This window comes from Quercus lobata, chromosome 3, assembly GCF_001633185.2.
Source record: "Quercus lobata isolate SW786 chromosome 3, ValleyOak3.0 Primary Assembly, whole genome shotgun sequence".
NCBI lineage: Eukaryota > Viridiplantae > Streptophyta > Magnoliopsida > Fagales > Fagaceae > Quercus > Quercus lobata.
The window spans coordinates 24,873,669-24,934,720 of NC_044906.1; the positions used below are offsets into that span (position 1 = coordinate 24,873,669).

The 61,052-nt window shown below is 32.7% G+C and overlaps 3 protein-coding genes and 1 long non-coding RNA gene across 21 annotated transcripts in view; 2 read left to right on the forward strand and 2 right to left on the reverse strand.

Annotated features, from left to right (window-relative positions):
• Positions 1–4,362, forward strand: part of LOC115980035 (multisubstrate pseudouridine synthase 7) — a 13,422-nt gene extending 9,060 nt beyond the window's left edge. For both annotated transcript variants that reach the window (XM_031102230.1, XM_031102231.1), the window contains 6 exons: positions 1,571–1,638; positions 1,730–1,790; positions 2,901–2,938; positions 3,063–3,131; positions 3,223–3,556; positions 4,076–4,362. In XM_031102230.1, coding sequence (XP_030958090.1) covers positions 1,571–1,638; positions 1,730–1,790; positions 2,901–2,938; positions 3,063–3,131; positions 3,223–3,556; positions 4,076–4,102 — 597 coding nt within the window. In that variant the 3' untranslated portion in view covers positions 4,103–4,362. The remainder of the gene's footprint in view (positions 1–1,570; positions 1,639–1,729; positions 1,791–2,900; positions 2,939–3,062; positions 3,132–3,222; positions 3,557–4,075) is intronic.
• A 10,619-nt stretch (positions 4,363–14,981) lies between these two features.
• On the forward strand, positions 14,982–17,454 carry LOC115981744 (trihelix transcription factor GTL2). Its single transcript, XM_031104082.1, has 2 exons — positions 14,982–15,541; positions 15,882–17,454. Exons 1-2 carry the CDS (start codon positions 15,156–15,158, stop codon positions 17,392–17,394), a joined length of 1,899 nt encoding a protein of 632 aa, XP_030959942.1. The 5' UTR covers positions 14,982–15,155; the 3' UTR covers positions 17,395–17,454.
• A 15,457-nt stretch (positions 17,455–32,911) lies between these two features.
• On the reverse strand, positions 32,912–43,819 carry LOC115980090. 17 transcript variants are annotated; one of them, XR_004089316.1, is made up of 11 exons: positions 43,389–43,819; positions 42,871–42,945; positions 42,681–42,729; positions 41,093–41,214; positions 40,654–40,813; positions 39,358–39,547; positions 37,159–39,181; positions 36,326–36,431; positions 35,971–36,013; positions 34,363–34,424; positions 32,912–33,164 (listed from the first exon to the last, which is right to left on the reverse strand). It is a non-coding gene; the product is annotated as an uncharacterized LOC115980090 (long non-coding RNA). The 17 variants fall into 17 exon arrangements; XR_004089327.1 differs by lacking the exon at positions 34,363–34,424; XR_004089320.1 differs by lacking the exons at positions 32,912–33,164; positions 34,363–34,424 and adding an exon at positions 34,431–35,660.
• A 3,419-nt stretch (positions 43,820–47,238) lies between these two features.
• On the reverse strand, positions 47,239–49,999 carry LOC115980627. The gene is made up of 2 exons (XM_031102856.1): positions 47,571–49,999; positions 47,239–47,500 (listed from the first exon to the last, which is right to left on the reverse strand). The coding sequence occupies exons 1-2, from the start codon at positions 49,997–49,999 to the stop codon at positions 47,239–47,241; spliced, it is 2,691 nt and encodes an 896-aa protein (XP_030958716.1).
• Positions 50,000–61,052: the final 11,053 nt, after the last annotated feature.

The following is a 61,052-nucleotide window of genomic DNA, read 5'->3' on the forward strand; positions in this document are numbered from 1 at the left end:
GTGAATTATATGAAGTTAAATTTCTATCAAAACCACATCCTTAATTAATCCCACATTGACAAGTGAGATTTTGTTAGAAGAAATCTAAATATGTACTTGGTGTCTGTCTCACATTGACTAGTGCGATTTTGTTGTCCATGTTCATAATTCCACTTATCCTATCTTCTTTCTTTTCTCCATCCTACCCAAACTTAACTTATCATAAGCCTTAACTCTAGCGTCTCAGATTGTCTTTTTTTGCTTCCCTCTTCACCTTTTTACAATTTTCGTAAGTGACATTGTCTCTATAGCACATCTAGTTAGGCTTCTCTCCCTCCCTCCCTCTCTCTCTCTCTCTCTCTCTCTCTAATCTAATTTTTTCCTGAACCCCCTCATTCCACCACCAATTCTCCTTAGTTGATACCCTACATGCTTTAGATCTTCCAAGTACCTTTTTAGCAAATTTTTCAATACAAATACCATTTCATTCCCTGTCTTGTCAACATCTATGTATAGGCCCCTCTTTAGCAAATTCTTGGGTTTTCTATCTAATATCTTTCCCGTCTTCTAATACAAATGTCTAGCATCATTTTTCAATAGCTTAAGTTTTTGGGACAATCGGTAATTTAATATGGTATCAAAGCAGACCTGAATTCGATCTGTGTCTTCTCCACTCTACCTTCCCATTTAGAATCCCACGTGTTGGGAATCACTTATAGAAGAGAGTTTGAGCCTACATGTGAGAGGAATTGTTTGAATTTTGTGATTAAATTTACCATTTTCCAATAGCTTAAGCTTTTGTGATAGTCGGTAATTTAACATATTACTTATAAAAAAACTGATTGTATGATTATTTTATCATCCATCATATGTTGGTTTTAGATTCTTTATTTTGTGATGGAATGACATGATCTATTGGGAACATGATGAATAGGCCCGTGGACTTAGTTAAGTCTTCCAATTTGATCCATCATAATCTGATTTTATAAGATCCAATTGGAATGCTTTTGAGATTGAAAATTTTTGTGACATATGTTGCGTATAAAGTATATGTTAGATTTGGAAAATTCCATAGTAGAAACAGATTCCCTTTTAGCCTTATTTCAAGCTACTGCAATTCACCACAATCAGAGTGAATTGCATTTGTGGATTGGGGGCCACACACTGGCATTTCAATACACTCCTGATCTTGCAACTTTCTTCCATTTGCCAATAATTTTCCCTTCAGAAGGGCAGGATGAATGTAATAAAAACTCTTCTAGAACATAAAGTTGTGTGTGAAAAAAAGAGGTTATGCTTTTATTCTTAAGATTATCCTACGACATTGTAACTTCAAGTTACCCAGATCAATGTAAGCTATAAATAAGTTTACCTCTGCTATTCTACCTGTAGGATGTGGATGCCAAATTCCTGTTACTGTGTTATATATGGTAACAATCTATGTTCTGAATGACCTTGACTCGTGGAAGCCAAATGTGAATGTTGTTATGGTAGTTATGCCATCATATATGCCTTTAGTCACTTGTACGTATTTATCTGGTTTAGATACGGTGAGGATTTTAAGGGAGCTTTGTTACTACATGTCTGACAGGTTGTAACTGCAGAAGATATCCATACTGGAAATTATACAATTGATGATGTTGTCCTCCCAATGCCTGGGTAAGGGAAGGCTTACATTTTCTCATCTGTTTGACACTATTCAGATCATTTAAAGATTTCTTTCTTATCTGACTGTGTTGGTTGTTGGCAGTTCAAGGGTAATATATCCATCTAATGATATTGCCAATGTCTTCCATGATTTGGCAAAGAAGGTGAACTATATCTTACTGATGTTTTCCGTATAATATATTTTTATTGTTTCCAATTTTACTATATTTTCGTGGCTCATGAATAATCATATTTGAGGAGCTGGGCTGTTATGTTGAATATATTACTTGCATATTATGGGAATTAGTTAAGTTTGCCTCTGAAATGAAACACTGTTGGGGGCATTCTGTATTCTGGTAGATAAACATACTGCCAAGCCTGGTCGTATTGACATAAGTAAATTGTATAATCTAAAACACATTGAGTAATTGATGTGTGTGGTCTGGTACCTCTAGGATAGAGTAATTAACTTGTTTATCTGTTGTACAATTTAATAAATGCCTAGCTCAGCCAAGCCAACTTGAAAAGAGTATCTTCAAGGCTAACTAGGATGGGCTTGAAATTAATCTATCTGGTCTATTTGATCTTTCATCATTTTGGCAGGATATGGCACCAATGAGCTTTGTCTCAAATGGCACTTTCTCTCACAAGTGTGAGCAGAGGATGAGGTCATATGTACAAAACCCATTTGGTGTGTATAACTTTTCAGTTAAAAAAAAAAAAAAAGAGAATAGTTTGGCCGGATCTGACTTTATCTGATAAGATAGTAATGTTGGGCTCATTGAAAAAATTGCTGCTGGAATTAAAACTTTTTTCTGAAAATAAGCCATATATTGCCAATGAGCTCTGGTGCATAGATTTATGTAATGACAATATGTCCCATAGTGTTATAAAATGACATAGCATATGAATGCTTGACACTTGCCTCCCACCACCTGAAACTGTTGGTGCTCTGGGTGGGGCTGAGGTTAGGCTATGCCTCAACTCACCTATAAGAGAGTGACCATGGTCTTTCACCCTGTCTAGGCCCCTTAGTCATTGGTTCCTCAGCAGATAGAAGAGCTGCTATGGTCACGCCAGTTAATGTAGTCGTGGCTGGTCTCCCCCCTCCCCTTTTATTCACCCCCACACCCCCACCCCCCCCAAAAAAAAAAAAAAAAATTAATAAGCAACATGGCTTGACTTTATAGCACATTTTTACCTTTTTTTAATTCCTTTATTATTATACAATACATTTGGTCTTTATATATCCTTTTTCTGATTTTATTGATCAGGATGCAATCAGCTTGTTGGAGAGTGTACATAGTGTAAAGTATGTCACCAAAAACTTTCCTTGAATTCATAGTGAATCACCCTCCTTCCCATCATCTCTCTCTCTCTCTCTCACTTGTTTTGTTATTGTAATCATAAGTTCCTCACGTGGGTGATTTTCTTAGGGAATTCTCATTAACCAGTATAACTGGAAGTTATAGGCGGGTTTTTCAAAAGCCACTTGACTTCGAATGGTATGTTCTTTTCCTTTCTAAAAGGAAAATTGTATATAATTATGTTTAGATAATATTGTTCACCAAATGTCTTTCTTTTTTGTTATCACAGGGAATTACTCTCATATACCGATGGTAATATTCCATTAGTAGAGACAGATTTAGAGAAAATTGCCAAGTCTAAACCTGTGAAGAAGGCCAGAGAAGAGGATCTGGCCAATGGAAATGACAAAAACAATCTGTTTGATTGCACAAAACAATCAGAGATTCTTGAAAATGACATGAAGACTGAAACAGATGATAATGAGGTGGAGGGTGAGCAAGAAGATGTCTTGCCAAGAGTTGAATCTCAGGAACCCCAGATGGCTCTTAAGTTAAGCTTTACCCTCCCAGCTTCTTGCTATGCAACAATGGCAATAAGAGAACTTCTTAAGACTTCAACATCTGTATGTACTTCACTGAAAATTCTTCTGTCAATATGCCTTTTCAATATTACTATCCCATATCTAGGAGAAACTTCTAATAGCCATAATCCTAATCCACAACAAGGGGCTCATCTGTTGGATATGCTAGCTTGCATAAGCAATGAGTGTAGTAAGCCTATTTGCAACATTGCTATTCAGGAATGCTATGGTGTAGATCTGTGCTACCAAACCTAGCCTGTAAATGACCAAGATCAATTCTACCCTGTATAGACCTTATATTTGAAAAAATATTTGCCAAACCTATCACTCAATTGTATGTAAATGTTGATGATGTATAAAGTATACACAATAAAGAAGACACATATAACTAATCCAAAGTTCAATCCAAGCTAGAGGCAGATTTGAAAGCTTTGACCCAGAACTAACCTATTTCCAGAAAAAATTTCTTCGAACCAAAACCTATATTGCCAATGCCAATCTGATTTAATTTAAGTAGCAGGTTTATATGCACATCAATTTACTTATTTTTTGCTGCTGCAGGTTGCATATCATAAAACATTGAACTAGTGAGCACATTGCTTCTCAATATAGGGGCATCCAAGACGGTTGTATGGTTCCCTATAGGAGTACTTACTTTGAGATGGGGAGGAACAAGCCAAGGAGAAAAGAAGGCTCACTTCTCTGTTACAAGTTACAACATATTATAAATTTTGCTTTTCTATTAAATAAAACATATTAATGCTCTTTTTCTGTAACTCAACATTTGTTGATTACTTGTGATAGCAAAACTGAAGAAATAAATTCCTTCTTATAGCACCTTTTCCAAATGTAACATATGCTTTGAGAGTAGAATAATGGAATTTTTTCTAGAGTCTGTCTAATTCCTTTAAATAATAATAAAAAATTTCAGGATAAAACCAAAACTCTACCTTTTTCTTATTATAGTTAGATAAATCACTTTAGTCATCAACTTTGTAGGCCATTTTAAAATAATATGAGTTGAAAAAGACATGGAATATGAGTTAATCTTTGATGAATCTCTTGGGACATTGAAAAGATCCATCTACAGACCTCAATAACGAATAGGCTTGTAGAATGTGAAGTACACACGAATTATACTTCACATTTAAGGGTTTCCTCCGTAAATGAAGGTCGTTAGATCGAACCACGTAACCCCGTGTGTTCTTGTGTTTCCTCCTCTATTTTACACTCTTGCATCTATAATATTTTCTCTGTCTCCTCCAATTTAGTTAACATAAAATCAGATCATCTTTAACGAGGTATTAAAGCATCTTTATCATGGTATTAGAGCATCATTATCGGTAACTACTTTTTTCCATTAAAAGTATTGAGTTTTTTCCATTAAAAGTATTGAGTTTAGCGGAAAATTTAATGACTAATTTATTTAAGGACAAAATTTAGCTACAAAATTGGTTGTAACTTAATATCTTTTTATTTGATGCGAATTTTGATAAATCCACCATTGGATTACATTTTCTTCTTATAATCTCTATGCTTGCAAAATTTCTAAAAAATTAAATATCAATAGCTATATTATCAATAAATTTCAAGTTTTTGTAATCTAAAACTATGCATAAAATATAAGCTTATAGATCATATAGTAAATAATATTCGGTTGACATAAAATTTGATATGTATAATAAAAACATAAAGAATATATAATTCAACTATTAGATTTTCAAAATATATAGTAATATTAATTTTTTTTAAAGGAAGTTGTAGCTAAACTTTATCATTTATTTAATTAATTTTGATTTTTCTTTACATTAATTTCCTGTCAAATTAAATTAGTACTCAATCATATATATGAGTCACCTTAATTTAGAGAGAGATTGAAGGAATTGGCAATCAAAGATCCAAATAAAACAACTGAACTAAGCAATGAAACATACTTTCTTTTTTGACAATTTGATGGTTGAGGGGAAGAGATTTGAACCTTGCACATCTTTATTTAAAAAGAATCTTGTAGTTTTGGACTATCTAAGAATTTTTTGTATATGACTTACTTCCTCAGGTTTAGTTGTTTTGTCAATAATTGATTCAAAAGCTATCAAAAATTAAATATTTATGATTTACTAATTTCTTTTAGTGAGATATATATATATATATATATATATATATGGGAACCAATATTGTAATATTTATTTTGATTTAATAGTTATTTTAAGTGGTGCATTAATTATTTATGTATAATGAAATTTTGATGTCATTTTTTAAGATTTATTTGAGAAATAATTGATTTGAAATATGATATTATTACTCAAATTTAGTTGCTTTTGCAACAATTGAAACAAAGTCCAAAAAAATAAAATAAAATAAAATAAAAATTTAATAAGACAATTAAAAAAATAATTGAAGGATATTTGCATTTTTATTTTATCAAAACGATATTTGCATTCTTGAGTAGGTATGAAATATGTCTATCTATATCAGTCACTATATCATGCAATCTTTAAATTTGTAAATATATATAGTATGATTAAGTCACTACATCACTCTTATTGTTTTTATATTTTGTCTATGAAATAGATGCTAAAGATTACAATTTTTTACAGAAGAGAAATTATTAAAATAATTTTTTTGATACATCAATAGTTAGGAGTGGGAGGATTTGAATCTTAGATATGTCCATTGGAAACATTAAACAGTAGCAATTAGTTGAACTACAGGACTTTTAACGAAAACTATTGAAATATTGGATGAAACTAATAAAAATTAATTTTGTACATTAACATTCATTTTCACTACAATGTTATATCCAAACTTGTTGATATCAAAATTTGTTTTAGAAGCATCAGATACAGAATCTTGATGCGTTGATATGTCCATCCACATGCTATATTTTGTAGAAGCCTTACCATTTCTCCAAACTGCTTTCAATTAAAATTTTTTAGAAACTACAATTCATTAGTAATATATTTCAAAAAAAAAAAAAATCCAAAATTGTTTCTACTTTCTAACTTAAAGACTTGACTCAATAATTTTTTTTCTCGATTGTGAATGCAACAAATAATAATTTCTTGCTAATACAATAATGATACTTGGTAGAAGAGTTGAAAATTCCTGAAGCTTTTGGCAAAAATGAAGGATCTTTAATTTAGAAAATCTGCTAGCAATTTCGGGGAGAGGTAGTAAGGTTGTTGTGATAAAAATATTAATGTTCTAATTTGGGAAATTAACTAGAGTATCCATTAACTTTGGAAAATTTTCACAATCAAGATTTTGTAATTTAAAGATGCTACGGAAGATCTTTGAGGAATTTAGAAATAATATGTAACGTTTGAAGTCATGAGATATCCAATTGATAAAGGCAGACCTAATTTGTCTATTCATGTTCTTTTCCAGTGACATGATTTCCTATATATTTTATAGTAATATAGATTTTTGTAAAATAGGGGATTACAAATTTGCAATTGATTAAGAAAATAGTGAATGACTCATTCATTTTTTTTAATGCAATTCTGGGTACACTGATTTGATGTTTGTAGAATTTATATGACATTTTTTTTTTAAGATATGTTTTGGCTCTTATATCTTCTGTTTTGGAGTATTGGATTGTTTTTTTGCATAAATTGAATATATATATATATATATATATATATATATATATATTCTTAGTATTTTTTGAGAATTTCTGCACCATTCTAATGTTAAGAGTTTATTGTTATTGTTCTACTTCTAAAAGAGTTCCAAAAGAAAAGAAAAAAAAATTCACTATCCTACTATTAAAAGAATTTTGTCGGATCTAAATATATACCAATGCATTGCACGGGTTTTATGCTAGCATATATAGCTTCAATACACTTGTATTTTTTTTAAAAGATCATATTAGGTCCACTTTGGTCCATTTTAGTCTCAGTCTAGCTCAGTCTACTTGGATTTAATTTGGTCCAATTCAGTCCAGTTTAGTTCATTTTGATCTATTTGGTTCACATCAGTCCATCCAGTTCACTTCGGTCCAATTCGGCCCATTCAGTATATGCAGCCCACTTTGATTCATTTTAGTCCATTTAGGTCCACTTTGATCCATTTTGGTCGATTCAGTCCAATTCGATCTATTTTGGTCCTTTTTAGTCCATTTACTCTTCTTTGATGCACTTACTTAAGTATGGAAAAAGATAAATTTGGGTTGAGAGTACCTATTCTAAATCCGAATTTATTAAAAATATAGATCTCAAACTTGTTATCATAACTGCAAAATATAACGAGATAAAACTTGGAATTATTTAGAGGTAAGTATTATAAAAAGAAACAAGCAACACAATAAAGCTTCTGCACAAAAATTGAACTTCCCCCAAGTAATCTGTGAAGGCGACTCAGATATTGTTATTAAGGCTTTTAATAGTAACAAGTTCTCCTCCTCCAATTTTGGGCATATATTGAATGATATCAAGTCAGTTTCCTCCTCTTTCCAGAATTCCATCTTCTACCTCACTAGGAGATAGGGTAATAGAGTTTTTTTTTGGGTAGAAGATAGGGTAATAGAGTTGCACATGGACTTGCTAGAATAGCCAATTTATCATCCAATTTTCAAGTCTGGATGGAGGATGTTCTGCTAGATATTGCTGATGTCCATCTTTCTGAAATTACGTAATAAAATTTTTCCTACTCCATTTGGGGTGGTTTCTCAAAAAAAAGAAAAAGAAAAAGAAAAAAAAAAAGCTTATGCTTGATTAAGGACTTCTTAGACCAAGGAATTGGTCTCATAAACTATAAATATCTTTAGAGCCTACCAAACAACATAGATTTTTTTTTGAGGAATACCAGAGAGGTAAATTAGCTGTTAGTACTATCAAAGAAGTAAAATAGTACTTCTCAAGTGCTTGTAATTTTTGGGTACATAATACATGTTGATACCCGTTTTTGATAAAAAGAGCCCAACAACAGAAAAGCCCAATAACAAGCAAAAGAGAAATGAAAGAAAAGATTAGTGAGTAATGGAAAAAACAAAGGGCTGTAAAAGCCCAAAAGAAAGAAGGGAAAGAAATAAGGCCCAACGGGTTAGTTTAGCAGAAACTAGCAACAGGTGGGCCCATAGGCCCAAAAAAGGCAAAAGTGGGGCAAGTCCAATAAGCCTATACCTTTCTCCATAAAAGACGAGTATAGGCGAAGCGGAATTTAGGGGCAAAACGATACAAGACTAGATAAGGCCAGATAACAACAGTAGAAACAATGTGGTAACAAAAGAAAACAAAAATAGGAAGTAATAAGACAACCATGCTATGGTCGGAGCACCACTAACCTGTACCCTACCAATGCAAGGGAGGTGGGCCCACGGTCAATGGATTTATAGAGGGTGTGGTTTGGTGGAGGGGGAAAAGAACATATTTCTGATATCCAGCCAAGGCCTCTTTTGGGAGGTGCTCTGCTGGAAGGCATCTTTACCCAAAGTAGGTAGTAAATGGTTAGGACCACTTAATGCATGCTATAGAGAGATTGGTAGATAGAAACCCAAAGCTTTACTGGTCGGAATGAGAGAGAAAGGCTTATGGCAAAACCAAATGGATAAGGATTTGTCATGGAATGAGTAGTAGAAGAGAGAGAAAGTATTGGGCATGCCCAGTTGTAGTGGAGGCCAAATGACTAGTAGTTTAGTGGGCAGCCTTGAAGAGGTGTTTACAGCAAACAAAAATGGTTGGTGAGTAACAGGGGTAAAATAGAGATATCCCATGGGCTTAACCCAGTATAAATAGGAACAATAGCCATAAATGGAAGCAAGATAACGACTAAGGCAAGAAACATAGAAGGTTAAAAGAGAAATAAAAGAGAAAAAAGAAAGAATGAACACAATAGAAAATGAATACATCAATAGGCAATCTTTTCCCTCTTTTTACAGCAAACCCACTCTTTGTAATCCCAACGGAATAGAAAGTAGCTATCCAAACCCTTCCCTCGAAATGCACAACTTTGACGGTTTGGCCCAATAGTAAGGTTGTCCAAATTGGGGTTTGGATTCTCTTTAGTTCACTTTCTGCAGAAAACTCATCATATTACATTCTGCTACACTAATTATGTTAATTGCTTTTCTAACTAATCTTTTTGCCATAAGATATTCACTTTTAAATTTATAAATACGTACTGATATTTGCAGATTAATATATATGTATTTATTGTTGTTTATTGTCTTTCTTTTGGAGTGCTGGTCTTGTGCATAGACGGGCTCTTTAGCAAGGTTTTGCTAGAATAGTGGGTCAAGCCCAACTCTCCGACTCATAGCAGAACAAGCTTAGCTCAAAAGCACAAAAGACACCTACAATACAAAAATTACATTGTCGAAAATTCAAGTTAGTATCCACACATCAATACAACAAAAACAAGGAAACAAAACTCAATTTTTTTTCTTCAAGGAAATTTGAGCCTAGAACTAAACATCACAGAAGAGGTGAATGCCAGTAAACCATATGGCTACTGGCCTCATCATCAAAGGATGAATATACTAACTTAAACATATAGTGGCTATTAAATCTTAAAAAATTAGTTTTCAGAAAAGTTACTAGCGGAAAGTGTGTCTGCTAACGTGGTCCTATTTCTACTTCGTCCAGGTGTTATTGAAAGAAAGAATCAAACACGTTCCTCTATTGTTCCAATAAATATTCTTTCACAAAGTCCTAGGTGCTCCAAATTCTCCATGTTGATACTTGATACCAAATTGACTAAATATTCCAGCTTCACATTAGTTTCTCTACTTGCATCCATTTTCAACTGTAACATTCATACCACCCACATTTCATTTACAAATTGACTAAAAAAAATGGAAAATATCATCGGAAAATTAAGCAGATTAACATGAAAGCTGTCTACATATTGTACATATTCATCACATATAATTACCAAGAAAAAAAAAATCTCAGAAAATAACTCAAGTTCAGGCATTTGGTGAGCCATTCAATAAGCAAAATTCAAACTTTACCAACATCCCTAAATTCCCAGTGAATTGGATCATTATTGAGAATGATCAATTTAATAAATTTACTTACACCTAACATGACCCAAAAAAAAACTAACCCATAAGGATAACAAGAACTACTCACAAACTTCACGAAATCACTCTAATTATCTACTCTAATAGTACAATTCTCATCTAATACATGATTGATGTACCTTAACATTCCCTTTGGAAATATTGAATAATTTTGCACGTGTCTCTTGACAGGAATCTTAGGTGAAATCATGTGATGTAAGAGACAAATTTAGTAATTGCATTTAGATTTGCCAGCTGACCATGATCTTGTAAGATACTCCTACTAGGTTATGTTTTTCTTTCTTTAAAAAGATTTTGTGATATAAAGGTTTCAATTCATAGATAAAATGCTCAAAAAAATTTTTAATTACAATTTATATATCTAAATGTATGATTTAAGAACATATTACTAGTTTCTCAAAAAAAAAAAAGAAAAAAAAAAAAGAACATATTACTAGACTTTATAAGCAATTCAAAACTGATATGGGTTTTTTGATAAAAATAAAATTAATCACATATTAAAACTACTTGGAATGAAATAATTTTTTGTTCTAATAAACTTTATAGGTTTTTTTTTTTCCTTTTCTTTTCTAGTTTCAAATAGACATGATGAGCTTAATATAAGGAAGCTAAACTAAATTTTATAGTAACAGAAACTCTTTTGAAAATTGCATTAAATTCTACTTGTGTCTGATTATATGTCTGAAAGAGATTTGCAGGTTTGATATTCTATAGATCTTCAAAACAAAATGGTGGACAAGAAATGTATAGATTTACTCATGCACTTGAATTTGATAATTGAGCCCAATCCCTTCCAAGCCCAAGTGTGCTATCGTCTGTAGTTGAAAACCTATAATCATGCTTGGGTTCAAGAAAAGCCCAACCCAAACATCCTAATGCAATTCAAGCCCAAGACTCTCATCCATTGGAAAGATTTTTTTATTTTTTTAATTTTTTTTTAACCAATAAAGTTTAACTATAAAATTAGTTGTAACTTAAGGTTACAATCTTAATAAATATCTTTTTATTGGAGATGAATTTTGACAAATCTATCATTAGATTACATTATCTTTTTATATTTTTCATGCTTGTAAAATTTCTAGAAAATTAAAGATCAATAACTATATTATCAATAAATTGATTAAATTGTAAGATTTTGTAGTTTAAAATTATGCATAAAATATAGTCTTATAGGTTATACAATAAATAATATTTGATTAACATAAAATTTGACATATATATTAAGAGCGTAAAGAATATACAATCCAATGGTTAGATTTTCAAAATATATAATAATATTAATGATATTGAGTAAAATTGTAGCAATAGACTACAACTAATTTTGTAATTAAACTTTATCCAACCATAAAACTAAAACTAATCCAAAACTCATAAAAGGAATCCTATAATCAATAGATCTCACTGCAAATTTCATATGTGCTTATGTGATATTCACATTAATAATATAAGAGAAAAAGAATATTGTTGTTTTAAATGTGATATCCACTTTTATACGAGCATATGAAGAATAATGTGCCTAGAAGTAATGTACTTTTTGAAGCTAATCATATTAGTTGAAAAATGGCCTAAGGAGCATGAACTTTAAACACTGAGCTGCTGTTGCAGCAACTACAGGATATGAAACATCACTTTCTGCAACTAATAGCAACTTGGACAACATTTTGCTGGACCATTTAAGATTTTGCCCCCACAATATGGAGCTCGTGCTTGGCTTCAGTGTATCAAAACTACTAGACTGGCGGATAGAAACGTTGATTGCAACTTTGAAAGTAGATGATCCAATGATATACCTACCAAGAGAAATTCTAGAAGTTTGACCAAAAAAATTATTGGGTTTGGTCAGCTTAAGAATCCAACTCAAGCCCAAGTTCGAACCTTGTGCAAAGCCCAACCCATGCTATAGTTTTATATCAGAAAGCTAAAATGGTCATGAGGACATGAACCACAAGCGTTCTTTCTTTCTTTCTTTCTTTCGTGGGGGAAGTGGAAAGATTTTTTTCCCCCTTATTTTATTTTGATCCTAACACAAACACTTTGACTAATCTTCCTCAATCTATAGCTAATAATTGCAAAACCAAAGAATCTTAAGCCTTGTGGAAAGTACAAAAGTTGATGAGAAAACAATTCCTAGCTAGGTTCTGTGCTGCCTCAGGAATAAGGTGGACTACATGATCATCACTTTTGTAGTCCTAGCTAGGTTCACATTATCATTTTTGTACCCATCATCCAAGGCTATGTATCATTGTATCAACCGGTTTGATAGGTACCTATATTTCTTAGCCTTTAGAAGGTGCTAGATAAAGAAATTCATGCAAAATGTAGGCCTCCTAAGCACGTGAATGATATTGAAAATGCAATAGTGTCACTATGTATATGGTACTAGTATTTTAGTATCATTCTGCTGTGATCAATAGATTTTGAATCTCTTATAAATATATCAAGCTGATTCAAAGCAATAGTGCAAAATATATACTTTCCCACTTTTGTTATAAAAAAATTATACTTATATATAATCCAAACAGAAGAAATCATATTTCTTCATTTCAAAACACTTAGTTCAAAACCTTTTCCACCAATATATATGGGTGTAAAAAGAAGAAGATTAATAAATATAAATTAGAACAAATCTAGAAAATAAGCCAAAAAACTTCATATAAAAAAAATGTGCAAAGAACAAACAAATAATTCAGAAAAAAATGGAATCAAATCAAATTTTCACACTTTTTCAATAATGGGTCGGGACATTAGCATAAGAACTTGAGTCCCCAAATGGAAATATTCTCTTGGTTCATGTTGCTAAGTACTAGATCCGCAAAAATTCATATTTTAGTTCCTGTTGAGCTTTAATTTATATATATATTTTTAAAAAAAGAGAGTGTGAACTGTGAATTAACCAATAATAATTTGACATGATCTTGACAAGATAATCCTCAAATGGAAGGTCTCCGAATGACGTTGTACTATAGTTACTGTGTAGCAATGTACCTTGTGAAAAGGCCCACTCCATAAATAATTGGTCCCAGTCTCTGCATGTTTTCACGTGTCCTGCCATCCTATTGCCGTTAATTACACCATCATCAGCATCACCTTCTGCATTGGATTCTAAAGAGACCATATGATACCAAAAAACTATTTCAAGTATCATTTTCCGGCCCATTTGGCATACCCTTCCCCACTCTCATCTTAAGGGCGTGATCATATATGTCTCAATCATGAGAGAGAATTGGATGTCCAATGTGATTGAATTTGCATGAAGATTATGCAAATCATACAAATGATTGAGTGATTACATCTCATATCGAGTTGTAACTTGTAAATGATAAAAGTTTAGTGATTTATCAAATAATGATGGGTTTAAACTCACAAGTTTAAACTTTAGGTTTAGTGATGTATTATACCAATTGAGTCAATGGGCTTACACAAAGAAATATTCAATGTTAAATTTCTAGCAATTATATGGAAGGTTTGTGCCTAAGTTTGTAACATAGTTTGTATTCAAATAGGGCAACTTGATTGGTTGTTAATTTCTCATATTGAAATTATTTATCTTTCATACCAAGTGACATGTTACATGTGCCAGTTACAAAAGCAGTTTTTTAATTAGGTACATTTTCTATTCATGGTATTTCACACGCCTTTTTTTGGGTCTAAAGATGAGATTCTTAATTATAGTAGTTGGTTGCACTAAGATTAACTTCATTTTGAATGTTTAGCATTTATTTACTTACTTTTTAAGGATATTTACATGTCAATATTAATTACAAGTTAATAGCATGATGCATAAAACAATTAAAGGTTGGAATGAGGGTAGATACTGATTTAAAAGAGCTTCTTCATTTTTTTTTTTTTTTTTTTTTTTTTTTTTTTTTTTTTTTTTTTTTTTTTTTTTTTTTTGAGATGATATAGACAAAAGACATAGGAGATGGGGAAAAGGGAATTGGAAGACAAGACTTATAACACTAATAGTTTAAAAGAACTAAGTTGGTGATGCTAATAGTTTATTCTTTGTGTTTGTAGACAAATCAAAGAAAAAAGAAAGAAAAAAGACAAATCTAAGTAAGGAGCATCTATTAATAATTAATGTGATTAATTTTATTTGAAAATTATATTTATGTTTGAATTCTATCAACTATTCGACCAATGACCCACCACTACTAAGAATGAGGTTAGTAACTATGCCCTATCACCCAAAAAAAAAAGGTTTAATAACTATACCCAACTATCAGATTATCCAAAATAATAATAATTCTTTTAATAAATGGAACTTAATATGTGTATTATTCATATTTTGAATATCTCTAATAAGCCAAAAAGATGATGAGATTAACTCGTTGCACCATGTATAGCTTCTGCATTGAATAATTTCTTATCATTGAAGGTGTCTTCACTTTCTTCTAAAAGGGTGTGGTGGGCTATCTTTTCTATTCCATGACAGGACAAAGTCCTTGATAAATGAGAGAGAGAGAGAGAAAGAGAGAGAGAGAGAGAGGTTGGTGAGAGAGAGAGCCAGGTAGGTTGGTATTTTTGTAGTGTTGTTCCAAGCAATTTTCCAGTTTACAGTGTTAGCAAAGGGAGAGAGAGAGGTAAAGAAGAGAGAAAAACACAGACACAAACACAATGTTTAATGGAGTATCAGATCAGTTTCACCAATTGATAGCAGCCTCAAGAACAACACTCCCCCTCCCTCCTCCTCTCTCTTTTCCTATCCATGCCTCTTCACACCCTCCTACTACCTTCCCTCCCTATGATCCTTACAACCCTTCTCACCAAGTACCCCTCCAACCAAACCTTTTGCACCAATTGCAACACCAGCCTCCAACGCAAAAACATGAAGAGAAAGAAGAAATTAACTTGGTGCCTATGAATTTAGAGATTGAAAGAGATAGATCAATACCAGAGCCAATGGATCCAGTATGGAATAATGAAGAAGTGCTTGCACTTTTGAGAATCAGATCTAGCATAGAGAATTGGTTCCCTGAGTTCACTTGGGAACATGTCTCAAGGTATACCTTTCTTTTAAGGCTTCCTCTATATAATATATATATTGACTATTTGTTTTAAATTGCAATAAGGTGACTAGGGTTTTGCTTATAAATCTTGGAAATCTAATATACATATGAATTGAGCTAAAGGTGATCCTTGATCAATAAGGTTATAGCTATAGTAATTCACTCATATCATAATTTTATACACACAAAAAAGAAACGGGTTTTATGGGGGTGGTCCGGGGGGCTTTAAAGAATGCAGTTTGTATATATGTTTGATTGAAGAGTAAAAATAAAGGAAATAAATGCTAGTCTTACACATGGGGTGGTGTTAGTTTTATATTTATGGTGGGTGCAGGAAGTTAGCAGAGCTTGGTTTCAGAAGGAGTGCTGAGAAATGCAAGGATAAGTTTGAAGAGGAAAGTAGATATTTCAATAGCAACATTAACTACAGCAAGAACTACAGGTTTTTAAGTGAACTTGAAGTGATATATCATAATGAACAAAACCCTCATCAGGTTGAGCCAGCCGAAAAGAACCAAAGGGTGGAAAAGCCAAGCGATCAACAAGGAGAAGAAGACAAGTTGGGGCAGAGTTTGGAAGTAAAGTCACCAGGAGATGGAACAGTTAATGAAAAGCAAACTCATGATGAGAATAATGAAACTGATCTTGTGGAGGGAAAGTCAAAGAGCAATATTAAGAAGAGAAAGAGGCAGAAGAATTTTGAGATGCTCAAAGGTTTGTGTGAGAAAATTGTGAGCAAGATGATGGCTCAACAAGAGGAAATGCATAACAGGCTTCTTGAAGATATGGTGAAGAGAGATGAAGAAAAGGTTGCAAAAGAAGAAGCTTGGAAGAAGCAAGAGATGGATAGGATGAATAAGGAGCTTGAAATTATGGCACAAGAGCAAGCTATTGCTGGTGATAGACAGGCTACAATCATAGAGTTCTTGAAGCAATTCACATCAAGTGCTTTTGCAATTTGCTTTGAAGAGAGACATGTACAGAATTCTCTTAAGGTACCAAAGAGTTCAAATTCACATACTCCCTCTTCATCTTCCTCAATTGAAGCACAAAACCCTAATCCTACTTGTGATGTTAATAACCAAAACACAGTCGAAGCACTCCCTTCATCTACAATAACTCAAGTTCATCAAAATTCTTGCTCTCGTTCCTCCCAAGGGGACTCAATTACACCCACTCTAATTATTTCCAAAACCCTAGCACCTCAAAACCCTACTTCAACACTTTCTCCAACCACTCCAAAAGTACCCACCTCATCTACTCTTGCCATAGCTTCCCAAGACCCTAATTCCCTCAATACCCAAAACAATTCATTGACACCCGCTTCAATTTCCACACAGAAAGCCTCCCCAAACCCTATAACCAATGCCAGAGATGACCTTGGAAGGAGATGGCCAAGAGATGAAGTTTTGGCTCTTATAAACCTGAGATGCAGTCTCCATAGTAATGGTGAGGACAAGGAAGGAACCAAGGCTCCTCTATGGGAGAGAATCTCACAAGGGATGTTAGAATTGGGTTACAAAAGAAGTGCAAAGAGGTGCAAAGAGAAATGGGAGAACATTAATAAGTACTTTAGGAAAACCAAGGATGTTAACAAGAAGAGGTCTGTTGATTCTAGGACATGCCCTTATTTTCATCAGTTAAGTACTTTGTACAATCAAGGAAAACTTGTAGCACCTTCCGAAGGGCCTGAAAATCGCTTGATTGAACCTGAAAACCACTCAGCTTTACCGGAAGTCGGCCACATTGATAATTCTTCTCGAGGTGTGTCTAGTAATTCAACTATGCATGTTGCTGAAGGTGAAAAAATTAATGCTCAAGTACCATCTTTTGAATTTGAATTCTAATTATGCATTGTGTGTTATTGTATTTTTAATTAAATGATAATAATATTAATAAGCGGTAGATTTTTTGTTTCAATTATAAACAAATTAGCAGTACTTTTTTTTTTTTTTTTGGAGAAGGAAATTAGCAGTACTTTTTTTTTTTTTTGTCTTTTCAGCATTTTGTTTTCAAGAAAGTTTTATGTAGGACATAAGCCTAAGTTTGTATATATTAATGGGCACCGACAGTTTGAGTAAGAAAAAAGTTTCGAGTCTATGACCCCCCTCTAGGTATATACCTAGTCTCATTTTTATAAGTTCTATTTATGCTATTAAATTTCTTTTCAATATAATTTTTTTTTGCTGTTTGTGGAAGAACATTCTTTATATCCCATCCTCTGCTGTTACCAAATAACATAAAACAAAGATGGAAGAATTCTAAGAATCCTTTCAGCTAAGAAAAGGAGAGCTTGTATGGTTGCTTCACTAACTACTAACAGCTAAGAGTTTGACAAAATATACAATTCTTTGGTGATTGCTACTGCTATTGCAATTTTCATTTTTTATTTGATATGTTCAATCTATAATGTGCTTGGTTGAGTATTTGATAGAAAGAACGAAGATATATTTATTTATTTAAAATTTTCTTTTATAATTATTGATTTGTAAATGAGGAAATACAAATTGGAGGGGGGTTGAAATTAAAGGGTACAAATTTGTTCATAAAAAGTCTATTTGATAACAAAAATTGACATTGATAATTATGATTCCTTTCCATTCCAAATCCTTAAATTTTTATGGAACACATCATTTCAAATCTTTGCATCATTAGCTGCATTTTCTTCTTTCTTTCTTCTTTTATTATAAAAAAAAAAGAATTTTCCAATGAAAAATAATAGAGTTAGAGTAGAGATACGCACAGATGGAGATCAAGTCATGAGGCTTTTTTTTTTTTTTTTTCTCTCTCTCTTTTTGTTTGTTTGTATTACCACCACGGCACAACACTACAACGTACAAGCAACTATGCAATACAACGACAACACAATAGCATTGAAATAATGTGTTTGTTTAGGGTATGTGGGTCCTACCACATGCCCCCACTGGAGGCCAGGGTGGGACCTTAGTCCTATACAGTGAATGCCTCCAAATGAAGCTTTTGTCTCCTAGTTGCAACAAACAATGTGTCCCCTCTGACTCTGAGTCTTCTTGTGGGTCCCACCTCTCTTTTTTTTTTAAATTATTTTTTGTTATAAACAAAAAAACAAAAAGCCTTCGCCTTGCTTTGCAGTGTGGGGCACCGTTGATCCACTGCTACACATCAGCTTCACATGTGATGGTCTGCACATCTCTGTGTACATGTGTCCAGAAATAGTAACTAGGTGCACGTGCATCTGTGGGGCCTAATAATCAAACGGTCTCTTTTTGGACACCTGGAATGTCAACTTGTTGATGAGAGTTCTCATGATGATATTCATATGATGATGTATCTACTATTTGACTTTACCCTTTGTTTTTTTACATGTGGGAATTTACATTGAGGTCTGGGTAAAAGTTTGACAAGGAGTAGTTTGACCTTGAATTAGGTTAGGAGGACACGTGACTAAATGATGTCATAATGTTTAGATTCTACGTACATATGATGTGGCAGATATTAGTTGTTCTTCAGGTAATGCTTAGGAGTAATTTTTGTGCCTTTTGGTGTGACACAAGAATTTTTTAATACTGTAAATTGAGTAAAGTTGTGATTGACAAAGGCACAAAGTTATGCCCAATTAAGTAGTCCTAGCATAACCCTTATTCTCCATATAGTTAAAGCATCCCACCAAACCTTGTATATAAAATACAAAAAGATGAGAAATTTACACATTTAAGCCCTATAACTTTTCACGCCCAAAAATTGTATTGGAGTGCTTTGCCTACGTATGCTATGATCGTTAGCACTCCCTCCAATCGATTCAAAGCTATTATCATTCTAAAAATGTGTATATTTACACATTTGCTATAGTAATCATGTAAATTATTACTGTAATTTTATATTTTATTATTTTATTAATTTCACAATTTCGCTACTTTTTATTTTTCTTTCTCTCTTCTCCCTTTACAAAACAAACTTAGACTACTTCTTCTCTCCTCCCTTATCTTCTTTTTCCTCTGTTACACTCAAACACACCCACACGAACAAACCAACAAAGAGGGATAGCGTTATTGTGAACTTGACATACCAATACATACAGATCGATGCTGGTGGCTTGTGGATCGATGGATTAGTGCTGATGGCTTATGGATTGGTGGCGGAGATTAGAGTTTGTGGGTCAACAGAAATGGATTGATGGATCAATGGTGGAGATCAGCGTTTGTGGGTCAACGAAAATGAATCGGTGGATTGGTGCTTGCGAAGGAGATCGATGCTTTTGAGTGAGAGAGAGAGAGAGAGAGAGAGAGAGAGAGAGAGAGAGAGAGAGAGAGAGAGAGAGAGAGAGAGAGAGAGAGAGAGAGAGAGAGAGAGAGAGAGAGAGAGAGAGAGAGACGTTTGATTTAAGAATATGAGTTTGAGAGATTAAAGAGATAAGGAGAAAATAAAAAAGATAGAGAGATAAGGACAATAATAAAAAATTAAAGAAAAACTATTATTTAAATAGAATAGTGTGTAAAATAGATAATATGATGTAGGTGTTTCTGAAAAATTGCCATGTAAAAAAAAAAAAAAGTAGGTTTTTAAAATAAAAAAAAATTTTGATTAGAAAATTTTAGGCAGACTCATGTGAATGCTCTTACATAGTAGCATAGGAGCACTCATCAATTTGTGTATAATAGAAAAATGTGTAGAATTTACTAAGTTTTGGTTAAAAATGACCCACATCAGTCTATGTGTAATTGTGTAAATTTACAAGTTTGCTAAAGTAACCATGTAAATTTATACTGACATTATTTATTTTGTATTTAGTTATTTAGGGTATGTTTGGTAATTGTTTTTTCCTCTTATTTTCTGTTTCCAAAATAATTTTCTATTTTTGAGATTTAAAAACTTGTTTGGCAACCCAAAATGGATAGAAAACAAAAACTGTTCTCAAAACTCAATTTGTGAAGGAAACTGAAAACATGCAAAAAGCCGTTTTCAGTTTCTAATTTTCAAAAATCAATGAAAATACACATTTGATTTAATGAATCTGTCTCATTTAATGAGTTAGTATTAGAGTTCAAATCGTAGTAACAACTTATTTTAGTATTTTCTATTTTTTTCTTCAAAAAACTATCTTTTAAATTTCAACCAACTAAACATGTTTTTGATTTAAAAAATACAAGAAAATTGTTTTTTCTTCGTATTCCCAAAAACATATTTTTAAAAATAGAAAATAAAAACTGTTACCAAACATAGCTTTATTCTTTCTTTACATTTTTGGAGGATAAAGAAAGAGAGTGAATAGTGGTTGTTATGTGTGAAGAAAGATAAATAATTTTTAAAAATCAAGAAAATTGATATTTTAATGAAATATATTGTAAAAATAGATAATCTAATATAAAATGTTTTGAAAAGTGAGTATATATAAAAAAAAAAAAAAAGTATGTTCTTATAATAAAATAGACAAAAAATTTTGCACTAGCTAACGTGAGGTGTGAAGGCTTATCCATCTTCTTTAGGTTTCACATGCATTAGATTTGCTTTGATTTCAATTGAGTGTGAGAGATTTGGATGAGTTGGGCCTTTGGGGGGGACTGGGGAGGTATTGGGCTAAGGGTTACGTAAGATGTGCACCGAAACAAAAATACAAAATTAAATTAAAAAGTTTAGCTTTACGGCTAATATTGTGTATCTGTTTTTATCGTCTAAGTACATGGTCATAAATGTAGGCTATATAATAAATTATTATTTTTTTGGAGGCATTAGCTTTCTATCGAGGCTTCTTGCACGTCACCCATGTGTAAGTGTAACCATGTTGAACTACAGCACCGACTTATTGGTGCAATCCACTCCACCGAAGAAACATTAAAAAAAAAAAAAAAAAAAAAAGGCCCTTAAGTAAAACTAATTCTGTTTCTCAAAAAAAAGAAAAGAAAGTAAAACTAATTCTATAAAGTTGAGGTTGAGGGCTAGGCCCAACAAGTTTTCAATCTAAATGGTGGGCCCTAAATGAGACACTTAAAGGTTGGAAAGCCCAATACCCAGTTGGTCTATTCTTACAAGATCACTCTATTTTATGTCATTTTTCATATTAGCTTCCCTATTTTTGTTTCTTCTCAAATTCTCAAAGACCTTAGAGCATCCACAGTAGTGGAGCTAAAAATATAGCAATTTAGCTCCACCAAAAGTTACTTTATCTATTTTACCTACACATATACTACAGCAGTGGATCTATTTTAGCTTTCTATACAATAAAATAATATAAACACCATAATAAAATAATATAACTACTACAATAAAATAATATATTCTACTACCAAAAAAATTTTCACAACACCAACCAAAACCACTTCTACCATCAGCCACCGCCACCGCCACCGCCACCACCCCACCACCACCAGTCACAGCAGAAAAAAAAAAATGGGTATCTCCAATCTTTTTCCTCTACCAGACCAAACAGATTCACCGATCACAAATAAAATAAAAAATCACAAATCACAGACAAGCAGCACGTCGGCGAGCTCCATGGGTTTCAGACCGGCGGCTTGATGAGCAAACGATTGGAGGCGTGGTGGCTTGATGAGCAAACGATCGGAGGCATGGCGGCTTGATGAGCAAACGATCGGCGGCGTGAGATGAGGCAATCGGCGACACAACGTTGGCGACCTTCGATGAGCTTCAGACCGACGACTTGATGAGCAAGCGTTCGGCGGCGATCAGAGGCGTGAGGCGACGTGAGGAGATCGGCGGTGGAAGAGAAGTTTGCTTGAGCGAGAGAGATGAGAGAGTGCGGGAGATATTCAGCAAAAAAAAAAAAACTGGGGAGATGAGAGAGTGACTGAGAGAGAAAGTGAGAAAGATGAGTGAATTTTTTATTAACAGGTGGAATAAAAAATTAATTTTTTTTTTTGCTATCAGCTACAGTGCACATCTATATATAGATGTGCACTGTAGCGAAACATGTAAATTTTTGGCTTATACCTCCACTACTGCAGCGTGTCTTTTGAGTATGTGGAGCTAAATTTTAGCAATATAGCAATATGCCTCCACTGCTGCAAATGCTCTTAGGGAAAACTATATTTTAAACCCTATAAATTAGTATTGTAACGAATTAAATCATACAATTTCAAAAGTGATAGATTAAACTCCGAATTTTCAAAAAGTAGTAAATTAAACTTTGTTTTATTTAAGTGGAAATAAACGGTGTATGGTTTAATATAAGTAAGAGTTTATCTATTATTTATTTTTTATTTTTTAGTTTTGTTACGCCTTGCAAATGATAGAATTTCAAATGTAAGTTGTCTACATTTTAACTATTTATCACTTTAATTAGCAAGATTCAGGCATGCATGTGCTTTTTTATACAAGTGTTGCTTAATAGTCGACAAGTACTTGCATCTTAGTCAATGTTGTGACTATCAATTGGATAATGTTATTACTTGTTGGGCATTGTGATGCTGTGTCAAATCGAGCCCGATTGTGCTCCCTAGCACACCCTCAATTCATCAAAGCTAAGATATGAATGCAATACCAACACCACTTGTATGAAAACAGCTCACAGTTATAGTGTAAGTGATCGATCTGCATAGTTCAAATCACTACTATTCATTATATTTAGTTGATCAATTTTCAAAACAAAATGAACTGTACAGATTGCTATGTGTTTTACTTTGCTCAAAAAAAAAAAAAAAAAAAAAAAAAAAAGAGAGAGAGAATGCCATTCCATATTTGCATCAATTATTGCAAACAGAAGTGTAGAACTTAGTTTTGTTCTTCCGTATATGGATATAAGTGAGAGAGAAATATGCCTCACGACTCTCCAATCTCATATGCCAATTCTTCCATCTCTGGTACTCAACATGTCAGCCAACCTCACATATCAGTTTCAGTGTCCCTGTGTATGTACAATAGTGCCTAATGCCTCTTCACAATTCACATATCCACCCCAACATGTCAACCACGTAGCAAAGAAAGTAATACCAAACCTCTCTTTTCCCTTTCATATGTATGGTCTATTGAGACTCTGGCACGTTGTCTACAGCAGTCAGGGATTCAAAGAAGCTTTTCAGTTGGAATATGCTCAATGTCCCCCGAGGCTTCGTTTTGTACAGCATTTCTTCTATTCCCTTTTCTATTTTGTAGTTGTCATTTTTTGAACCCAAGTTTCATGATTTAGCATCATAATTAAGTTAGAATTTCCTTGATATCTGTAAGCTTTTGAGGAGAAATATATATATATATATATATATATATATATATATATATTGCGATAGAAGTATTAAAAATTGAATCGTAGTATATTTCATATTTTCATTCATGAGGCAGTAACGTATATGGCTAAAGTCATTTGATCTACCATGTATGGTGGGATTTTATTGCAAACCGAATAAAATAAAATTAGAAACTAAATAAGGCTGTTAGCACTACTTATATTACAACACTTATAACTAATAACAAAGCAATACCTTCATCCAATGATACAACTCAATTCAACTAAGTTTTAATCCCAATTACCACCATGCACCATTGGCGTAATGGTCACTTCACAAATACAAAATTTTTGTGGAGTGAAGGGAGCAAGGGTCCGGATACAAGTTTTCAAGAAGAAACTTCACAAACATATACATTTAATTAGATTATGTTAAAATAAATTTTTTATCTTGTATAAGAAAAAAAATGTTTGAATCCCAATCAAATAAACAAATAATTTGTTTCAGCTAAAGTTAATTATCATATTCTACACTATCATTCATAAAATTTAGCAGGATCCATATATATGATTCGAATATTGGACCTGCATCACATGAAGGAAATGGTATTATAAGACCATAGCCAATTTGTACAATAACTCTCTATGATGCATCCCATTTCTTTATATTCTAAGTATGCTTTGCCACTTTCCTAATGAGCAGGAAGACCATAATTTTTATTTTTCCTGTTCACAACAAATGGGAGGAGATTACTACAGGATTCAGAATCTAAATTCTCATTTGAATAGACTAGACACTGCTACACTGACCCACAAGACTATTGAGAAGCAAGGTTACCATAATAGACCATCTTAATCATAGAATTTTAGTATTCCAACTTGGACCTTCACCTATGAATTGAAGTATCACCATAAAATATCTCAAGCAGGCCTAGCTTAGCTAGGCCTATAGTACTTGTGAATCTTTGTAATAGCCAACTGGATCAGAATTATGAGGTTGACAGACATGTGAATATGGGCAGCACTTTGTGTGTTCTCTCTTCCTTCACTTTTTTTTCTTCTTCTTAACTTTGTAGGGTATGTTATATGTTTCTCAAAAAAAAAATGTAGGGTATGTTATATGTATATGTAACATCCCACCATGTAAGCTTTAGGTGCCAGCAAATATGCATATTACAAATAAGGAAATATGATAAGAAATAAGCTTTAGTTGCCAGCAAATAAGCTTTTCTCATTTGACTTTTCTCTCTCTCTCTCTCATACTGATATTGCACTGGTTTTTGTTTTTCCTCATTTAAGGAGGAGTTGTATTCCAGCTGGAAATCATATTTTATCACAGATATACCGTGCTAAAACTCGGTTTCATGGTTTGTACGTAACAAAATATTCTTATAATAATATGGTTGATACCTTGGAAAGTTAGATGAAAAACATCGTACTAATAATAAAATCAAATAATGGTTACTGAAGAAATGGTTGATACCTCTAATATCTAGAGCATATTGTTTTGAGTAGTACTATAGCTAGCCATAATAATTTTCAAAATTATTAAGTTGGCAAGTTATTGATTTTCAAATTGATCAATCACTAATAGAGTATCATTTATTGCTTATCAATTGCAATTAAGAACTTGTCACAATTGAAAAATATGTTATGAAAATTGTTGTAAAGTTATTTTGAAAACCGTCGCGTTGAAAAAAAAAAAAAAAGTTTCAACTGTCTTTCTACTATTCAAATAAGTGTTTCATTTTTATCAAGGGTTACTAGCTGTTGAAAAAAAAAAAACTCTTGATAAATATCTCAAAAATGATCAAAATTCAGATGCAAATTAAGCTCAATTAAAGTACTTAGAGGGTTATTAATCTTCGAAACATATACTTTAATTTTGTTTCAATGGTTGCCAAACCTTCAAACCCTCAAAGTAAGGTTTTTTTTTTTTTTCTTCATGACCATATCTCGTGTCAATAAAAAATATTCTAAAACACTCAATATATATTTATTGTAGGGGTGATAGACCCAGAGGTACGTATCTGTAAAGTATATTGGGCTAGGGACCTAATCTGAAGACATTAAGTAGTTTGAGGATGGATAAAAACCTTTATAGGAGTCCATATTGGTAAGTGAATAGTTGAAGGCTAATCACGATCAACTAAGAAGACGGTTCGAGGATGAATACTTCCTTGACTAAGCAAAGCCGAGGTCAAAAGGTATGGTTTGACACCAAGAGCAACATCCTGGATGATTCTATTGATACTGATAAGTATCTAGAAGGAATAAGACAAAGGGAGGCCATGAAATATAAGGGAAAGCTATTACCATCGCATTAAATGCTCTGTAGCTAACTCTCTAACCGCATTAATGTAGAAGTGATACTTGAACAGTGGTTTTCAGCCTTACAGCTACTACACAAAGACTTCAGGAAGGTACTAATGAGACAAGTATCAACACTAACCATTTGATCTACACATGAAGGGTAGAGATGAAAGGGGAAGGTAGTATAAAAGAAGAAGAGAGCAATGAGAGAGAGGGATCGAGAACTCAAGAGAGAAACATTGTAGCAATCAGGAACTAAATTTGTAATCAAACTTGAAAGTAATATATAAGAATTGATCTCCTCAGACAATGCCGAGGACGATTTTCTGTAGTTTAAACTTATTCATCTTCATTTTCTTGTCATTCGAACTCACTTTATTTGTTGTTCAACTCATTTTAGCCCAGTTTTCCAATCCACTCTCTACAAATTCATTGTTTTGAGCTTTTTGGGCTTGAGTCCATCCATCTCTTGGGCTAGGGATCCAAATCTGGTCCTTACATATATATATATATATATATATATATAGATAGATAGATAGATAGATATATAGATAAATAGATAATTTATCCAAATCAATTTCAATGTGTACCATAATTACATATACATCAAAAGACCACATTAGTTCCAAAATTATAACATGATAAATTAAATACATTAAAACCAAATAACAAAAGACCATGTATCACCAAGTCCACAATAGTCCCAAATGTAAGATTATCTCAATTAGAAGATTTAGTGCGGCCCATTTACAATTTATTTTAATTATTATTTATTAAAATTTATTCTATTTATATAAATAATAAGAGTGATAGATAAAGACCTCTGCTATTATGAGTTTTTTTTTTTTTTTTTGGGGTGAGCAAACACTTATAACATTATTTGGTAAATAAACGGTTTTTTTTTGGGTGAAGATACATACTCCTTGATGGAATGAGTATAAATATAGAGAGTCAATGTTAAATTAAAGAGGTCCCTTGTTTAGCATTAAAAAACTTGTGTTCTCCATCAAAGGGTTTCTAGAAGAATTTTTTTTAATTCATTATTTTAAATTGAGTTTTTTTTTTTTTTTCCTACTCAATGATTTCATTTTCTTGCTGAACTCAAGCTAGTACCTGCCATAAAGAAGAGAAAAAAAAAAAAAGTCACAAAAATCTGGTAGTAAAGAGAACTAAAATCCTATCTTTGATGAACTAAAAACATGAGAGAGAGAGAGAGAGAGAGAGAGAGAGAGAGAGAGAACCCTTGCCAATGGAACCTTGGAACCTTTAGAGAGGGAGGGCCTAAGTACTCTCAGTCTTAATATCCTAGAACGAAATTGTAAGGGTTTTTGTTTTCTGGTCTTTTTTCTTGGGTGGTGGTCTTTTTTCGAGGCTTAGTGAGAGTTGAAAAGGTTGCCTCAATTTGGGGATACCTTCAACAAGGGTTGGGTTGAAGAATGTTGCCTCAAGGGCCAAAACTCATCTGGGCAAGCCCACCCTTTTTTTTCTTCTTTAACATGTATTTTGAGGGTTATTTTGACTTATTTTGAGAAAAATGGGTCGAAACAAATCTAAGTTCTTTGTAGTGAATGGAATCTTCTTACCTACTTTCTTATCCCTTGGTTGCATATTAAATCCTGCCTCATCTCCCATGCTCCAAGTTGTTGCAATAGACCTAAGCAAAGTAATAAAAGTTCAGGTTTCATGTACACTTCACGAGTGATAACTTTTTTAAGTAGTAGTTGTGCAATTGTGTGGCTATTTATGGTCTTTTTGGTTATTGCAACGTTAATATACAAAACGCGCATCGTGCGTTTTGATTTATGGACCCCTGAGGGTCCATATTCCTTTCGCGTTTTGTCCTCAGTTTTTTATAAAAGTTCAAAACGCAACTTTTATAAAAAAGTTGCGTTTTGAGCTTACCAAACGCAAAAGTTGGTTTAGCTTTTTTGAAAACGCCCTTTTTGGGCTCAAAAAGTGGAACCAAACGGGCTCTTAATAGAACAATACATTTCACCTAAAGAAAAATGTACTGTTGCACGATATCTTGCTTTGGAGTCTCATGATATTTTGCATCAATTCATTAATTTTGTCCATGAAAATTGAATTAAAGGAAAAGGTTTTGGATGCCTTTGCACCTTTTTATTAGGTTTAAAAGCTAGGTGTATACATTTAGTGGTAGTAACAATGTAACATCGCCATAAAACACCGAATCTACTTCAACTTGTGACAAAGAAACTTTCCTGCATTTCTGGTGTTCTTAAGAAGTGCTTTGTTCCCTCAATTGAAGTGCACTATACACTACAAAAAATATGAGTTATAACAGTGGTCGTTTTTGTAGCACTTACAGAAAATGCTACTATAATGGGTTTATTGTAACAGATTTTCAGATGCTACTATAGGTCTCTTTGTAGTAGTGGTTTTTTTGTAACCGCTATAAAATACTTTTTTTCTTACAGCAGTTTCCCAACTGCTACAATATTCTTTATTTTTTGTGCTTTTATAGGTGATTTCTAAATACAAAACTACAATTTTTTTTTGGCAACAGTTTCCCAACTGCTACAATATACTTTATTTTTTGTGCTTCTATAGGTGTTTTCTAAATACAAAACTACAAAGTTTATTCATTTTTGTTTTTTGTATTTTTGTTTTTAATTTTTATACTCCAATATGAGGATTTTTAGAAGGAAGGGTGTTCCAATCCCTCAAGACATCAGCCCTATGTCCACACCTTCTGCAATTAACAAGCTTACCTGCAAAAGGATTAGTGTTAGGCTTCCAGGAGAAGAAGATGAAGGTGATGAAGGAGAGGGTGTCCCAATGGAGACTGAAGCAGAGGCAGCAGGGCATGCATCAACCTCAACACCCAGAAGGAGTGGTAAAAGACCTAGAGCATCAACTTCTTCAGATACACCTCCAGATGCTTTCCAAATCATTCTGGAATGACTTGATGGATCAGAGAAGTCCAGACTGAGCACTCTGACAGGATGAGAGCCATGCAAGACCATATTGATGTACTGTCTGCAAAACTTGACAGCTTCACCACTCAGCATGAACAGTGACCCTTTGGCCATTCCGGTCAAAAAGGGGGAGATGTTTCTTTCTGTTGATAATGACATTGATGATGGAGAAGCAGAAAAGCAGCTCTTAAGGGGGAGTAATGTGTTGAGGGGGAGTTGTCAAAGTTGTCAAAATCAAAGACTTTGTTTATATATGCTTATGTTTTGGATACTTTTAGTGTTTTTATGGGTTTGATACACTGTGTTTTGGTGTATAGTTGTTTCTAACTCTTAACCTATACTCTTGGTTTAAACTTCAATATATTTTGATGATGCTATTCAGGACGTTTTGTGCTTGTACCCATGTGCTTTTGTAAGCTTTTAGGGTTAATGTTTTATGCATAGTTTGTAGGCTTTATGGTATGTACCTTGCTTAATGCAGCCTTTATGCTATGTTGAAATCAGTACTTTAATCTAAATGTCTTGCATTTTGATTTATGTACTGTCACTCTTGTGCCCTTGTAGGATTGTTCCTAGATGCATATACCTTGTGTATTATGCATTGGTTGAGTGTTGAGCATACAAGTATCTTGCCTTGTGCTTGTTAACTTGTATGTCCTTGTGTTCATTCCAAGTGTGAATGAGCACTGTGATCACTACCTTGTGGTGTTCACTTGGTTGATCAAGCTATGATTTGTTTCTTAACTCCATCTTTGCTTGATCACATATTGCCTATTTCATATGCATTTTATGATTTCCTGCTTACAATGATCATGGTATATTGTTGTGTTTCAGGAGTATTATGTTCATATGATTCAAGTGCTTCACAGCTTCTAGAGTTAGGTGTGAGTGAGTTTTGTTCAATTGTTCCCAACTCACATGTTAAGTCTAGAGTCTATTTTAGGGTTTTGTTACGGAATAGCCAAAGGGGGAGATTATAAGGTTGAATCTATTCAACCATCTAATTGGCTTTATTCCGTGCCAAATTTGCTTGTAATTCAGCATTTGGTAAACCTGTATTTAGGTGGATTTGATGTAAGGGTAGTGAGTAAGATAGAGTGAAGATTGCTCAAGAGTGTGCAAGAAAACAGAGACTCGCGGCTGGGCCTCGCGGGTCAAGCCGCGAGCCACCCCTGTTTTGTAGAACTTGACGTTTCACATTCCTCTCCCACTCCAGTATAAATACCCCTTTTACCCACGATTGTAAGAGAGCTTCCAGAGAGAATTTTGAGAGAGAAACCCTAAAGAAAAACAAGATTGATTCACCCACAATCTATACATTAGAGTCTCTTCAAATTCCTCAACTCTCTTCCTCTCCATTGTCAAATCCTTGAGAGGCATCATACCAAACCTGATTCTCACCATTATCATTACTGTGAGAGAGCTGTTTGGATTTCTGGGAAGCAGTTAGGAAGGAATCAATCTTCATTGGTTGATGCTACGGTCTAGTAGCGGAATCCGGGAAGCTAGAAAAGAAAAAAGTTCGGCGCAACCTCGTTGGAGCAAGAAGATTGGAGGGCTTAGGTGCACTGGGTAGATTAGGCTTGGAGGGTCTATTGCTGTCCATGTATCCCAACTGTATTTTCTAGTGGATTGTTTACCGCTTGGAGGGCGGCGGAAAGGTTTTACGCCGAGGGCTTCGGTTTCCTCTTCGATAACACATCGCGTGTTGTCTTTGTGTTTGCATCTTCCTTCCTCTCTATCTTTGCCTTTTTATTATCTGCTGTGGATTGTGTTTTGTTTCGGTTTAGATAGTTTTTACCAATTCCATATTATAGCATATGTTAAGTTTCCGCACACTAGTTGTTTGACATATTGCTTGAATTGGTTAAGTTGTTATTTGGGGGTCTAAACGTTCAAAGGTGTTTATACACATTTTTGAACCTTCAACTAATATATATAGGTGACTTGGTCCCCACAATTTTCATGCAAATGTTTGAAAACATGGGAAAACATTTGCAAGAAATTTGAGGACTATGAGTCCCTACAATATTCATGCAAATGTTTGAAAATATGGGCAAACATTTATAAGGAATTTGTGGACTACGACTAACGTCATGTTGCCTTACTCTCAATTACAATAATTGTTGACATAGTACAAGCTAAATATGATCAAATCCCATAAATCAGAGATAGGGGCTCTGGCGTTGACAATGAAGGAGTGAGAATTGAGAGAAAAAGAAACCTAGGAATAGTTGAGGATTGCAAGGAGAACCCATGTTGAGAAATGGATGATTTGGAGGACCCAAATAAGGCTTTGATGGATGGAATTGGTAAGGAAATTGAAGTCCATCTTGGAGAAGAAGTTGGATTCATTTTGGGTTGCAAGCAAGCATGAATAGAAGCAACTTCATCCCCATGTTAGAAAAAAAAATAAAAACCTTTCTCACGTCAAGCTAAATAAAGGCAATTCAATTATTTTCTAATTTTATTGTGTTTAGTGTCTAAAAATAAGGCGTCAAAGGAAAATTATCATTTAACTTCTCTTACTTAACTTGGCTAAAAAAAGGCAATTCAATTATTTTCTAATTTTATTGTGTTTAGTGTCTAAAAATAAGGCGTCAAAGGAAAATTATCGTTTAACTTAACTTGGCTAAAAAAGAGTAATTCAATTATTTTCTAATTTTATTGTGTTTAGTATCTAAAAAAAAGGCGTCAAAGGAAAATTATGGTTTAACTTCTCTTACTTAACTTGGCACGGAACAGAGTTGTCTTCCATGCCAATCTATCTATGGGGAAAATAACTGCCTCATGCCAACCTAATATATTATAATAGGAAGCCAAAAGATACATGAACCAACAATATCATTATTGACAAAGAACTTAGAAAAAAAGAGAAAAAAATGGCCTCTCCAATTAGTTTCCTATCAATCTTGATAATCCCTCTACTAGTCACCTCTCTTTTCTACGATGTTTCTAATGCAGATTGAGCCCTTGTTGAAAAGGTTTGCACACAGTCGAGTGACTATCAGTACTGCCTGTCAGTTTTACTCTCAGACCCAGAGGGTCTTACAAATATTCTATATAGGCTAGGACTCGTTTCTACTTCTGTAAGCTTGAAGATAATTCCAACTATCGACGATGATATTGCAAATTACCTTGATACAGTCACAGACACAGGGATGAAGGCACGAATTACGGGTTGCCGAACCGATATATCTGGTATATTAGAAGATATTAAACAAGCAAGAATTGATGAAGGTACACAAGCCTACATTGACGAGTATAACATACTTGTGTCTGCACAAAATAAAATTGCAGGATGTAATACACGATTTGTGGCCCCCCCAACTGTGACATCACCAATAAAAAGTAGCACTTCCAAAATAGAGAAGCTAATCAATATTTCTCTGGTTATAGCTAGGATGTTAAAGTAATCCTAAGATATTGTCAATGTAATCCTATGTGATCTAAAATAAGAATAGGTTTGTTAAGGTCTTTATAACTAAATTGCTACCTCTTGTTATTATTATATAAAAAATAAAAACCTGCTTCTATTAATATTTATTTGTAATCATCTCTCTTTCTGTCAATCAATATGGTATTATTGCATTATATTCAATATATTTTTTATTACATCTTTGTGTTAATATTATTCCTTTTTATTTAATTAATTTTCTTTATCATTTTCACCGGTATACCATATTTATCACATATATGTGATGGACTTAATTTTTATATATCATATATTTTAATTGGGAGTGACTTCTGTCAATATTGATTAAAAAAAAAGGGACCATCACTATTATAAATAGGTGACTAGTTTCCACAATATTCGTGCAAATGTTTGGAAAGATTGAAAAACATTTGCAAGAAATTTGAGGACCACAAGTCCCTACAATATTTGTCACACCCTGAACTCAACTATAAAGATAGACACGTGACAACCGCTGCACGCTTATAAAGTAAACACCTTATAAGTGTGCAAGACCTTCTTAGCAACTAAATTTATCTTCAAAAATTAAATCAATTAAGTCCAAAATACCTCAACAATTTCTTCATGAATAGATCTCCAATAATTTACTAGGAGCAAAATCCAAACCTTATGTACATAATGCCAGTTGGCCAATAAATATAAAACTATTTAAAGACCATTCAATTCCAAAATCACTAAGCTTCTTTTCTTGCTCACAACAGAACATCAAAGCTCCCAAAACTTGTTATTCTTCATAATCTGAAATTGCAAGAGAAAAAGGGGTGAGATGACAACTTAATAAGTAACCAAAATCCTAATAAGTTCTATTAAGCAATAGATCTATAAAGTATAAGAGTAATATGTGTTTTCAAAGTTATACTATACTATGTGATTTCAAAATACTGCGGAAGTTTTGTAGTCTTAAAATAATAAGTTGCACATAGATCACGTACTTTAATCTTACAAATATGCCATAGATGGTTTAGAAAAGAGTCAATTTTCCATGTATCAAAAGCTATAACTTACAATAGGTTCCAAAAACACATAAGCAGTTTTAGTGACTCAAAATAGTTCTAATACTCAAACATTACCAAAATCACATATGTAGTTTTAAGGACTCAAAATAGTTCAAATATTTAAATGTAATTCATATTCTTAACAATCTTATAACTATGGTCACACTATACCCCCATGATTGGGCTTAGCAATAGAAATGTAAAGTAATAAGATGTAATACGAGTCTTCAAAAGTTATGATATACTATGGGTTTCCAAAAATAACTAAAGAAGTTTCATAGTCTTAAAATAATAAGTTGCAAATAGATTACATATTTTAATCTTACAAATATATCATAGATGGTTTAGAAAGTAGTCAATTTTCCATATATCAAACCTATAACTTACAATAGGTTCCAAAAATACATAAGCAGTTTTAATGACTCAAAATAATTCAAATATTCAAATATAAATTCATATTCTTAACAATCTTATGACTATGGTCACACTATATCCTCATGACTAGGCATTAGAATACCAATGAATAACCCACATTGGTTGGGTATTAGAGTACCAATGAATAACCCCCATTAGTTTGGGTATCAGAATACCAATAAATAACCCCCATGGGCTGGGTATCAAAGTACCAATGAATAACCCCCATTGATTTGGGTATCAGAGTACCAATGAATAACCCCTATTGGCTTGGTATCAGAATCAATTCATAGTCAGATTGTCCATAATCATATATATGAAATCGTAGTTTCTAACAAAAATATATCTTATTCAAGCATGTATATAAAAATCATATACTCAATATTAAAATATATTTGTAATAATCGTTTACTTGAAATCAGTAATGCAATAGAAATAAAAATTCTCACAACTATAAACAATTTTTCAGTAAATAAAAATACATTAATATAAGCAAAATAAAACTCAATTAGGATAAGGTTACTTACCTCAGCTAACTTGCCACAAAGAATTTTACCCTAACACTTTCTCTAAAATCCTTAGATATCACCTAAACAAATTTTCAAGCACCATACTCAATAATCAAAATAATTCAAGAAAAACTTATAACAATACCCGTCTAGAAGAGAGGCTAGAAAAAGAACACTAATAATTTCTTCATTATTAACTCACACAAAAATCCACATATTCAATATATATATATATATATATATATATATCCTTTACTTTCTACCACCTACCACCCTTAGTTCACTTTGAGATAAGAACAAGAGTAGATACATGACAATATCATCTAAATCAAATCACCTAGACTTTACGGATAATTTTTTATTTTCTTTTTCTTTTTCCTACCTCCTGCCACCATTATCATCTTTTGAGATGATTACTCCAAGTACAGTTAGGCACATGTGCCTTACGGAACAGCTATTATTTCTTTCTTTCTTTCTTTTTTCTTTTTTTCATCAAGTCCCCTACTTCGACACTATTACTGAAAGAAAGTCTTTGCAAAACACCTAACCCTTTAAGAAAAATATGCGGCTTCTCTCTACGCTTAATGCACAAAGCACTACAAAAAAAACGTGCTATTGCGGCGGGTCAGAACCACTGCTAAAGCCCAAAAAAAGTGCTGAACTAAAGGTACATTTGACCTATAGCAACGGGTGCTATTGTGGCGGACCGTCCTGTCAGTGTTGTAGTGCCGCTATAAGTCGATTGTGACGGTCGCGAAAAGCGCCGCTATAGATGTACCTTTTAGCTGTGAGTGAAGGTTTATTGCAACGAGCAAAAAACTGCCACCATACGTGTTTAGAATTCGTGGCATTGACTTTTAGCAGCGGGGTCATGCTCGCCGCTATTGGTGTCTACCTTTAGCGGCGGGCAAACAACACCGCTATAGGCAATTAATCAAAAAAAAACTAATTGCACTTGTAGTGGCAGGCGATAAGCGCCGCTATAGAGAATCATTTAAAACATAAAATGTACACCTTTAGCGGCGGTTTTTGCCCGCCGCTATAGGCCTTTTCTTTTTTTCCTTTTCTAGTGGGTTTTAAAACCACATTTCTATTACAAATAATCCTATAATAATTTTAGCCCCACTAAGACAATACCACAAATTTAACTAGATAACACCACAATTGTCTCAAAACTAACATTATATTAACATAAAAATATATTATTAAATACATAACATTGTCTATAACTATCATCATAAAATTAACAAAAAAAAGGATGTAGTCATTTGTACACAAAAGGAGTGCCATCACACATTGCGTGATACAAGGAGTGCCTTCAATCCACAAGGTAGGCGAATTCAATAGCAGATTCAATAAAATCATAATTTAAAAAAAGATCCTCATTTTATTCCTTAAGCATTCTCATGGACATCCACACAACCAAGAGTAATATTTTGATAAATATCATTAAGCAACCAACAGATATTTAAGTGTTTGCCAATGATACATGGTACTCAATGATTGTTATAAAAACCACATTAACAACTATGTTGAACTTAGGATACTTCATCAACACGGCACAACAATTCTTGCAGCAAATTAATATTCACATTAAATTGAAGAAACTAGTGATTCTAAACTCACATTTTGCATATAGGCAGTCCATCATTCCCTTCTCCAAGTCCAGCTACACAACAATGAAAGAAATTACATAATTTAGGATTATAATGCAAAGTTACCAAGTCAAAATATATAAAGTTATTATTTTTATCCATGCTTCCAGAATATATCCTTCAATGCATTAATGGGAAGAGAACAAGCTCTAGAATTGAATAAGGATTTCTATCTCATTCTTAGATTTTTTTTTTTTTTTTTCCTTCTCAATTGGTAATTACACACATTCAGTAAGTCATGAACAATAAAAATTTCTCTAAAACTATATATTTTTTTGAACCAAACCCATTTAAAATAAAATGGAATAAAACTACTAATCACTCACTTTATTCTGGATAGAGAAATTGATGAAGTTGGTATCTACCAAAACCCGATATGGCAGTCCCATCGAGGTGTTGTAATTGAAGAAAAGTGCCGATGAAACCTTCGGCCTATATCAAACAAAACTAAACACGTTACGACACAATATAAACCCTTACAAATCCCAAAGCTCCTATACCCAAAATTTAACACCAAAAATCTATATATATATATATATATATTTTTTTTATATATAAATAAATAAAAAATCTATATATATATATATAGGCTTTTATAAATACTTAAAAAATTCAAAGGAAAACTAGATAAATAACAATAGCAAAACATAGTTGCAGAAGCACCCTAAGTATGTCTTACAACCATAGTACCCTACCTATTTCCTTTTTGAAACAAACACCAAAAACAATCAAACAAACAAAAAAAGCATTTTACCATATGGTTAACAAGAACTATAAATGAGTAATCGTTGCCTTGAATCATTGGGATATAACTCAGAGTAGAATGTCACCCAGCCATCAAATCTAGATTTTCTAATATAACCACAGCACATGCTCCCCACCCCCCCCCCCCCCCCCAAATATCCAATATATATATATATATATATAATGCATAAGAATCATGCACCTTCAAATGACAATCAATAGCAACTACAAGTACATATTTTAATCTAATAAACTAAGAATTATTCCAAACACTTCTAGAACATTTTCATCTATTAAAATCCTAGGAGAACTGCTTCCATGTTTTTTTTTTTTATTTTTTTTTTATTTTTTTATGGGTGAGGAAATGAGTATTCAAATTAATCATAACCAAACATAAACCTATGCTTTAACTTACCAATAAATTATCAGTTCCTTCATTATGCCCAAAAATCTCCCTAATTAATAGTTCTCGTTCAGTGGGGCCACCATACTCCAAACATTTCTTAATAACGTTTGATGCAAATTTATGTTGGCTCAGTTGTACAATATGTCCTGACAACTTGCTTATAATCTGGCTTCTTTCATGAGGCTTTCCCCTCTCTAGTACATGCTGATGTAAATCAATAAAACCATTGCATAACCATCCAACAAATGACACAGGTAATATACAAGATAAGGGGTAAAAGAATTTCAGGCACACAATTTAAAGAGTAAAGTACATCCCAGAAAGTCAAATGGCAAGAAGCATTTTTCATTACATACGCCTATAACATAAGGAATACCTGAACCAATACAAGCATCTCAACAATTGCACTAAAAAGGGTCCTTGCATAAGTAAAACAGCTACAGGAATATCCACTTAACTATTCCAATTCAAATTGCCAATATATTTAATTTTCCAAATTTGTAGGAATCAACTATTTTCTACTTCACGAATATAATATTTTTGGCATCAATATCAAGCATTAATCCTTTTTTGTAATTTTAAATTTCCTTGTTAGCCTCAATCAGCGAAGATGCTCTCTTTATTAAGATGCTCTCTTTATTAAGATGTGAGAACAAATGTGCTGCTTGATCATCATGCATGCATGTAAACATTCATATATCCATCCATGAATTAACTAATAAAAATATAATTGTATTTCTGTTTATAATGAAAAACATTATAGGGGCACCACGTCTGAAGTTTATTTGATTCTTTGAAAGTGTGACCATGACTAGAAATCTAACATACCTTCTTCGTCTTTGCATACGTAAGAGAGAGAGAAAGAAGTGATAGAGAGACAAAGGGAGAGAGCTTATCGCAAGTTAAAAGTTCACTACTTGCACATCTAAGCCCCAAAATGAAAATTTCTGAACCTGTCAACATGTCATTAGTGGGACTCTTAACATGCACTCAAAGTTACAAAACAAAAATAGAACTCTTCACTATAAAGAGGCAACAGGTTAAAGTTACCAATCAAAATGGATTTCAAAATTTGAAATTCCAATCACAAGGCTTAGGACAAAAGTGAGATGAATGCTACCATGGATTCCACTATAAGTGGCTAGGCTTCATTAATTGTACTTATACTATTGGGGTAATCAATTCAACAGATATGTATAACCTATGTCGAAGCTAATAATATGAGGTCCTTAGCTTCCCATCCAATCCAATTGTTCGATCGAAGCCTTCAAAACTTTTTGAACACTTGGTCAAGTGTAGTAGACACTAGACACACACACATAATTCATAAAAAGTAGTGGCAGTAAGGGCTTTTATAGTAATTCACAAAACTTGAATAGATTTTCTCTCTCTCTCTCTCTCTCTCCTTGGAAATCATTGTAAAGTGACTCTCAAAAAGATTATGACTATTGAGTAAAAAAGTAAGCAACAATGGCTTTCGACTTTATGTTTGCAAATGTCAAAAAGATGCAATTTCCCAAAAGGAAGTTCTTTAAGAGACAGCATTCAAAGTTTCATACAATCCCATACAATCCCTTTTCAACAACCATGAAACGTGACAATAAAGGATTTACCATTACCCATCCCATATCAAGTAATAAATACTTGAGATATTGATTTTATTCACTCAAGAGTCAAGACAATGTATATGTTAAAAATAGCATAAAAATTAAAGAAAAATTTACACATTCACTTCAGTAAAATTTTGATACATGAACCATATTGTTTTGAAAATCAAAATGCACAAGATTGAAAATAATGATAAAGTCATTGAAGACCACAGCTAGCACAGTAGTTTTGAGAGACAGACAGAGATGTGTAGGTTATGTCAAAGACCCAAAGGTAGAAGATAAGTGTGTGTGAGAAAGAGAAGTGGTCATACGTGTTCCCTATGGCCCTAAAAGACCTAGGACCTACCTCATTCGCCAATCTTTTCTAATCAACAATTTTGTCTTTGTATTTATCTGAGAGATTCTCTTTCACACCTGTGCCCCTGTGAGACAAGCAAGATTAAAGGGAAAGTAACTAATAAGAAAGAAGGTACAATAACAAACACTAAATCCAGAACTGATTTCACAAACTGAATGTGATAATTGATGTTCACATACAGTGTTAAGAAATAAAATTAAAAAAATGATTTTAAAAAAAAAAAAGAGAAAAAGCACATACAGTGTTAAGAAAAGCAAGGAAGGTGTTGAGTTCAGGCGAAGTGGAGAGGACGCAGTGGAGGGAGCGCATGGCGACAAAACCCAAATCAAAAGGCTCAGAAGACAAAGGGACCATACGGAGCGTGTACTCCACGACGCATAGAGCGTGTACTTGATCTGTTTCTGATCCACAAATAGGAAGAGTAAATCGCCTGCTGCACATAGGACTCAATTACTTTCCTATTCCTTCTATCTTCAGAGGCTAATGGTGAAGAAAATCACCTCACAGACATAAGTGGTGCATTAAAATCCAATTTTCTTCCCCCATCCTAAATAACAACCAAGTGAATTCTGTGCTGTACAGTCCCTCTTACTTATAGGTCACCAATTGTCAAAAACTAGAAGGTTGCCTGCGCGTTGCGCAGATAATGCTATAAGCTTTTATGTAAAATGGTTTTTGAAATTTTTGTACATATATTATAGCATAAATGGTGGATATTTTCATTGCTAAAATCACCTACAATTATAGTAGAAACTTCGGAGAATGTAGGCATATTTTGTTGCAAACCATCAATTGATTGTAAACCAATTAATTGCAAGCATACATTATGCATATCAAACTCCTTCAACCTATCCCTTGTCATATGAAATGTCTAACTAAGGCATTGATCTTATGAAGCATCTTCAATAATATTTTAACTATAGCAGTGCTAAGGTTGCATTCATGTCTAGGCGAAGCAACAAACACACTTTGATATTGTCAAGGCTCTTGCGGACAGTTGTACATGATACTTGACCAATAAATAAATAAATAAAGCAAGTAGTTTCAATGATGGTTGAGGTAGACATGATTCAACATATTTAACAATTTTTTAACAAAGGTGTACCCGTATAATATATTTAACAATTTTTTAATAGTTGAGTTTATATAGATTCTAGGCTAACCTTCAAATAATGGAGACACCACATAATTTTTTCTGCCCACTTAGTTCTTAATTTGTACCTTTACTATTCTATTGTTTCTTTTTTTGTGCTTATTTTTAACAATTGAGTTTCTATCATTTAGTAGGACATAGAATATGTGTAGATTATGGTGATTATTTTAAAACTTTGCAACCAAATAATACTTAACCCCTCAATAGGTAAAAGAAAATTATTCACCTAAAAATAATAACAACTTTCTTACCCGTAGCTAATTTAATTTGTTTCACTCATGTCAATTATATAGGCTGCTACATCATACAACCAAATAAAATTATAAATTTTCTGTCAAGCATTTTATCAAACACTATGGATTCAAAATAAAATATATAATTACTCTTGGGCTCTTTGCACTTCAAATCCCACAAAAGTTTTGCCTCCATTGGCGCTTTGAATGTGACCCAATCCATACAGATACATGAGTTTGTGCTCCGATTACATGTGGCATAAAGGAGCTTGATTTATTGATTAAGCTTCTTCCTCATTGATCTTTCTACCTGCCCAACAAAACCAGATTATTTACTCAACCTGTCTTTGCCTTAGGGTCTAAATAGTACCCAATTCAACTAATTGTCTTAATCACATCCTCATGTAACATATTTAAATCATTCACCAAAACCCAAATCATAAATTACAAAAACGGTGTGGCTCAGTAAAAATCTCAAGCAGTAAACAGTTCAAATGAAAAGAAACAAACCACCATCTAGTTTGATTATCAAAAACCCATTACCAAACAACAACAAAGAATGAACAAATTGACTATTAGTATTTTGTACCTCTTAGATACTGAAGAAGGATTTGATAAATTAGGGGCCGGTGGCTTTTTCTCCTTGGGTTTAGTGACTTTAGTCCCCGACCAAAATAGGTAAAGTTGAAGCTTCAATCTCCCTGAGTCTGTCTTCCCTCAAACATTGCAAACCACAAACTTAGTATCCCAAATAAAATTTTGAAAAAAAAAAATGAAAGAAAGAAAAAAAGAGACAGAGTTGGCAATATTTATTTATTTACTGACACTAAGAAAGGAGCTTTTGTCCATGAACTCATAGAGGAATCATTGATCCATCAATATATAATCTTCAAAAGAAACAGGTACATAGTGTGCATTTAATTGAAAGGGGAAGTGAAGGAGTTTTTGTTTTTGTTTTTGCTAGAAGAAGTGAAGAGTTAAGAGACAGAGAAAGAAATGAAGAGTTAAGAAAGAGAATGAATGAAATTTAAAAAATTTAAGATGGGTTTGATCTCAACGGAAATTACTTGGAAGTATAATATTATTATAAAGGTGTAATAGTGCAAAGCTTGGTCTCACTTTGTCAGGTGCTTATCCATAGTGTGCATTTGAATTTGAACCGGGAAATAAAGTTTTTTTTTTGGTTGTCCGGAATCAGTGAAGAGTCTTTGTTTTTTGTAATGGAAAGAAGTGAAGAGTTAGGAGAGAGGAAGAACTGAATTGATTTTTGATGAACCAATAAGTGCTAAACATAAAAGCTTCATTGTTTTAATTTTTAAGGTTGGAAAAAATCGTTTCATAATAAAGAGGATTGCAAAGAACTCATATAGAACGCCACATAGCAGAACCTCATGCACTCTCGCATGAGGTCTCTGCTTATATATATATATATATATATATATTGATTCATAGACAGTGGCAAGATAATGCAGCCAAAATCATCATAAATCCCTCCAAATGCCAATTTTCCATAAATCCTAAAAATAAGCAAAAAAGGAAGAAAAAAAAAATTAACCCATATAGCAAATCACTAATGATAACAAAAATGGAGCACCAAAGGCACTTATCATTCTCAGCTGTGAGTATGTGACTAGGAATTTAAAGCAGAAAAAATAATTAAAAAACAAACGATGCATAAAATTATCTCGGTTTAATGGTAGCCAAAGTGAAAGATTAAGTTTTGAATACTAATTTTCTCATCATTTGATATCTCAGTGAAGAAATAGAAAAGAAAAAAAAAAAAAAAAAACTCCTAATTTAACTACTAAGCCAATCGGAAACTAAAGCAAACTAATGGAAATACAGATTTTAAAATATCATTTTATTTATTTATTTATTTATTAAGTTGATCTCAGCAATTAAAAAACTAATTCTGCAAACGAAACAATAAATCAGACAACAAAGTCTTGTCAGATAAGCTCAATTTCTAATTTTTAAGATAGTAGATGTTGACAGTTAACTCTAAACAACCAAACAAAAGAAGCATTGATTAGATAACTAACAAGAACTGCCATTTCTTATTGTAAAACCACCTCAAAAAAATAAGAAGAAAAAACACTACTCAAAAACAACTATAAACACTTGAATTTCTTGATATAATCTTGCCAGCACAAAACCTTAAAATGAGATTTATTTACCTGATGGAAGATTCACTGGAATTGAGTGAAACTTAACAACAGTTTCATACTGAAAAGAAAAATGGGGAACAATTACAATACAATAAAGTTCTAAAAAAAATTCAGAATTTACCATCTAAAGAGAAAATAAACAGAGAATTACTCAGACACAATCAAAAAAATAGATTACCAAAGAAAATAGTAAACATACAGTGAGTGAAAGATGGTTGATCTTTGTAATGATGGCATGTTGTTTTAGGGGAATGAGTGATAACAAAGAAAGAGACTGCAGAGAGAGAGAGAAATATGAGTGTGCTTGCTTTTTACTTTCTTCGTATATGGGTGGCTCTATGCGCTTGGACAGAGACAGTACAGTAACTGAGTACTTTATAAATTTTATAAAAAAAATTATGAAAATTCTATACTGATTTGAATTCCAAAGAAGTTAGAACTTAGAAGATAGTTCATATTACTAAGAAATTAATAATAATGATATTTTGAGCTCAAAATTTTAAATTTATAGGAAAATTTTATTAAAATTAGAGAAAAATCAAAATCTAATCTGAATTACAGAGACAAAGTTAGAAGTTCATAGCTCTTTGACTTTACTAAGCAAATAGTACAATAACCATAATTGAGCTTATATTAAAATTAGAGAAAATTTTAAATTCTAATCTGAATTACAGAGACAAAGTTAGAAGTATCTGAATACTGAGATGGCGAACTCACCGGCGCCACTCTCTCAGAGCAAAGCCCTCCTCTGACTGCATCTCCGACGGCGGAGGCAAGATCGGGCCGTCCGATCCGCCAAAACCTCCATCAAAGTTCTTTCCGTTCTGCTCTGGCGAGAAATCAGAGAATCCTCTGCTATAGATCGGCAGCAGAGATGGAGTCTCTAGCACCGTTTGTGTAGAGAACGCGTTCTCTACGTCGCCGGCGACGAAAGACTTACATTAGAGCAAAAAAGAAACAACTCACAGTTAACAAAAAAAAAAAAAAAAAGGCAAAAATTAACAAATTCCACACTATAAACACTCTCATATTTTTGTTAATCTTCGTTTTTTTTAAAGCGTGATGAAGAGGGCCAAGTATAGAAGAGGGAGGCATGGAAGATGGAACTCAGAGAAAAGAAAAGAAAAGAATGAGGGTGAGGGTGAGGGCGTGAGGCAGCTGAAGTGAAATGTAGAGAGTAGGTTTTTTTTTTTTTTTTTTTTTTTTAATGGTTTAAGTTGATGTATAAAACGACGTAGTTTTGTAGGAGAGAAAAAAAATAAAATATTAAAATGTTTTTGGCAAGGTTCGAACCTAGGCCAAGTACAGTAACACGCGAGTCTTACCACTAGACTAGTGGTACACATCAAAAGAGGTTGTTGTACAAATTTATATTTAATTTATATCAGTGTGTTTGATAGAAAATTAAAAAATGTAAAAACCCAATTCTGAAGGTTCTAACCTAGAGTCCAAATCTTCTATCCCACTTTTCCTACTCCACTCCATACTTTACCAATAAAAACTTACCATATGTTTACCTAACTAATTAATTATTACTATTAATTAATAATGGTAGTATTTAATTAGTTACGTGAACATGTGGTAAGTTTTTATCGGTGGAATATATAATGGAACAGGAAAAGTGAGACAGAAGATTTGGACTTTCTAACCTGGGGCATGAAGTTGAAACACATACGTGCTTAACGCTAAGCCAACATACATTTTATAATTGTACTTTGCCTATAATAATATATATAGTACTTATAATAATAATAATAATAATAATAATAATAGGCGTTTTTGATCTTTATTTTAGTCATCGAGGGTATTTTGGTATTTTTTCAAGCATGGGGTATTTTGGTCATTTTTAGGTTTTGGGAGTGTTTCGGTTGTTATAATTTACTAATTAATAACAATATAATTAATACTTCCAATTATGTAAATATATTTTAATACTACAGATTAATTGAGTATAATTTAATAATTAATAAGAGTAAATATTGATAGTTCATTGGATGTCAGTAGGTTGATAAGTCTCGAATGCTGATGATCTTTGGGCTGTATCCTGTAAATAAGAACACTGAATTAGAGGAGACCAGCAGAGATCGGCCAAAAGTCCTCTGATGGTGAAGTTAGTGAACTTGGAATTCTCTGTAAAAAGGGAGTATTTTCTTGAAATAAAAAATGTCTGAATCCCTTACCTCTCATCGAAGAATCCTTATATAGTTAGAAAACTAATACCCTAATGAGATCATCATACACCTAAAATACTCAAAATGACACAAATACCCCTAGAATTATAAAATGACCAAAATATCTCTAGAATGTCCATAACTAGAGAACTATTTTTAAAATTTTCAAAATGAACAATATACCCCTAGACCTCCAAATTTACAAAATACATTAGGAATGATTACAATGAACAAAAAAAAATCCCTAAAATCCCTAAATGATAAAAATACCCCCTAAACCATTGTACTACTGTTATCTACTGGTTTAAATTGTGAAGATGTTTATCCTCAGCAATCTTAGTGTGGTGTCAAACACCTATTGAGAAGACCATAATTTCCTAACTCATTTTAGTGACATGTAATATATATATATATATATATATATATTACTAATAGAATAAATATGTTTATTTTGTTATATTATTTATTTTAAGCATAATGAAATTTTAATATCATTTTTCTAAGATTTATACTAGAAACAATTGAATTTTTTTATATGTGAGATCTCGAAACAATTGGTTTGAAATATGGTATTCTTGCTCAAATTAAGTTGGTTTTGCAACAACTGAAACAATGTCCAACAAAAAGGAAAAAAATAAATGTAGTTACACACAATCAAGAATGTAAAAAATAATAATTAAATGATATTTGCATTTTCTTTAGTAGGCATGAAACATGCTTGTCTATATTAGCTACTATATCATGCAATTTTCAATTTTGAAAACACACACACACACACACACACACTTATATATAGTATAATCAAATCACTACAATATTCTTACTGTCTTTCTATTTTGTATATAAAATAAGTAAATATTACAATTTTTTTACTCGAAAAATTATTGAAATAATTTTTTTTATACATCGATTGTTGGGGTGGGGGATTTGAACCTTGGACATCTTTGTTAGAAATGTGGCAACCAGTTAAGTTACAAGATTCTTAGCTAAATTATTGAAATATTGGAAAAAACTAATAATAAGTTTCCTTGCCCATCGTGTGGGAACTCAGCTAGCACTAAAGAAATGAGAAGAGCATAAATTCCAAGCTATTGGACCAGGTATGATGCTATTTATGCATTAGTCTAATAAAAATTTTGAAAATAAAATGGCTCATACACCTTGGCAAAAAGGTTAGTCCTAGTAGCTGAGAAAATATTGTTTTAAATCCACAATTTAAAACATAAACTAACAAAGTGAATATTGCAAGCAATATTATTGTTTCAAATCCAAAATAGTCACTAGACACATTACAATAAAAACAATATAGACTGGTACTCAAGCAATGATAAACTAATTAGGCAAGCTACAATGAAACAATATTCTCCCTTGAAAGCATAAATCACCAAGAATCACTAAAACAATAAAACACATTCCCTCTTGTGACTAGTAATCTTCTTCAGACTCAGAATCATCCATAAAATTCTCTTCATCAAGTGGAAGGGGTGTATCGACTATGGTTCCATCCACATCATTTCGAGCCCAATTTAGGTCGTCATTCGCATTATTAGGTGGATTTTCAATCACTGTATCATATGGCTCATTATCACAATAAATGTCTACATCATTATCACTCAAATCACCATTACCAACGTCGAACACATCCCTTGGTTTTGTTTTGACAACAACAAGCCAATCCTTGTCTCTTTCATCTTCAACATAATATACTTGTGAAGCTTGAGATGCCAAAATAAATGGGTCATCTGTCATTCTCTTCCCAACATGTACTAAATGTGAAAAATTGACAAGGGGGAACCCAAATTCATCTATCTTATATCCCCTACCTGTATCAACGTCAACCCAATCACATTTGAATAATATGTATCTCAAATTATCATAATAATTCAATTCAATTATGTCAGACAGAACACCATAGTAGGTAATGCCTCCTTCTGTTGCTACACTGACTCCACCGTTTTGAGTTTTCTTATTTTCCTCATAATCTTTAGTTCGGAATTTAGTACCGTTGACAACATATCGTTTCATCCGTCTAGCTTCAGTATTGGGTCCTTCAGCAAGCCATCTAACTTTATTAGTAAGTTTCACCTTCTCAGTATTACTCATGGCCACAACCTAAAATTATATATGATATATCAATATGAGCTAAGTAACCCTTATACTACATCTATTGTATGCTAAAAATTATTAGTAATGAATTACTTACATAATTTCGAAACCAGTCACAAAACTCTTCTGTATGGATCTTATTAATAACTCCTTCTGGTACGCGACGTGGACGTATTCTGCTCTTTATTCGTTCCTTGTGTAACCTATATAAACAAATGTAGCATGTGTTATTATTAAGAGTTATCATTTGATTAACATGCTTAAATATGAATCATATTTATCAATATTACTTACTCGCGAAATGGAATAATTTCATTGCTATTGAATAGAACATAACGATGTGCTTGTACCCATTCAGTTGAATCAAGTTGAATATTCGACATTGCTCCTGTAGCATCATCAACATTTCGAATGGGTCTATTGAATACTGTCTCAACGGATTCCAAATATCGCGAGCAGAATATTAAGCACTCTTCTGCAATGTATCCTTCAGCAATAGAGGCCTCTGGATGAGCTCTATTACGCACATAAGACTTAAGTCTTAAGAGATACCTATTTAGAAACAAAAGATCAATAGTGGAATAATGGATTTCATTGAAAAATTTAAATAATTATGACTTACCTCTCAATGGGATACATCCACCGGTAATGGACTGGTCCAACAATTTTTGCTTCAGTGGCCAAATGGATGACTAAATGAACCATGATAGTAAAGAAAGAAGGAGGGAATATTTTTTCCAATTCACATAATGTCATTGCAATTCGAGACTCAAGTTTCTCAAGATCTTCTACTTGTAGGACTTTGGAACATACTTCTCTGAAGTAACAAGATAAATCTATTAAAGCCATACTGACTTTCTTTGGTAAAGCTCCTCTTATTGCTATTGGAAGAAGTTGTTGCATTATAATGTGACTATCATGACTCTTCAAACCAGAAATTTTGCGTTGTTTAAGTTGGATACAACGTGAAATGTTTGAAGCATAGCCATCTGGAACTCTTATTTTCTTCAAAACTCTCAAGAAACTATCCTTTTCTTTTGGAACCATTGTAAAACAAGATCGTGGCATATATGTCTTATCATCTCCTCTTTTTTCTGGGTGAAGTGTATGTCTTATACCCATATCTTTTAGGTCAAGACGTGTCTTCAAGTTATCCTTAGTCTTGCGTGGCAATTCTAGCACTGTGCCAAGTACATTATCTGTAACATTTTTTTCTATATGCATCACATCAAGATTATGCCGCAACATGTGATTCTCCCAATAAGGCAATTCAAAAAATATACTTCTCTTCTTCCATCCTTTTGGTTCTTGGTCTACGTCTTCCTTTCTCTTTCTTTTTCTTTTTTGGACTTTGGTCTTTTTCTTCCCAAAAATACAATTAATGCCTTCAGTTTGCACCATGATGTCAATGCCAGATGGTATAACAGGAGTTTTTTCCATTTCATCAGTCCCATCAAAAAATTTTCTATCTTTACAGAAACTGTGATCTTCTTCCAAGAATCGTCGATGACCCATATAACAATATTTCCCTCCATATTTTAACCACTGAGATCGAGTATTTAAATTACAAGAAGGACATGCAAAGGCCCCTTTAGTGCTCCAACCAGATAAATCACCATATGCAGGAAAATCATTTATCGTCCACATCAAAGCTGCATGCATCTTGAAATTCTCATTAGAAGACACGTCGTAAGTTGATATTCCATCATCCCACAATTCCTTCAATTCTTCTATTAAAGGTTGTAAATACACATCTATATCATTTAAAGGTGAACTTGGCCCAGGTATAAGCAAGGATAACATGAAAGAAGATCTTTTCATGCACATCCAAGGAGGTAGATTGTATGGAATCAAAACAACCGGCCATGTACTATGACTAGTACTCATATTCCCAAAAGGATTAAATCCGTCAGCTGCTAATCTAAGTCTAACATTGCGAGGGTCAGATGAGAAATCTACATAATGATTGTCAAATGTTTTCCAAGCAAGAGAATCGGCGGGATGTCTCATTATTCCATCATTTGTGCGACCCTTAACATGCCATTTCATTGAAGAAGCTGTTTTAGGAGACATAAACAACCTTTGTAGTCTTGGCTTTAAAGGAAACCAACGCAAAACCTTAGCAGCTTTTTTCTTTCTTGTCTTGAGTGAAGCATTCGTCAAATTATCCTTATCTTTCCTACTATTCTCCTTACCTTTCCCATTATTCTCCTTATCATTTCCACTATTCTTCTTATCATTCTCATTTGTTGCCCACCTAGAAGTATGACAGACTTTACACTCTTCATCATTGGCATTCTCTTTCCAAAATAACATACAATCATTTATACATGCATCAATCTTCTCATAACCAAGTCCTAAATCCTTAATAATTTTCTTAGCCTCATATGTGTCTTTCAGTAACTTCGCATCCAAAGGAAGCATATCTTTCAAAATTTGGAGCAACATTGTAAAAGACTTATTGCTCCAGCCATTAAGACACTTTAACTGATATAAAAGCACAATGGCAGACAACTTGCTAAAATTCTTGCACCCTTCATACAAATGTTGATCAGCATCTTTAAATAAACTGTAAAACCTTTGTGCATCTTGATTAGGACCTTGCCTAGATTGTTGCTCATTTGGGACTTCTTCTGGTGGTTCTGAAGAATTATTATTATCTCCAGATTCATTCATTATGTGGCCACGCAACAAATCATGCATCATATTAGGTATATCACCATATTCAGTGGAAATGTCTTGTGAATTCAAGAATTCTTGTGCATTCAAGTTCTCTTGGACATGACTTGTACTAGTTTCACAAGAAGTTGTAGCAGTAGTCAAGGGTTCTCCATGGAAGAACCAACATTCATAACCATTACAAAATCCAAAAGATACCAAGTGATCTCGTACAGTGTTGACAGCAAGCATAGTTGAATTCACACAATTTTCACAAGGACATGAAATCATCCCATCCGAAGTCTTTACTTTGGATGCAAACTTCAAAAAGTGGTTAATCCCTTGTACATACTCTTTTGAATGCCTAGGTTTTTTCATCCAGCTCTTATCCATTGGTATCAACTACTCTACAAGAAAAATTAAATCAAGATGAAATTAAATTAATAAGGCCATAAACAAAAACATTAAATTACAAACTTGCTCCACTATCAGGCCTACCTCCTTTAAATGTAGGAACATGATAAATCCTTGCCCAAAAAATTACAAACTTGCACCATCAATTACTGTCTAAGTCTAGTTTAGTTTAATCTGGACTGTCAAATCATTTTTCATTGTTGACCTACCTAGGTGAATTGGAATATATTAAACTAGTCGCTAACCATGGAAAAACAATTAAAAGTGAGATCTGAAAGAAATTATTTGCAAAATTATGGTATTAGAATGTATTACAATTAATGTAATATAAGTACTCTCTAAAATAAATACTTAATAAACATTTTTTTTCTACATATTTTATAACACTAATAGTTATGTGTAAATTTTCTAACATATTGATAAGTAGAAGTATTGAATTTTTTTTTTTTTTTTTACTTTATAATTCAATAATTATAACGGATGGATATTTAAACATAAAAAGCAAACCAAAGCTGTCCTCGTGAAAAAATCAATTTTTTATAAGTATACATCAAAGCACCGTCCAAAAAAATTGGTTTGGTTTGATTTTTTTTTTTTTTTTTGGGTGGGGGAGAAAAATTGCATTCAGTTTTATTGGGTTTGAATTCTAAACAATGAAAAGGAACCATAAACAGTCACAGACACAAAATAAAATAAAATCTTTACGAAACAAATATAGAGAAAGACATTAGCTTTGTATACAAACGTTAAACCCAAGATCCACACACACAAAAAAATAAAAAATAAAAAAACACCAATAATAAACAAAATTGAAATAAACAACCAAGCAAGAATCTAAATCTGTAATCAAAATATGCCAAAACAATTTCAAAAACAAAAGCGTGAATGAGAGAATATTTACCTCCATGGAGAGATCAGAACACCCAAAGAGAAAGAGAGATTGAGAGTGCTTAGTATATATGCATATAGAGAGGCAACGTCCCAAAGAGAGGGATTTATTTTTCTATTTGGTTTTGGCTTTGACTTTGTGCAAGTCTGTGGTTCTAATCTTGGATTGTTGTTGATCGTGTACAGCAACAAGGTCACAAGCATGAACCGGCCTTCTCTAATATATAAATATGTGATGTTATAGGGCTTTAGTTAGTGGTAGAATTCTATTGCGTGAGAATTTATATATATATATATATATAGATATATTTATTTATTTATATATATTTATATATTTATTTATACATATATTTATATATAAATATAAATATAAATATATATATATATATATATATATATTATATTGGCAACGTCCCGAAGAGCTTGATTGCACCATATTAAATCCTAGTCCCATTAATATTAGGATTGGGTTGCCAAATCCAATTAGTACTTGGATTGTTGTTGTTTGTGTATAGCAAGGTCACAAGCATGAACCGACCTTCTCTAGTATATAAATATGTGATATTATATAGCTTTAGTTAAGTGTGAATACACTAGGGTGCTCTCTCCTTATTTTCACAATACTTAAATATTAGCTTTTGGCTTCTATTTCCAAAAGAAGTTTGCCAACTTTTGAAGAACTAATTAATCTTCTTGCTTATGTGGGTGTCATTTTATCTAAACAATTTAATTTTTTTTTTTTTTGGTGAAACAAATAATTTTTATGTATTAGGATCAATCAGACCCATATGTTAATTTCATTTTTTTAGAAACAATTTCATGATGAAACCAACTAAAGACGAAAATCATAAATTCCAACCTATTGGACCCCGTATAATGCTATTTATGTATTAGTCTAATAAAAAATTTGAAAATAAAATGACATAAACTTGCTCCTATAATAAGTCAGGTTAGTCGTGATAGCTAAGAAAATATTGTTTCAAATTTAGAATTTAAAAACTCACATGGACAAAGTAATTGCAGAAAATAATATTGTTTAAAATCCAAAATAAATAGCGATCTAGACACATAACAATAAAAACAATATAGTTTGGTACCCAAGCAAACATAAACTAATTAGGCAAGTGACAATAAAAACAAAGGCCATAATATTCTCCTTTGAAAGCATTAATCCCCAGGAATCACTACAACAGTGAAATATGCTTCCTCTTTATTGCTCCAATGCTACCTCATTAGTTCTCCAATATATTGTCATCTTTCCTGTAATATTAGAAACAATATATCTCCATTAGACAAAGTATGTTGCCATTTACAATACTTCTATTGAATAACATTTGAAAATATCAAGTGGTTTTCTTTCTGGTGAGAATCGTAAATCAAAAATTAAAAAATTGAAAAAAAAAATTGATCAATTATCAATTAGAAAGAAATACAATAAAATAAAATAAAATAAAACTTACTTCAGTTTTCCATTTCATCAATTGTAGCAAAGGAATGCCATGGAGATTGTTGATGAGGGGAACCACTAGCCACATCTTTATCCTAAATTATGAAGTAAAACAATAATATAAAGATATAAAATAACATAATTTAGTAATCATAACAAAACATGTAAAGCATAAAGAATATATCACATATTTATAACCTGTAAATCAGCATTAGCAGGGAGTTGAATATGCTGCATAACCATTGCCAACTTATCTTCTAAGGTTGATACTTTATCTGTCAAGCGACGTATCTTATCATCTTTCAACCTCTCTTCTTCACTAGTTATCCTCATCCCTCCATAACAGCTATTTTTTGAGCCACTTTGGTTAGAAGGAGTTGGCCCGAATCCTAAACCCCGCACACGACCATGTTTCTCTTTACCCATTACCTTAGAAAACGCATCTGTGGAAGACCATGCTATACTTCCATTTGCACCTTCAGGCAAGTCACTAGCTTCTTGACTCATTAACTCTTTCAGTTTGTCCTAAGAATCAGGATAATAATTATAAATTTTGTTTTTTTAAAAAAGTGGAGAATGGTAGAAATAAAGTTCTTATACTAAAAAAATATGATGACACATACAATTTTCTCACTTGCATCCTCATTAACTGGCATCCCATCCTTTTTTTTGTGAAGCTTTACATATAGCTTCCCTCGATTTGGTGCAACCCCATCTTTTTTGAACTACATCACAAATATATTAATTATTTTAATGGATGCAAATGAATGTAAGCAAAATACACAAACTATTTCCAAGTACTAACTTTGTAATTACCATATCAAAGGCATGTTGTGCATAAGATTTTGATCCCGCAGTGTGTACATCTTTTTTTCTTTTTACTGGCTTTCTTACCAGCCTTACTACGTTCCTACATTCAACATAAAAACACATTGATTAAAATTAAAGTTAATTTACTTTTCTTTCATTGATATTTATGAATAAGTGTTCTACCAAAGCATTAGATGCCATAATGTATAAGATAATGTTATTTATACCTGTCCATCTCTACTAAACCAAAAGTTTACAAGTGTAGCAAAATCTTGGCGATTCACTGTACTTGGGGCCTCAGCTACTATCCCTGCCGCAGTTTTTGACTCATCATAATGCTTTGCTTTCAAGGCGCACTTCCAATTCCTCCACTTTTCACCCAAACCCTTTAAAGTCTGACGTTTGATGATCTTTCTTTCTTCCTCATTTTTGGAAATGTGAAATTTTGACTGAATCACAAATACCAAAAAAATAATAATAAAAAAAAAAAAATGTAACCACATGAAAGAAACATTTAAAATTTTAGAAATAAATATAGCTTTTGGTACTAGAATTTTAATACCTCAATAATAGTCCAACTTTTTTCTTTGTAGTCATTAGGTACTTTACGCCAATTAAGATAACTAATTGGACATAAATTTGGCTTTCTTGCAACAGTGCCCACAAATCAATTAAAAATAATACCTTCATGTTCAACTGGCTGAAAACAACCATTAAAAGACAACTCAACCTTTTTCCCATCAGTTAAATTCCATATCTCAGACATACGTGTTATCCCACGTGTGCTACGTACACCTGCACGATCTATTTATACAAAAAACAAAAAACAAAAAACAAAAAATGTGGTCAACAACAAAAGCATACTTTTAATTAAGATTTTCTTTTGAAAAAATGACTACAATAAAAAATATTTATTTAATTTCATAATACCTGTAATTTGAACGTCTATATTTGTAGATTCCTCATCTGAATTATCATTTGCTTGAGGTTGAGGCACTAATAGGGCACTTGAACGATTAGCTGATGGGCCAAGTGATTGATCAAGAGGTAGTGTGTCTTGTGACTGATTAGGCCCTAATGACCCATGTGATGGGTCTTCTGGCTGTGGCTCAATTTCAGCATTAACTATACGAATCCGTTTCTTTCCCATATCTATTTGGAAAAATATCAATATAGATAATTATCAACACAAATCACATATTCATTATACATATATCCAACAAGGAATGTATAGCAATAATGCAAACCTAACAAATAATTTATCACCCTATAAGAATGCTTTTTCAGATAATTGGTATTGTGGGGTTACATAGAACTGATACTAATCATGGTTTTTGTGTACACAGCAAGTTTTCATGCGGGCTGGTGAAAGAAATAACTTAGCAAATGCTAGCAGTAAGATTAGAGAGTGTGAAGGATTTTCCTTGTGTAGTTATAGTTTTTTTAAAATTTTACTTTATTGCATTGACCGAATCTTCTTTATTCATCAAACCCATACATAATTACATCTATAAGCCAATTTCTCGTGATTGACATCAAGACCAAGAGACTTAAATGAGTAGATGTAAAGCATATAAATCAAAATGGCATACAAACAATGTTTAACCGAAAACACCTTACCACCTTCATTAAAATAAGTCTTTTTTTAAATAAAAAAAATAGAAACTTTTATTTGACTAAGCCAAGTATACAGAGTAAGGCTAGACCCAACTATCTTAATATTAGCATACTTTGACTACCTCTGTACAATCTATGACATTAGAAAGAGGACAAAAATGGATGAAAAAATTACAAACCTTTTGAAAAATTAGTTCCTCCTTGCGATAGAGAAGTGAAAGACAGATAGGGAAAAGAGACAAAAGAGAAGTGAAAGCAACAGAGACAGTTAAAGAGTGCCGAGGCAAATCAATATTTCGCGCCGGCGCCAAAATATATATATATATTTTTTTTAGAATACGCGCCAAAATATATCTAAGATTTGGGTATTACAGATAAAAGAGAATTTCAAACCTTCGGTTACACAGTTTTTATTTTTTATTTTTTTTAAGATATTAGTTTTTTTTTAATGGGATAAATATTAGTTTTTGATAGACATCTATTTTAAAATGAAGATTGCCAACGATTGAAGAGAAAAATGATCTTCAGGCTATTACGTGGGTCATGCTTTATCTAAGAAACTACATTTTTTTTGGTGAAACAAATAATTTTTATTTTATTTTTTATGGAAATAGATAACTTCTTCTATTTATAATAGATAACGTAGATAAGAACAAATAATTTTAGTTCTCAAGACTATAAAATAGGGAGTATGAAAAAAAAATTTTGATTATGTTATCAACATACTCAATTTTTTCAGCCTTAAATTAACTTGTACCATATTTCTGTCATAACTTCAGGAACAATTAGTCCAAAATCCTATAAAAATAAAATAATTTATAATGACCAATATAAAAATCTAATAATATGATAGTTTGTTATTTTGATTAAAATTACTCATTAAAAAAAATAATAATGTAACTATATGGAGGTGGGCAAATTCCATTGTTCAAAATCCGTTGCCCTTATTGTTGAGTTGTTGCCATGGGTTTTGACCATACTAAGGCCAAGTGCAACATGGTGAGATCTAGGCTTGGTCTAAATTTAGTTAAGTGACACCTAACTACCAACATCAACATTGGTCTAAAGGCTAGGGCCAAAAAACTTCCAATATAACTAATGAAGTCTTCAAATTATAAACTTGTTCGAGTCGTGACGAGTACCATATGGGGTGGGGGGGGGGGATTTTCATGGCATGCATTGCGCCCCACACTCTGGCTCTCTTGGAGTGCTAGGGTGAGATCTGTGGCGCCCCGGTCACAGTAGTTATGACTCAATCCAACATTTCCTAGCGGGGGGTGCCCCTATTAGGTCACTCATTGGGGGGTAAGTCACATATGATCGCCCCCGCCCCCCCTCCCTTTTGATTATCAAAAAAAAAAAAAACCAAAACTTTAAGTGCATTATTGAGAAGCAAATGAAATTATTAATGTGTGTGTGGGGGGAGGGAAGGAAAAATCAAAGAGGATTGGGCCTAAGTTGAGCCCAAAGGGTCCCAATTATGTATTAAGGAAAGGGAATGGGCTCAATCCAAGCATTTTGGCCCAGAGGTCAAGGGAATTAGCTTAGAGAAGACTTGTCTGAAAACAAATCATCATCTAAAATTCCGATAAGACCAACCCGAGGAAGGTTTGAACCAAAAGCCTGTGTCGAGGAAGAGGACAGGCTTAAAAATGTAAATAGGCAAATGAAGGCTATTAGGCTATACCTAGGATACTATCTGGCTGAGGAACAATAATTTCCCCAAGTGAAGGTTGGAGGAAGCTTACTTAGAAAGTAACCATCTCCTTCACATTAAATGCACTGCACCAACTTATCATGCCGCATTTATGGTGAAAACTTGAATTCATGTGAAAACATAAGAGCTGTTTAGACCCCCAAATTACAACTACGGCTCGGTTAATTTTACTCTAACTTAAATTAAGTGCGGAATAGAGTAAATGCGAGCGAACAAACAATAAACTACTCTAAGCCATATTCATCATATATCAATCAGTAAAATGAAGCTAAAAGAATAGGGAAGAAGAATGCAAACACAAGATAACACGCTGATGTGTTATCGAAGAGGAAACCGAAGAACTCGACGAAAAATCACTCTGCTGCCCTCCAAGCGGTAAATCGATCTACTAGAGAATGAGTTGGAGTACACGAATAACAAAAGACCTTCCTAGCTTAGTCTACCCCATGTACTTGTGCCCTCCAAGCTCCTGCTGCTAACTTACTTAACGAAGCCTTGTCTTTTCTAGCTCTCCGGATCACGCAATTCAGCCCGATTGCATCCACTAAACAAATGGCTTCTTCCAATACTTCCCAGTAGCTCCAAAACCTCACTTTATACTCAAAATGGGTGTGGTAAGTGTTTGGGCTATCAACCTCTCAAGGATTTGGATATGGAGAGGTACGAGTTGAGGAAAACCACAATGGATTGTGTAGAGGATTGTGGGTATGACAATCTCTAACTCTCAAGCGTTATGGCTAGAGTTTTCTCTCTGAAAAAACACTCCTCTAATATGTGGGTAATGTGGGTATAAATAGTGTAGGTAGAGATATGGTGTATCAGATATGACAAAATAGCAAAACAGAATATTTCGTGAGTATCTCGCAAGAAGGCCTTACCAGCGAAATACTCGCGAAAACCAGCTGTCACCATCTGTCATGACTCTTCACATTCCAATCATGTGTTGAGCACATGGCTTCAATGATGTCTTGAGTCTTTACACTCTTTCTCACGCGCAACCCATACTAAGAAATCTCACAAAAAATACAGGGTACATAAGATTGAACAAAATTACAATAGAATTTGACACAGAATTAAAGCCAACACAAAATAGTTGTAAATCACAACTTTACATAAGGTTAAATGACTCTCCTGAACAGTGTTTTGACAGCCTGTTACCTTCGCATCTTACTCTTAAAAGGAGGGGAAAGGGAAGATGGGACAAGTATCCCACTTGAAGAACCATCCACCCTACAAGTGGACGGCTGAGATGGCAGTGATCGACCTGTAAATGGGAAAAGATATATTATATTAAGAGATGGAAAAAAAAAAATTAAGTCTAGAGATAGATTATTGTAATAAACACTTGAATATTATCATCCTATACTTGAATATTATAAACACTTGAAGATTAAGTCTAGAGATAGATTCTTGTGATCACCCTCGAGTATAAGTAGTCTTCCTCAGACAAACCGATGAGATTTTATAAAAGAAGAGTATTATTCATTTTTCAAATCTCTTAGCCTTTAAGTATTTTTATTCTAAGTTCCTTTACACTATTTCAAAGTTAGCTTTTTAACCCTATCTTTACCAAAAAAAAAAAAAATTTGGTTAAGGGCCCAACTCGAGAGAGTTTTTTGGTTTTTACCCTGTACAATTAAAATAAATGAAAATGAGAAAAAAAAATACATTAATTCTATAATTACTAGGACTATTACTCTCCTAGATTATTAAAAACGGCCCATTTGCATTGACTTTTACATGACTTGTTAATTAAATAAGTTAAACGTGTCGGGTCGGGTTGACCTATTTAATAAACAAGTTGTGTTTGGGTTAAGGATTCCTGACACATTTATTCTAAGTTCCTTTACACTATTTCAAAGTAAGCTTTTTAACCCTATCTATACCAAAAAAAAAAAAAATTTGGTTAAGGGCCCAACTCAAGAGAGTTTTTTGGTTTTTACCCTATACAATAAAAATAAATGAAAATGAGAAAAAAAATACATTAATTCTATAATTACTAGGACTATTACTCTCCTAGATTATTAAAAACGGCTCATTTGTATTGACTTTTACATGACTTGTTAATTAAATAAGTTAAACGTGTCGGGTCGGGTTGACCTATTTAATAAACAAGTTGTGTTCGGGTTGAGGATTCCTGACACATTTATTAAACAGGTCGGATTCGGGTCAACCCATATAACCTAATACTCATGACTCGACAAAATACAAACCCGACCCGCAAACACGAATTGTCACATTCTGCACAAATAACCAATCTTGTTTAAAAATGTAATGAAATAAAATAATTTTTAAAAATAATTTTATATTATAAAAATATAGAATAATAAAACATATAAAAAAATTAAAATTAAAATATTAATCCATATTGGTTATATCAAGAATGGCTAAGTTTCTTTCAACTATAAAACATAATAATTAATGCTAAATATATTATTTATAATAAAAATTTTATATATAAGCTTACGTATTTTATTTTTTTATTAATTAGTAGGTGTCATAAACTATTTTAATTTTTCAAATTCTTTAAATTATAGTTAATACTAATAGATTTCTAGTACTGTAAGAGTATAGTGTTTGGTCCACTGGTTATTATTTTGGACACTTACCTTGAGAAGGTGGGTTCTAACCCTGCCAATTGGAAAGTTTTTCAATTTTTATTTTTTATTTTTTTCCCTCCCAAATAAACATGTGTGCTGGAAGTTTCTTTTACCTGCTTTTTTTCCCCCTTCCCAAATGAACGTGTGTTGGAAGTGTTCTTTTTTTTTTCCCTCCCAAATAAACGTGTGTTGGAAAGTGAAATTTAGGTCCTTTTTTTTCTCCCAAATAAACGTTAGTTTTTTACTTCCTTCTTCTTCTTTTTTTTTTCTTTTTTTTTTTTTTAACCCACTGAATCCTTATCTCATGAAGGTGGGTTCTAACCCTACCAATTGGAAAGCTTTTTAATTTCTTTTTAATTTTTTTCCCTCCCAAATAAACGTGTGTGCTGGAAGTTTCTTTTACATGTTTTTTTTTTCCCTCCCAAATGGACGTGTGTTGGAAGTGTTCTTTTTTTCTTTTTCTTTTTCTTTTTTTTTTCCCAAATAAACGTGTGTTGGAAAGTGAAATTTTAGGTCCCTTTTTTTTTCTCCCAAATAAACGTATTTTTTTACTTTTTTTTTTTTATTAACCCACTAAATCCTTATCTCATCAAGGTGGGTTCTAACCCCGCCAATTGGAAAGTTTTTCAATTTCTTTTTTATTTTTTTCCCTCCAAAACAAACGTGTGTGCTGGAAGTTTGTTTTATGTAATTTTTTTCCCCCTCCCAAATGAGAGTGTGTTGGAAGTGTTTTTTTTTTTTTTTTTCCTCCCAAATAAACGTGTGTTGGACACTGAAATTCAGGTCCTTTTTTTTTCTCCCAAATAAAACGTATTTTTTTACTTCTTTTTTTATTTTTTTATTAACTCACTAAATCCTTATCTCATCTTGGTTTTTACGTATTATTATTTTTAACATTTTAAGAGTCCTTATCTTATCTTGGTTTCTAAAATACTGGTCTTCTTTATCTTTATCTCAAAATTGTAGTTACCCGCCATGTTAAAAAATAAAACCTGTAGCTGCCAATAAGTGCGTAGAAAAAATTAAAAGAGTTTTAGTCTCCTCAAGGAAAAAAAAAAACTCTTGTAGAAGGAGTCGTAACAACAACTCACAGGTGAGCTTTTAACCCCTCTCTCTTTGTATCCCACTTCATCAATTTTCTTAATCTCCAATATTTTTTTACAATTTTCTCAGAGAATTTGCTATTTCCTCCAAATCTAAGAGAGTGGAGACTAAAGGGTGATTGAATGTATGGTTTTTAACCATTACTCCCCAGGTAAACATCAAGATTTTTAAACAATTATGCATTTTTTTATTAAATAAATAAATATATTATATAGCATAAAATAAAATAATTTTAATTAGTTATTTGATTTTTTTTTTTTTTGGTATTTCTTGATCTATTGAGATTTAGCATTTTTTTTTAATAAAATGAGTAATGACTGCATTGAGGCTTAGTTTTGACTTTGAATATGTGCATGTGATTCTTAAATTTCATGAATATATACTAATTTAATCAAATATTAGTGAAAATTAATCTTTTTTCAGGATTAATTACTAAATTTTTTTTGTTAAAAAAAAAACCAAAAAAAAAAAAAACCAAAATGTCTTATGAATATGATTATAGCTACCTATGAATATGATTACTTATGTTTTTAGACCTTGTAGTACATAACACTTAATTAAAAGTATGATTGTGGTGTTGACTACTTTTTTTTGTGCATAAACAAATTTAAGTTGTCTTTTGACTGTTATTTCTAGCCTAAGCTGTAGGTTTAATCAATTTATAAAGATTGTTGCAACGAAGCCTCACTTATGTCCTATTAATGTTAGTTGGCGTACAATGCCAAATGACTACAAAGAAAATTGTTGGAATATAATTGAGGTATTAAAATTTTAGTAACATATATTATACTTCTTTCCAGAATTTCAATGCTTCTACATAGATTTTTTTTTTTTAATTTTATTTTTTAT

Excerpts from the sequence above, each read along its gene's own strand:
- LOC115981744 (XM_031104082.1), top strand. The coding sequence starts at position 15,156 with ATGTTTAATGGAGTATCAGATCAGTTTCACCAATTGATAGCAGCCTCA. Across the intron at positions 15,542-15,881 it reads ACTTGGGAACATGTCTCAAG|GAAGTTAGCAGAGCTTGGTT; the intron begins GTATACCTTTCT and ends TGGTGGGTGCAG.
- LOC115980627 (XM_031102856.1), bottom strand. The coding sequence starts at position 49,999 with ATGGATAAGAGCTGGATGAAAAAACCTAGGCATTCAAAAGAGTATGTA. Across the intron at positions 47,501-47,570 it reads TGGATGTATCCCATTGAGAG|GTATCTCTTAAGACTTAAGT; the intron begins GTAAGTCATAAT and ends GTTTCTAAATAG.